This window comes from Lissotriton helveticus, chromosome 6 (assembly GCF_964261635.1).
Source record: "Lissotriton helveticus chromosome 6, aLisHel1.1, whole genome shotgun sequence".
NCBI lineage: Eukaryota > Metazoa > Chordata > Amphibia > Caudata > Salamandridae > Lissotriton > Lissotriton helveticus.
The window spans coordinates 281,959,476-282,031,564 of NC_136067.1; the positions used below are offsets into that span (position 1 = coordinate 281,959,476).

General features: G+C 43.9%; 1 long non-coding RNA gene across 1 annotated transcript; it reads right to left on the reverse strand.

The window, feature by feature from the left end:
* Positions 1-18,599: 18,599 nt before the first annotated feature.
* Positions 18,600-35,604, reverse strand: LOC144761335 (uncharacterized). Its single transcript, XR_013595675.1, has 3 exons — positions 35,521-35,604; positions 18,747-18,822; positions 18,600-18,651 (listed from the first exon to the last, which is right to left on the reverse strand). It is a non-coding gene; the product is annotated as an uncharacterized LOC144761335 (long non-coding RNA).
* Positions 35,605-72,089: the final 36,485 nt, after the last annotated feature.

The window sequence follows — 72,089 nt, forward strand, 5'->3', positions numbered from 1 at the left end:
CAGCATGGGTAGTTCTCACATTATATTTTAAGAATGTAGGTTTCAGATAAAATCGTCTTAAAAAAGAATAGAACTTACAAAATAGCAAATAATTGCTGGTGCTTTGTTTGGATATCCCATCACTGGGGCATAAGGTCGACGGACACATTTTCATAGTGGGAAAGGCAACTAGGTGGTGTACTATGCCTAATCTCAAATGAGCAAACAAAGTGATGTGATGGCCTGGTCACTATAGTCAAGTAATCTTGAAAAAGTCTTCTGATCTCCTGCTTAGATAATTGTCACACCACCTTGGTTGCCCGGGATTAAAAGATTGAATTAATTGCTAAACCAGTCCCAAATATATTTAATAGCCATTGGATACTGTAACTTTTATCCAAGAGTAGACAGTCTTTAATGATGGCATGTGTAAATTTGGGCTCCTCTTTAGCCCAAATGGATCTCCATAGTAGTAGCGGTCGCAAGGCAATGAGATCCGATAGGTAATTGATGCCTACTTCACAGTGTGTAATTTCGATGGACGCTGATGAGGATAAACACAATAAGCATTTTAGGAAGGAGTTTTCTTCGAGCTGGAGTGTCTGTATATGATTATGGCCCTAAACCCCTGTGCCATAAAGGGCTTCGGCACACATATGGCCTTGTATATGTCAACCATATCCTTGATGCAGTGGTTGCCTAGTTTGGCTGCAAATCTAAAGATTCCATGGGTACTCTTGGCCATCTTGGAGCATACATTAGCGAATTCATTGAGCCATTTCCCATTTCCTGAGTAAGTTTCACCCAGATAACAGAAGGTATTGACCAATTCCACAGGGGAATTCTCAATGTAAAAAGTTTTACATTTCTTTGGTTTCTGACCACAGACCATTACAAAAGTTTTGGTCTTATTAATTAACAGTTTCCTTTTCTTACTAAAAAGGCTGAAATTATCCATTAATTGATGTAGGCCAACAGGGGTTCTGGAGAGGGATACCACATCGTCTGCATAAAGTATGACGGGTACGGGGTTGCCATTTATTTGTGGTGCATCTGCCTGTACTGACCTGAGGTAACCAACAGAGGTGCAGAAAGAGGCAAGAGGGGTGCAGAAAGAGGCAAGAGGGGTGCAGAAAGAGGCAAAAGACGTGCAGAGGGAAGCAACAGAGGTGAAGAAAAAGGCAAGAAAAGTGGAGAAAGAGGCAAGAGAATTGCTGAAAGAAACAAAAGAGGTGTAGAAAGAAACATGAGAAGTGCAGAAAGAGGCAACGGAGGTACAGAAAGAGGCAAAATAGGTACAGAAACAGGCAGGAAAGGTGAATAAAGAGGGAAAAGGGATGCAGAAAGAGGCAAGATAGCTACAGATAGAGAAAAGAGGGGTACAGAAAGAGGCAAGAGATCTGCAGAAAAAAGCAAGAGAGGTGCTGAAAGGCAAGTGAGGTGCAGAAAGAAGCAAGAGATATGCAGGAAAAAGCAACAGAGGAACAGAAAGAGGCAAAAGAGGTCCAGAAACAGGCAGGAAAGGTGAAGAAAGAGGGAACAGGGATGTAGAAAGAGGCGAGTGAGGTGCAGAAAGGGGCAGGAGATCTACAGAAAAAAGCAACAGAGGTGCTAAAAGAGGCAGGTGAGGTACATAAAGAAATAAAAGAGGTGCAAAAAGAGGCAAGAGAGGTACAGAACGAGAAGAGAAGGGTGCAGAAAGAGGCAAGAGATATACAGGAAAAAGCAAGAGAGATGCAGAAATAGAAAAGAGGGGTGCAAAAAAGGCAAAGATCTGCAGAAAAAAGAAACAGAAGTGCTGAATGAGGCAGGTGAGGAGCAGAAGGAGGCAAGAGATCTGCAGAAAAAAGCAACAGAGATGCTAAAAGAGGCAAGTGAGATACACAAAGAAGCAAGAGAGGTACAGAAAGAGAAAATAGGGTTGCAGAAAGAGACAACAGAGATGCAGGAAACAACAGAGGTGCTGATAGTGGCAAGTATAGTGCAGAAAGAGGCAAGAGATCTGCAGAAAAAGCAACATAAGTGCTGAAAGTGGCAAGTGAGGTGTAGAAAGAAGCAAGAGAGGTGCAGAAAAAGGAAGAAAAGTGCAGAAAGAAGTTACAGGCACTGACCTAGGCAAGAGGGGTGCAGAAACAGGCAGGAAAGGTACAGAAAGAGGGATCAGGGGTGCAGGAAGAAGCAAGAGAGATGCAGAAAGAAAAAAGAGGGGTAGGATCAACATAAAAAAGCAACAGTGGTGCTAAAAAAGGCAAGCAAGGGGCAGAAAGTGGCAAGAGATCTGCAGAAAAAGGCAAGAGAGGTGCTAAAAGAGGCAAGTGAGGTACAGAAAGAAGCAAGAGAGGTGCAGAAAGAGGCAATAGAAGTGCAGAAAGAAGCAACAGAGGTGCGTACAGAGGCTAGAGGGATGCAGAAAGAGGAATGAGAAGTGCAGAAAGAAGCAAAACAGGTGCTCAAAGAAAGAGGGAAGAAAGGCGTAGAAAGAGTCAAGAGAGTTGCAGAAAGAGGCAAGTGGGATTCAGAAAGAAGAAAGAGAGGTACAGAAAGAAGCAAGAGAAGTACAGAAGAAAGCAACAGAGGTGCAGAAAATGGCAAGAAAAGTTTAGAAACAGGCAATAGAGTTACAGAAACACGCAAAAGAGGTACAGACAAAAGGAGCAGAAGTGCAGAAAGATGTAAGAGGGGTGCTGAAAGAGGCAAGGGGTTGCAGAAAGAGGGAAGAGGGGTTCAGAAGTAGGCAAGAGGTTGCAGAAAGAAGCAAGAGTGGTGCAGAAAAAAACAAATGCAGAAAGAAGGAACAGAGGCAGAGAAAGAGGCAAGAGGGGTGTAGAAATTTGCAAGTGGTGCAGAGGGAAGTAAGAAACAACAGAGGTACAGAAGGAGGGAGGAGGGGTACAGAAAGAGGCAAAAGAAGTGCATAAACAAGCAAAATAGATGGGGAAAGTGGCACGAAGGGTGCAGAAAGAAGCAAGAGAGGTATAGAAAGAAGCAAGAGAAGTGCAGAAAGAAGCAACAGAGGTGCAGAAAGAGGCAAGAGGGGTGCAGAAAGAGACAAGAGAAGTGCAGAAGGAAGCAACAGAGGTGCAGGAAATGGCAAGAAAAGTGCAGAAACAGGCAATATAGTTACAGAAACAGGCAAAAGAGGTACAGAAAGAAGGAACAGAAGTGCAGAAAGAGGTAAGAGGGGTGCAGAAAGAGGCAAGGGGTTGCAGAAAGAGGGAAGAGGCAAGGGGTTGCAGAACGAGGGAAGAGGGGTTCAGAAGTAGGCAAGAGGTTGCAGAAAGAAGCAAGAGAGGTACAGAAAAAAACAAGTGCAGAAAGAAGGAACTGAGGTAGAGAAAGAAGCAAGAGCAGCACAGTAAGAAACAACAGAGGTACAGAAGGAGGCAAAAGGAGTACAGAAAGAGGCAAAAGAAGTGCATAAACAAGCAAATAGATGGGGGACAAGGCACGAGGGGTGCAGAAAGAGGCAAGGGGTGCAGAGAGAGGCAATAGAGGTACACAAAGAGGGACAAAGGGGCAGAAAGAGGCAAGCGGGTGCAGAAAGAAGCAAGAGCTGCAGAAAAAAACAAAAGAAGTACAGAAAGAAGGAACAGAGGTGCAGAAAGTGGCAAGAGGGGTGCAGAAAGAGGGAAGAGGGGTTCCTTCAGAAGCATGCAAAAGGGTGCAGAAAGAAACAAAAGAAGTGCAAAATGAAGGAACGGGTGGAGAAAGAGGGAAGAGGGGTAAGGAAAGAGGGAAGAGGGGTGCAGAAAGATGGAAGAGGGGTGCAGAAGGAAGGAACAGAGGTGCAGAAAGAGGCAAGAGGGGTACAGAAAGAAGGAAGAGGGGTGTGAAAGGTCACTAGGGGTGCATACATTTGCAACAGAGGTGCAGAAAGAAGCAAGAGCACTGCAAAAAAACCAACAGAGGTGCAGAAAGAGGCAAGATGGGCACAGAAAGAGGCAAGAGAAGTACAGAAAGAAGGAACAGAAGTGCACAAAGAGGCAAGAAGGGTTCAGAAAGATGGAAAATGGGTGAGAAAGAGGCACAAGGGGTGCAGAAAGAAGAAAGAGAAGTACAGAAAGAACAACAGAGGTGCATAAAGAGGAAAGAGGGGTGCAGAAAGAGGCAAGAGGAGTGCAGAAAGAAGCAACAGAGATGCAGAAAGGGGGAAGAGGGTGGAGAAAGAGGCAAGAGAGGAGCAGAAAGAAGCAAGAGAGGAGCAGAAGGAAACAAAAGAAGTGCAGAACGAAGGAACAGAGTGCAGAAAGAGGCGAAAGAAGTGCAGAGAGAATAGGGTGCATGTGGGGGCACAAGGGGTGCAGAAAGAGGCACAAGGGGTACAGAAAGAAGCAAGACAAGTGCAGAAAGAAGCAACAGAGGTACATAAAGAGGGAAGAGGGGTGCAGAAAGAGGCAAGAGAAGTACAAAAATAAGCAATAGAGATGCAGAAGGGGGAAGAAGGGTGGAGAAAGAGGCAGGAGGAAAGCAGAAAGAAGCAAGTGAGGTGCATAAAGAAAAGATGCAAAAAGAGAGAAGAGGGGAGCAGAAAAAGGTACATGGGATGCAGAAAGAAGCAAGAGAGGTGCAGTAAGAAGCAAGATAAGTGCAGAAATAAGCATCAGAAGTGCATCAGAAGTGCAGAAAGAGGGAAGAGGGGTAGCGAAAGAGGCAGGAAAAGTACAGAAAGAAGCAACAGACATGCAGAAAGGGGAAGACAGGTGGAGAAAGAGGCAAGAGGGGTGCTGAAAGAAGCAAGAGAGGTGCAGAAAGAAATAAAAGAAGTGCAGAAAGAAGGAACAGAGGTGCAGAAAGAGGCAAAATGGGTGCAGAAAGAGAGAAGAGGGGTGCAGAAAGAGGCAAGAGAGGTGCAGGAAGAGAGAAGAAGGGTGCAGAAAAAGGCAAGAGGGGTGCAGAAGGAAGCACGTGAGGTGCAGAAAGAAGCAAAAGAGGTGCAGAAAGAGGCAAGAGAGGCGAAGAACGAAGCAAGAATGGCTTGCACACCATTAGTGTAGACTTAACACCCACACTTAACAATAAGTAACAGGTGACCATTCGAGGTTTGCAAAGGGCCTTCCACCACGCTTAAGACTTGTTGCTGCATTTTTGGTAACATTTGAGCTGTTTGATCTAGAAACAAGGCTTTTTTTGTTCAAATCTGCAGATTAGGGAGCACAGATGGATTATGTGACTAATGCGGAAAATGTATAATTGTGCGAAAGTCAGTTTAGTCAAACAGTTGCATAATTCCAGTGGCCCTGCTCTTACCTCTGACTAGGTCAACAAGTGCTCCTCAGTGATTCCTTCTTTTTTGTCTCACTGAGTTCATAGTTGAGCTTCCATGGAAACTAGGAAGACTAAACCTGAAGTTATCACTCCACAACATAGACTACCACACCACATAATTACCCTCCATAATGGATAATCACACTCTATATACTTTCTATACACTAAATACCACATACTTTCTATCCACATAACTTCACTGCACAACATACCACATAGTTCCACTACACACAATGTACATCCACTCCACTCCAAAAAACAATAGTATAAAACTTGTACATTTACAAAGCCAATAGCTCTAACTCTCGCAAATGCGAAACCTATGACATTGCAAATGCTTCTTTAACTAGTAGTTGCGTTTGCAGAGTGGTGGAGAAAGGGGACTGGGCCTCCGACCAGTGCTCAGGAATTCCACTGCGTAGGACTTACAGGAGAAACCAGGAGGGCTTATTGGCCCCCAAAGTACCTCAGGAGTAAACTGGACTTCATCTCCCTTCCCGTAGTCTGCCAGGAGGCGCATTTGCAGAGTTGTGGAAAAAGGGGGCGTAGCCTTCAACGACGTCCTAGCAATCCCACTGTGTGGGACTTACTTGAGATAACAAGAGGGGTAGTTGGCCCCCAAAGACATCCTTGGGGGCGAACTACCCCTCCTTATACCTCCAATAAGTCCCACACCGCAGGATTGCTAAGATCTCATAACAGGCCATGCCCCTTTTACCCACCACTCTGCAAATGTGCTCCCTGGCACATTCCTGAATGGGGATTGAAGTTCCCTTTGCTGCTGGGGGTCCTTAGGGGCCAACTAGCCCACCTCTTACCTCCAGTAAGCCCCACACAGTGGGATTGCTGAGAGGTGGACACAGGCCATGTCCCCTTTCTCCACCACTCTGCAAATGCGGCTCCTGGCATGTTCTGGTTTGGGGGATGAAATGAAATTAAAATAGGTACTTATAAAGCGCACGGCTACTCCACAGAGTGTCCGGGTGCTAAAGGACCACCAAATAACAGGCAACCCAAGCCCAAAGGTCAACCCGCCCAAGGAGGAATTATTACTGGAACAACCAGGTTTTTAGCTGTCTCTAAAAGAGAGCAGGTCCTGGACCTGCCTAAGATGAAGAGCCAGACAGTGCCATGCGTGGGCAGCCAGTACTTGAAAGGAGCGACCGCCAGCCCGGGAGTGGACACATTTGGGAATAAGCATCAGAGACTGCCCGAGGACCTCAAGGCATGTTTTGGCTCATACTGCTGGACCCTTCTCCTGAGATATACGGCACCAGTGCCGTGGAAGGCTCAAAAGGCTAGAACCAAAGCCTTAAACTGGATCCTCTTCCATACCGGTAGCCAGTGCAAGGCATTTAGGTGGATCATCATGCATTCTCTATGTCCCACCATAAGAATGGCTCTGACTGCTGCATTGCCTTCCACAGTGGAATTCCTGGTGCCTTTTCATTGTGGATACCCTGCCTTATTCCTTGTATTCATGTAGCATTAATTGTTTGGGTACCTCGTACTGTGTAAAGACTTTTAAAGTACACTTACCGTTTGTTTTGCGCCCGCCACAATCACTGTATATACCCACTCACATGTCACTTGCGTCGTCACCAAAATTTCACGAGCATTTGCACACTGTATATTGTTGGTTACATGTCATTTAATTTAACACAGTGCTTCCTTTTCATGTGATTGTACATATGAATTACAACATGTCTAACATGATTAACATTTGTTATACACTGAATTTCTGATGAAATCTGTCTCCTTGGCTTCCTTCCCTTTTGATCTATTTCAATGTAAATTAAATGTACCCAGTATACTTGTTCGCTAACTTACACCCTTGCTTGAGACATGGTTCGCATTCTGAACCACCTGCAGACGGTTCAGTAAATACTCAGGTAGGCCCAGATACAAAACATTGACGTAATCCAGCCTAGAGGAAGTTAAGGCTTGTACTACGGATTTACAGTACTCAACGGGTAGCAGGGGAAGGAAGTTCTTTTGCATTTTTAACATGCCAAAACAGATGCCAGCAAGAGTTTGAATTTGAGCCTTCATTGTTAGTGGCGTCCAACTTGACCCCCAGGTTCCTCATTGTACTGACTTCACCAGGGGAAGGCGACATGTCGCAAGGCCACCATTGGTGCCAAGCTTCACACGGAGGGCAGTCAAAGAAGATAATCTCTGACTTTTCAGAGTTACACTTTAATTGGTTATGCCGTAACCAAGAGAAAACCTCCGTCAGACAGATGTTAGTGTTGTTGCTTCTAAAGTCAGTGCCTTTGTCACAAGTAAACAACAGTTGAGTATCATCGGCGTAAGATACTATCCTAGCGCCATATGACTCAGCTAATTGTGCGAGAGGGCCCATATAAATATTGAAAAGCAAGGGGCTCAAAATAGATCCCTGTGGAACCCCCACCTTCATAGGCGGAATGGGAGCTGAGTAGGGGGGGACCAGATTTCCTGCTGCTGATCACTCAAAAAAGAAGCAAACCCTTGCGTACCGTGCCTCCGATGGAACAAACCAATAGGCTCTGTAAGAGCCTGTCATGGGGCATGGTATCAAAGGCCGCAAACAGGTCCTGTAGTATCAGTACTGCACTTCCCCCTTTATCAAGCTGTGTTTTGATGGTTTCCGAAACTACCAATGAAGCTGTTTGGGTACTGAGATGGGTTCTAAAACTAGACTGACTCTCATGGAGTATGTGGTTGGGTTCTACGTACTCAGTCAGTACTAGATTGATGCACTTTTCGAGGGCTTTGGAGAAGAAAGGCAGCAGAGATATAGGCCTGTAGTTGGAGGCTACTGCTGGGTCAGCAGAAGATTTCTTCAATAGGGGAATAATTTTGGCCTTTCTCCAGCAGCTCGATACCTTCCCCTTTCGAAAGTGAGGTATTCAGGACCAGGTTGATCGCTGGGTTTATGGTCTCAGCAATGACTGACAGTGTTTGTGCTGGGCAGGAGTCTAAAGGAGAGCCTGACTTCAAGGTGTTCAATATCTCCAGGGATGTCTCTAAGGAGATACGTGGAAACTGAGTAAGAGAGGGTCCAGCCACAGAGCTGGTTGGGCATAAAATCCTTGCCTCGTCTTCCTTAGCTATCAATAAAGTAGCAAAAGACTTTTGGATCATACAGTTTGTATTGTGGAAGTAGCTGGCAACATGACGAACACAGGCAGTCGTAGCGGTTAACGGAGTTCCCACCGCACTAGGAGAAGAGAAATCCTTAAATATTTTAAAGATCTCTTTACTCTTATGTGCTGCTACCTCAATTTTAGAGCAAAAAATGCTTTCTTTTCTTTCTGGACTTTATTATAGTGGACTTTCAGAGCTTGTTTATATATGGCTTTGTCCTCTGGATTAAACTTATTCCGCCACACTCTCTCCAACCTTTTGCAATCACTTCTGTTTTTCCTAAGGGATTCAGTGAACCACGGAGCCGAAGTGCGATTTGATATAGCCACTCGAGTGATAAGGGGAGCCAGCTTTGAATTGCGACCCTTGAGCCAACTCTCGAGGCTGAGTGCATCTATCTCAGGATCGCCGCTAAAACGAATCGGGTGCTGACTCATAGCTGCCTTCATGGCATCAGGTGTAATCCGACTAAAAGGTCTGAAGCTACAAGGACAGGGTTTCCCCGGGCTAGCAAGTGAAATCGATCCTTAGGGATTTTAAAACCTAATAGAAAATGATCATACCACACCAGCTGAAGCGGTGTGTCTGTTTCTATTATAACATTAGAAGATATATCTGGTCTAAGATATGTCCCTTTTCATGGGTGGAAAGGTGAACATAGAGGGCCAAATTAAAAATCTCCAAGGATTCCCGCAACCTCATTGACTCAGACTCGGCTGGGTTATCCATATGCCTCCTGTCCCCTTGCCTCCTGAGAGGGTCCCTGGGGGCCAACTAGCCCATCAGGTACCTCCAGTAAGGCCCCCACAGCTGGATTGCTGAGAGTTGCCCAAAAACAATACTGCTTAGCTTCTTGGAACCCTGGGACATTGCAGTAGCCGGCCCTGGGGGGTGGCAGTCCCCAGGGCCATCGAGGGCTCCAGGAGCGGGGCGGCATGGCCCCCCTCCCTTTGAGTGCAAAGCCCCAGGGAGATGGTGGTCCCCAGGGCTTGGGGGGCCTGGGAGGCCCCTCCCTCATTAATGAAAGAAGCCCCGGGGAGGTGGTAGTCCCTGGGTCTTGGGGGACCCATGAACACCCCGCCTCAATTATAATAAAGCCCTGGGAAGGTGGCGGTCCCTGGGGCAGCGTGGGGGAGTTTGGGACCCCCCACCCATTTATTGTTAACCCCAGGGAGGTGGCGGTTCCCTTGGGCTGTGGGGGGCCCTAATTAGTTAGGCATTTACCCCAGGACCTGGCCAGGGGCTTATAGAAAACGAAGCGCGGGAGCCCGTGCTTCAATTATAAATTTTCAGCCAGATTGACACACTCAGCTCAAATGCGGCCGTTTAAAACAAAAATGCTTTTTTTTAGGCCTGGTCGGTGAAGTTCGCTCCGTTTACGGAGTTTGAAGAGTTTTCTGCAGTTCATGTAGTGCAGAAAACGCTGCCTCGCGATGGGCAACAGAGTTTTGGTAAGTTTGCGAGCACGATCTGTCGCTCGGGTAGAATTTCTACCTGAGTGGCAGGAATACCAGCACAAACTGCAGTTCGCACTGCACTCCGCCACTTGTGGAACTTCACAAAGTTTTTTTGTAACTTTGCGGAGTTCTGCGTAGCAAAACTCTGTGAACTACGCCCAGGCTTACTTTTTTGGGGCCTGGGGGTCCTTGAGGAACCCCCTGAGCAGGCCTAGGGGGTCAGTGTGTTTCAACTCTGCCCCCTTTTCCTGTTTTTTATCTTTGATTTACCTTTTTCTTGTGAGTCACAAGATAGCTGCCAACACATTCTGATTTAGAGTGTTGGCATCCAATCAGAAACATGGATGTGCTCGGGAAAGTTCACAAATCCTCCTCAGTGCTCAGATATATAATTTTTAATTTTTTTAATTTCTCAGTAACTACTGAATGGATTTACACCATTTAAGAAAAGGGAGCTTTCTGAACCAAGAGCTATCATTTTGCCAAATTTGCTGTAATTCCGTTCAGCAATTCGGGCTGTAGCCTGTTCCAAAATTTCCTATTGGAATTAACATGGGGAAAATGCATTTTGGGACCCCCTTGTTTCTTGGCCCTCACTTGAGGAATCACCACAAAACTTTCAGGACAGGAGCTGACCTGAGTGAACCATTAGTTTTGAAACCTTCGCAAAGATTCATCAAATTTTTGAATAGAAACAAGGTCCTAATTATAACTACCTACTGGTGACCACCAGTAAGTAATATACACATATATATATTTGTGTAAATTTTTATATCATTTTTACATTATAAAATAAATTTCAATCAATACTTTATTCATTGTTTTAAAGTAAATATATATATACATATATATTTATATATCCAAACCAACAAAGAGTTGCCCCTTATGGAAGAGCTACACCAGGTAGGTTTGATTCATTCTTTATTTAATCACGAAGGCTGCACACAGATGTAAGAGACGTCATCAGAATATGACTGCCATTCACTGCCAAACGTGTTTCAAGTCTCTTGACCCTTCTTCAATGGCAATGGCAAATTATGTACCACAGTACCAGTAAAGTGCAGCTGCATTATATTCACTCAAACCGCCTCAGCGGGCGTGGCCACTTTTCAGGCCTTCTGGTCTTCGTGTTTGCACACAATAACCTCAAGTGAGTCCGTCCTGTGGTGCAAATGATAAAAGTCACATTAGAACCACAGTGGGATGATGTTCAATCTTTATAAACAATCATGCTGCAGTTTCACCCCTTCGTGAAGAAGACTACCTTCCTTTACGGTGACGTCAGGTTGGCCTCACCTGGGGAACGCTGCGCTCGCATCGGGGCTTCTTCCTTGACTGGAGCTGGCCACTTTAATCCAAACCAACAAGAGTTGCCCCTTATGGAAGAGACAAAAAGGTATGTTTGATTCCATCATTATTTAATCACAAAGACTGCACACAGATGTAAAGACGTCATCAGAATATTACTGCCATTCACTGCCAGATGCGTTTCAAGTCTCTTGACCCTTCTTCAATGGCCAGGCAAATTATGTACCACAGGACTGGTAAAGTGCAGCTGCATTATATTCACTCAAACCGCCCCAGTGGGCATGGCCACTTCTCATGCCTTCTGGTCTTCGTAGTTGCACACAATAACCTCAAGTGAGTCCGTCATGTGGTACATCTGTGTGCAGCCTTCGTGATTAAATAAAGAAGGAATCAAACCTACCTGGTGTGGCTCTTCCATAAGGGGCAACTCTTGTTGGTTTGGCTATATTTATATTTATGTATATATATATAAATTATTATGCTTGTGTTTTACTTGTTTTAATTTTGTTTATTTGTTATATTTTGTTAAAATATATATTTAATTGAATGTATTTTGTTAAAACTATTTTTATTAATTAATATATTCGATCTTTGTTATTTTACTTTTTATATACATAATAATCGATATTTTGTACAACTATATTTTTTACATTTATATTTTTCCCCGCTATTTTTGTACTTACCTGTTTAAGTATAGAGGGTCGATATTTTTGAAATATATTTTTCCATCAATATTTTTTACATCAATGGTGTGTCAGTGAACCTCATTGCAGATCCAGAATGTGCATGATCGCTCCTCAGTTAGTATTCATGCCCATTGGAAGCGTTCCTTTACCTTTGAAACCTAAGGCATACAGCACAATTAGGGTATTCCCGATCTCCTCCAGTCAAGTGTAACCACCCACCTCGGTGTGCCAGATTTCCTGACATGGGGTGGTCATGCTCTCATTCAACCCTCCCCCATTCAACTCATCCCCCTCTCTGTTCTTGAGCTGGACAGCCCTACACAGGAACTCCATGTCAGGGGTCCACCTGTTATTAAAGAGTATCGCCAGAGATACGCACAGGGCCACCCTCAGTCCACAGATGTATGCAGGAGCTTTGTCTCAGGAATGTTGCTACCTCCAAGAATCACTTCTTTGGGAAGTCTTGGGGCCAAACAGTATCCTCCCCTATGGTGCCCTTTCTACACATCATGTCCAGCTCAGTTTGGATATCATTGGGATCAGTGAAGAGTTATAACACTGCTGATTGGGTGTCATAGCGAATCAAATTCACTATTACCCTGTGTGGTTCTACCTTGTTGGGTTGGGTCTTGGCCCTTATTCTGTATAGATATAGGTGAATAAGGCATTTTGCTTTTTCGGGGGCTACCTCTTGGGATAAGTAAAGCCTGTCTGTGCTTGTTGCATGTGGAATCAATGAACAGATGGTTGTTGTTTTGGGACCAACTGTGGTCATGTGATGGTATCATGGGTTGAATTGAATTGAATTGAATGTGAGTTTGTAGAGCGCATAGTAACCCGGAAGCATCCCAGCGCTAAGAACCCAAAAACAGCAGTACCAGAGGGGGTGGGGGGAGACAAGGAGACTGCGGAGGGGTCAAGGAAAGAGGTGGGTTTTCAGGAGTTTCCGAAATCGGAGGTGACAAGGTTCGCTCCTGAGTTTAAAAGGAAGGGAGTTCCACAGTTTTGCTGTGGAGACCGAGAATCGCCGTCCTCCTGTGCGTGCTTTTTTTACTCTGGGCACAGTGACTAGGCGTTCGTGATCTGAGCGCAGAGATCTGTTGGCTTTATAGGGCACGACTAGGTTTTTTAGGATGGGGGGCCCTTGTCATGAAGTAGTTTGTGTGCCAGACAGAGGGATTTAAATTGTATCCTTTCTCGTATTGGGAATCAGTGCAGCAGTTTAAGTGCTGGTTTGGCTGACATTCGGGCTGGGGTGTCCGTGAGAAGCCTTGCTGCAGCGTTCTGGATCCGTTGGAGCTTGTTGAGGGTGGATTTCGGTGCTCCAAGGTAGATGGCGTTGCTCTGATCCAGTCTGAACAGTATAAGTCCTTGGATGAGCAGCTTGCGGGAGGTCTGCGGGAGTAGGGGAAGGACTTTCCGAGCCGATCGGAGAAGGCCGAAGCAGGCTCCTGCTATTTTTTTGGCTTGGGTCTTAAAGGATAAGTCCTCTTCCATCCAGACCCCCAGGCTTTTAATCTCCTTTTTGGGGGATGGGGGTTCCCCCAGACAGGTAGGCCAGATGTTCGGAGGGAGGGAGGGTCCTTTGTGCCCTAGCAGCATGATCTCGGTCTTAGACCCATTTAATTTTAGGGAGGATTCGCCCATCCAAGTGGATACCCTCGATAGGCAGGTGTGGAGGGAGCCCGGCTCGTGGACGGATTGAGAAAGGGACACGACCAGTTGGATGTCGTCGGCGTAGTTAACGATTTTGACTCCGAAAGGGGCGACCTCCTCCTCCAGTGGGGACATGTACATATTGAATAGTGTGGGGCTAAGGGAGGAGCCCTGTGGCACCCCGCACTGGAGGGGAATTGCTGTTGAACTGGTGTTATTCTCCCAGACCTGGAAGGTGCGGTTGCTCAAGAATGACGTAAGCCAGGAAAGGGCCGTTCCTACTACCCCTATGTCGGTCAGTCGCTGAATGAGGATCTGGTGGTTAACAGTGTCGAAGGCCGCACTGAGGTCCAGGAGGATCACTGCCACTGATCCTTCTGAATCCAGAATGCATCTGGCCTCCTTCACTACTGCTAAGAGGGCGGTGTCCGTACCCTGTCCAGGGCGAAAGCCAGTCTGCGAGTTCCGGAGCAGGCCGTTGCTTTCCAGGAAGTGTGAGAGTTTTTTATTAACTAGCCTTTCCGTGACCTTGCTGAGACCGGGGAGCAGGGATATTGGTCTGTAGTTGACCAAGTCTGCTGGGTCTAGGACTGGCTTTTTAAGAAGGGCTTTGACAATGGCTCTCTTCCATCCAGGAGGAACCACTCCCTGAAGCAGCGAGGAGTTAATGAGGTCGGTGACAGGTGCGGCGATGGTGGGTGCGATCGTTTTTAGGATACGCATGGGTACCGGGTCGCTAGGGGAGCCACTTTTAATGATGGCCAAGGTTTTGAGGACTTTGTCCACTGACACCGGACCGAAAGTATCCAGGTGGGAGGCTTGCTTGGCTGGTTGACAGATGAGGTCTGTTCTGTGGTTGGTTTGGGGCAGGGTGGTTAAAATGTTTTGAATTTTTTCATCAAAATAATTAGCCAGTTTGTTACATTTATCCTGAGAGGTGTCTTGAGCTGCAGGAGGGTCCGGTACTTTTAGCAGTTCCTTCATTATAAGGAAGGTTTCTCTGGCCGAGTTGAAGGATTTTTTGATTCTTTCGTCATAGAACTGCTTCTTAGTATTACGCAGGGCCAATTTGTAAGTTCTCATGGCGGTGCGATATTCATCTTTTCTAGAATTTGTCCTGTCTTTCCTCCAGGACCGTTCCAGCTTTTTGCATTCTTTCCATAATATTTTTATTCTGGTGTGTACCATGGGGCGGGGTTAGCTCTCTTCTCCTTTTTCTGGGAGCTTTTTTTAGGAAGAATAGAGTTCAGTGACTGGGTAAGCCATTTTTCAAATTTCGTGTCTGCAGTCACTGGGTCGAGCGCCGGGGGGGTAGGATTGTTCTAGTAAGGAGGTCCAATCTTCAAAAGATAGTTTGGACCAGATTCTAGCCATGACGCGTGTTTTGAGGGGTAGCAGTGGCGATATGCTAATTTGCCAGGATAGGGGGACCAAAAGATGGTCCGTCCACGGGAGAGGGTGGGGAGGGGTTGTTTTCAGCGCGTGGATGTTGGAGAAGATAGGGTCCAACATATGACCTTTGTTGTGCGTCGCCTCCGAGTTGACTAGTTTCAATTCATAGGATGTAAGGTCGAGGAGGAGATCAGACGCCACCGAGTCAAGGGGGTCATTAAATGGGAGATTGAGGTCTCCCAGTATCGTGAAGTTGGTGGTGGAGGCTGCAAGTGTGGTAGCGGCTTCTATTAGGGCGCTGGAGAACCGATTCGAGTATCCCGGTGGACGGTATATGAGTATGCCGGAGAGGGAGGCTGTGGGGGAAATTTGTATAGCGAAATGGCAGCTCTCACAGTCACTGCCACTGTCTTTTGCTCTACATACAAACTTTTCTCAGTATATTATGGCAAGGCCACCTCCTCTACCGAGGGGTCTGCTTAGTTTAATTGTAAGTGACATGGGAGAGGTCCCTATGAAAGGGATGTGGTAACTTTTGAATAGACTCCTTTTCACTTGACAGTTCCTCATCAGTGAATAAGTGTGGTACCACCCATAGTAGGCAGGGGGGACATAATGATACAGTTATATATAACTTTTCATTTGACATTGCAGATCTTGATATGGGTCCCCTGGGAGGTGTCTGTAGTCCTCTGGTGGCTGTAATTTCCCTCACCAGTTCAAACAAAAAGTTTGTGGTGTTAGTTCAACATTTTCAAATGAAAACTTCTTGTCCTGGCTGGGGTGTTTGATATGGCAGCTGGGTGTTGGTGCACTTGAAGGTTTAGTGGTTGACCTGTTTGGATAAGAACTTGGTTCATTGTTAACTCAGAAACATTACATGTGCACCGTAATTGATGGTTTCCGGAGTTCCTATATTTTTCCCCTAGGGGTGTGTCTTCCACACTCCACTAGTCACTATTTGAGTGAGGCACCAGACGGTAGCCCAAGTGGGGAATAAGGGAGATTATTGGTTATACAGGCAGAGTAATCTCTTTATGAGCAACTGAGTACCCCCTTTTCCTCCCTCAATGGATGCTTTGATTAGTACAAGATATTGTTGGAGTGGTCTCTGGATCACAGGGATGAATAGCATCATATTAGCCAGGTGTTCTGTGGGTGAGACTAGTTTTCCAGAAATTTGTCTCGTCTGGTGTGTGCATGGAAGTGCGTCTCTTTTGTCTACATATATGTGGGAATATGTGATATGGGGCATGTCACTATTTAGTGCCACTGGTGGTTGCAACGTGCCCCGAGATCGCATTTGTATGTATCTCTCAGTTGGCCTGCTTGTATATCAGCAACTTCGAAGAGAAACATATTTTCAACGAGGCTGCTCCGTTTTTTGAGAATATCTCCTGCTGGCACCGCTACATAGATGATATTATCTTCATCTGGAGCAGTGCCAGCGAGGAATTAGAGATCTTTCTAGAGTGGCTCAATCTTGGTGATCCTAATTTAAAATTTACAGGACACCATAGTAATCAAAAAGTGGAATTTCTCGACATTATAGTGAAGGATGACGAGGGCACCCTTAAAGTAGAATTATTTACATAACCAACAGATAAGAATTCCTTACTTCTCTATTCTAGTAACCACCCTAAAGCTCAAAAAGATAATGTGCCATTCGGTGAATTTCTCAGATTGAGAAGGAACTGCACTAATCTGGATGACTTTTATAGACATGCAGAGAATACAAAAATCAAATTGAAAAATAGGGGTTGTCCAAGCAAACTGATCAAACATGCACTGAAGCGTGCACGTTTCTACGATAAAGAAAGTCTTCTTGACCAAAATAGGAGTACCAATCAAAAGAACACGCCCCTTGATAGAATCGTGTTTGTTACATAGCACTCACATTTGAGTAACTTTATTAAAAACATCGTTAATAGACACTGGAAAATCCTGAATTACAACAGCGAAACACAATTGAATAGACCATTGTTCTCCTTCCGTAGGAACGAAACAATTAGAAATAGTTGGTCCATACCTACAAGCCCTCGACTGAGAGTCAACGAACTTTGACGGGAAGTCTGGCTTTGGGAAATTACAAGTGTGGAACATGCTCAGTATGTCCCCACTGTATAGTGAGCAAAAGTATTGAATATAATGGTAAAAAACTCACATCCTCAACCCTTAATAATTGCCGTAGCCAAAATGCAGTTTACCTACTCTTGTGCCCCTGCAACTTGGGCTACGTGGGAGAAACCAGTAGAGAGTTAAGAATTTGAGTACTGGAACATAAATCGGCCATCCGCACCAATAAGTGCAAGCGCCGTTGACAGAACATTTTAATACTTTGAACCATTCCTGTGAAGATATCAGATGGTTTATATTAGAAAAAGTTAGGACAAACAGGAGAGGTGGTGATACAGACAAAATGAGAAAAGTGAGGGAACAATGGTATTTTTGTCACCTTGATACTATATTGAAAGGCCTAAACACTAGGGAACTAGGAAAGATTGGGCCAAATGTCTGTAAATTATAATAGTTGCCTCTTTCTTGATACATCACGTTCTGTGAACCAGCAAGAGAAATCCAGCTGAAATATCGGGTAGTGTAGACGTTTAGATCAGGTTTAGGAAAGTTACAGTGTCCCTGAAGTCAAAAGATCAAAAAAATCCCGTGGAGATGGTCACTCAGGATTTAGTACCCACTGTGTTTAGTTTGAATATTAGGCACAACCACCCAGTGTAAGGAAAATAATTATGTAAATCACAATAATTCAGGAATATATAAATCCAAGACTGAAAACCAGCATGCAGATATGTCAATTTCTCAAATACAATTTTTGTGACAAGTTAAAACAATACAACAAAATAAACTTAAAAATTTGAGCATGAATTTATTACACTTTACAAGATTAAAAGTTTTTCGTTTTTATGCAATTGTTGAATACATCATATTTACCAAAATATTCCACAATACATTAAAAATGTTCATGAGAACACAAGTCGACGCGGCGTTTCGGTTAAAAACCTTCTTCAGGACAGTTTCTATAAAGAAACACACAATTACTAGATTGTAGTTAAACTTGCACACAATGTCTTTAAGCAAATTTCAATGTATCTAACTGTCACAAAAAGCTATAAAAGTACTTATTAATCACCTAGCATATACCATCTGCATACTACTACATTTTATTTTGCACATAGCTACTATTCACCTTTGATTAAATATGACAGTTCAACAGGTGTAGACATCCTATACATAACATTGCTAGTGCATGCCAGTATTTCAAATTACAATGAAATTACTATCGACATTGAAATCTCTATACAAAGTGTCCTATAGTGGTGGTTGTGCTAATAGTCTTGTGGGGCTTGAAATAATATTAAAATTCATTAAAATAGCGTACCACAAAGTATTGGTACTAATTACGGTTGGCATTAGATGTAGCCCAAACGTTTGAAGGTTTCTTACCTCATACAGTATATATAAAAGTTTCTCACTCAGATATTCATTCTGAGGTACGAATCGTGCAAGCAATAGAGGGAAGTGTCCTGTTTTTGGTCCACACTCTAGACAGCAAATATCCCAATTGATCAATAAGGGTATATTTGTAAATGATATTGTCTGGAAAATCAAAGGAGTGAGGTATTATGGGTAAGAGTATAAAAAATACCCATTCGTTCTCCTACATTTATACTAAAGCATGTTCGGTTCTTAAAATACCTTTATATGCGATCTGTTGATTCCACACTGTGACGGAGGGGCCACCGATTCGTTCACGTAAACTAAAGAAATATAAAATATAAAAGAGGCTATAGTCTCTCTATTCATGGATGTTGGTTATCCACTTACTATCATCCTACGTAACCAAAGAACTCACCTAGAAATTGGCTTGATATATCGCCGTAGCCGCATGCTGGATATGCTTCGTCAGCTAGTTCTAGTCCTTACCATCTCTGAAGGAAAAAATGATAGTTCCATGTTTTATTTTATTTTATTTAGTGGTGTTTGTGCTAATCTATATATATAGATGAACTCTTTTATTAACTACCTATCTCTCTTCTCTCATTCTTGTGGTATAATCTAACTACTGATCGATATATTATATACCCTAAAGTTGTTGTGCGTCTTTGATATTAAAGTTGTTGTGCATCTTTATTTGTTCAAACAACTACATTAATTGCGAAAAAAGAATTCCTGGCCATAATCTGGCCATATTGCTACATTCTTTGCGTTCTGTGCCTTCTAAATAAGATGGTTCAGGACGCTCTATTGTGCCATTTAAAAGATGGACTGTCAAGATCTCACTCGTATTTAGTGATCCAACTGATACTACGCACTGTGGTTTAATTAAACAAACTATGCCAAAAATAAGGCTGTGTTTTAGACTTGTTTGACTATGTTTTAAGTGATTTAGTATTGACCTAGGTCCCATTGTCACAAAATCGGCTATAAAAATATCACTCGCACATCAACACAATACTGAATGCCTTGTTTAATTAAAAAGGACTCTGCCAAGTATTCAGCTGTGTTTTAGACTTGTTTAAACGTATTTTACACGTTTTAGTATCTACATAAATCCTATTATTTAAAGTACTACAACTCCACTTTCAACTGTGTCTAGTTTACTTTCAGGTTATTCATTGGATAGCTCTATACTCAAACTGGTTATAAATCACTGCTCTCTCTTATTAGACTATATTAAATTAAATAAGGTTCGACAGCATGCTGCAACTTGTGTGCTTACCTAGATTCGAAAAAACGTCCTCCCTGCTCCTCCGTTCACAGCGTCTGGAGGTTCTGTTTTGCTCAGTGAAAGACACTGTAGACTACTAAGTTAGTCCTTAAATACAAGCAGTCGTGCCGTTGGTCGCTGTATGCGGCCGTGTTATTGGCTGATGCGCGGTCACGTGGTCGCGGTTTAGATTTCTAAGTAAAAAATGCCGATAAAACCCAGCTAGCCTACCAGGATATTATCGCAATTGTCAAATTACCATATATAGAGTTAACAGTTTGGCAGTTAGGGTAGGTCAATCAGTTTTCTATTTAATCATATTTGTTGTTGACATTTTTTTTCTTTCGTTCACAGTGAGGAAAACTTTATTAGGCGTTCGTCAAAGTCACACATTTAGTGAAGCTTGTACATCAGAATTCTTACAACAAGACAGAATTATTGTCTGAGTAACAAAAGCATCGTTTTGGCATTAATAAGGTTTATGTCCAATATTTTATAAGAAAATTTATGTTCTGTACTCTTCATATTCAATGAACACAACTGCTATGAGCATAAAGCCCACCACGGTTTATCAATTTATTGATTTATGAGGGCACATTTTTATTCAGCTCATGGTCCATCTTCATATTGGATTAACACAACTGCTATAAACATAAAGCCAACGATAATTTATCAATACATCAGTGCACTATTTTGTTCAACTAATAATGCGTTCCCAATCTTCACGGCTATTCAATCCTGATCTAACACTGTTGAGCCTTGACATAAAATACTGTTCTCGTTTTTTACGTTTTTGATTTATGTCTCCGCCTTTGGCGTTTATAGTGACTGCTTCTAAACAACACCATTGGAACTCATTGGTACTATGGCCCAATGTTCGCCAATGATCAGTCAATGGAGCACCTTAGATCAGGGCCTAGTATTAATAGTAATCATAATAGTAATAAGCCAATTCGACCTTACTCTTAATCACAGGAAAAACCCACGTCAGTATCTGAAGGATCAGAAATTTTTATGAATATGTCTGTTAACATGTATTTAGTTAGACAGGGCAAAAGTAAGATTATCGCTTACTGCGATTTATCCAACCGGTAGATTACATATCGGCAGCACGTCTCTTTTAAACATGTAATTCACGCATACATATAAATCAACAAATAGATAGGCTGTAATCTCCGGACCCGCGGTTGGCTTTTCATAAAGTCCTTCTGGTCACAAACCCATTATCCAATGAGCAGTCCCCACGTAGCTGCAGCATCATAGAGAACCGATATAACTAAGGAATTGAGTAGCGGACTAGAGAGGGAACCTCGTTATGTAGGAGGAGTGTAGCGCTAGTTCCTATAGACCAATAGCGTGCACTCTTTATCAAGAATATTATGCTAATCGTCTAGCATTGTTCTCCCACCACGCGATTGGCTGGTTGTGCTCCTTCCTCTATCCAATCACGAGTGGAAGACAGATACATATAACACGGGTTAAACAGGAAAGCCTCACACTCGTAACAGAACTTCAGCAGAGGCGGGACAGATCTTAACCTTGAGGTAAGAAATAGAAGGGACTAGAGTTATTAGAAATACCTGACCTCTCCCTATATTACATCAATAACGCGCAATGTTATTTTATATCTTTGATCCCTCAGGTCCTTGGACCTGGAAGAGAAACGGCACCTTAGCTGCATTTAAACAGCTCAAATTTGGGAGAATACATTTAAACCTCCCGCACCTAAGGTAGGCATGCTGCAAGCCACTTAGTGACTCCAATTCCACACAATATGCAAAGTCTTTTAGAGCCCAAATAAGACCAACACCACATGTACTTATTGTTTACCTTTAGGCAACAAGTCCCCAAATAGGACCGCTACGACTTCGGCCTATGAACAAGGCAGTTTGGATAAATTCTTCAAACCTCTGTTATTGCAGGTTTGCTAGTTAGACAGACATTCAGAGAATCTAAAGTGTTTACAACAATTACCCAACTACAACGTATGTAAAAAAATTTTTTAATTAGGGTAGAAAATTCCTTCATGCCATAACCTGTGGAAGTTGTATAAACCAAGATTGGACGTGTATCATAGCATTGCATCCTCTGTTGCCTTATCAAGCTTCAACAGGTAAATACACATCTTTCCTTTTTTAAGAAATTAGAAACGCAGACTTTTGTGATGGTACAGCAAAAAACTGATTCCACACATATATATCCTCTCTCTCAGCATTAGGATCACTTAACAAATGTACACATCAGGCGGTTGGGACATATACAGAACAGAATCAAGGAACTCAGAGATTCCCCACCCTTCATAACAAACCCAGGGTAAGATCCTTAGCATAGGCTGCATTAGTACTGTAGAATACAGATAAACCTATTACAACATGCCCGTAGACCATATCACACCTATTCAATCGATTGTACGAACAATTGAATGTCTCATATACAGGATAGTGAAGGCTATTTTAGCACTCCTCTAGCTGAGATGTTGTGTTAAAAGGATTAATACATGTACATTGGATATCTCAATACGTAGATTTGAGCTTTGAAATCTTGTACTCAGTTCGTTCACTATGCTGAGACAGGAGATAGGCTTAGGGACGTATATGTAAGAGAAACATGCCGTGTTGAATTGTAACTCTTATATATGTTTATTGTAGGGTAATCTATCAGACCCCTGTTACGACAGACGAAAAAGAAAAGTCTTGAAAAAGGTGGAATTAATCTGTGCTAACCACCGAAACGCGTCGACGCCCGTTCTTCAGTACAATTTATGTCTCCACCACCAATGATTATATACAAAAATGTGTAAAGATAAAACATAGGTGGTAATATTTGTGAGCTATTAATGTACAAAGTGTATTTTACAAATTTGTATGCTTTACATTTGATGTCTGTCTTCTCAATTGTGCAGGTCATAATTGTGAATTTGTTTTGCTTCTTTTTAATCATTCTCTCAGGAATATATACATGTTTAGTCTAGTAACCAATTGTTTTTAACCTTTGTTGCATAATAAATGATTTGTACTTTATATTTGTGGTTGTAATATAATTGATTTTATTGTGATAACTTAGGCTATGCTTTAGTTACACTTTATTATTTGTTCAAGGGAATCTCTTCTGTTTGACTGTATCTCTCAGTTTCCAGCAGGCAGTGTGCCATGGGACCCACCTTTGCGGTGCCAGGTATCTGGATCCCGCCTTTTATCTGGAACTCTCTTTTTGGGCTAACGTTGGGCTGTTTGTTCTTTAGTTTTGGAAGTTTCCCTAATCTCTGGCCTCATTTGTCATGTATAGGAAGGGGTCAGAGGCTTCTCCGTGGCCCCTTTTCCTATCTACGCTGCTTTGTGGTGTCTGAGATGGGGGCCCACTGCTTTCCCTGGATGGTGCTTGCAAGTTTTGAAGCATTTGTTAATCGCTAAGCTTGATCTGGGTGTGGATCATTCGGTGCCCTACCTTCATCTAGAGCTTCAGTGCACATGTGGGATCACTCTTCCCAGGCACCCCCCTCTCACTTGGACCACACCCTGCATCCTTTCAGTGCACTTGGGCTTGCAGTCCGTAGCTGGTGGCTAAGATCACTATGGTCATGTGTTGTAAAGGCACGGCGACTGAAGTTTGGAGAAGCAGGATAGTTCATAAAGCATAGGAGAAGGCTAGCTATGTCAGTATTTGCCTTGTAACCTCAAAAATGTGGAACTCGTGGCTTTTGATCAAAACATTTCAAGAGTCTGGTCACCCTGTTGGACCCACCCCCAACTGGAGGCTTGGACTCAACATTATACAGATGCTTTCCAGCTTATTGGTGCATGGGCTGTAGAGATAGAATTCTACCATACTAGGCCCATGGAAATCCTGGTTACACTTACAGCTTTGTTTTAAAACTGAAAGGGGCCACCATTGGGCGGAGGCTTCTAGCTCATTGGAGGCCCTGTTGAGACTACATACCATACAGGAAACATTGGTCCAAAAGCTGGACAACTAAAAACGGGGACCTTTCGACTTGAAGATTGGAACCGGTTCCTATTGACTTTGAATGTAGGGACCTGGGTGTCTGCTTTTTTGAAAACCTTCTCTGAATGCCACCCTGTACCCTCATCAGACTGCCCTCGCCCTGGCGTGTAGTCAGCCAATCGCATCCTGGGTAATAAGCAGCAGAGTTGGACCTTAGCTCCCTGAGGCACCTTTGCTGTCAAACTTTGGTGAGGGTTCCCTGTTGACAGAACACATCAAGCAGCCCAAATCTCCTGGAATCCAATAAAATATATAGATCCCCATTGCTTGCAGGTTTGTCTATTTTTTCGTAAGGTATGGTTGGATTGGTTGCATCTGCTAGAGTTTTTGTCAGCGATATGGTTATCACTTGTCTAGTCTATTGTGAGTTTTGATTCTGAGGTTTTCTTGAGGGCACTGCCTCCCCATACTGTTACCCCTCCCTGCCTGGGCTGTAGCCCCTCTGTCTGATGTGCTGAGTTTCATGTCTGTGGTTCTTGCTGCTACCCTGCTGCAGCGGATGGCTGACCTCCCTGAGGGTGAGTGTAGGGTGCATTCTTATTTATCTGGGCTTGGTCTTGTGAAAGGACATTCATGGGGTTTTGTGGTAGTTGGCCCTGGCTCATCAATCTACGCTACTTGGGTGCCTTTAACCAGCATCTGTCAGGGAAGTGGTCCAGCCAGTGGTGATAGAAACACTCCCTAGGGTCTGGTTTCTACCAACCTCCCTGGCCTCTACTGCCATAGCTGGGATGGAACCCTCTGGAGTTCCTCTTGAGACTGCTGCCATTTGCACAGTTGCTACCACTGCGGTCCTCTCGAGGGCGGTCTTTTTCAATTTGTGTTGGACCAAAATAGCAATGTTTGTCTAGGCTTGCGCCAGTTTTTCTCTATTCTTTTCTTGCTTCTTTTTGTGGTAATGTAATTCATGAGCTTGTATCTCCTGCCAGACCAACCCAACCACACTGTCCAGCATGCTATGTATCTCTGTGGGTAGCCCTTCTTTGAGAATACTGTAGAAGAATGAGACTTGTGGGCCTGTATCGATCCATGGTTGTCCTGTATTTGGTCCACATTGTTCCCTCATTCGATTCAAGAAATAAGTTAAGCTCTCCCGGATTCAGAGTCTCTGCCATATACCCACATACATCAGGAACATATCTCTAAGGGCTGTCCATATCTGGTGCCCGTATGAATTTAATGTGGCCCTATCATGCTCGGTATCCGTTAGGGTAATTGCTGGAATGTGGGTTCAGGCAAACGCTGCATTGATCTGTTACCCAATAAGGCTCCTTAACAGGCTCTTAATGTCACCTATCGCTAGGGTGATTCCTGCAGTGTTCTTCTAGTAGCATAAAATAGATTTCCTTGCTCTATCCAGCAATGATGGTAACTTTGTCCTTAACCCCTCTGTAAAAAAAGGTCATTCGGACAACCAATATTTGCCCGGCGGTATCGCCTCTTTAACCCACAAAATATTAATCAATGAAGAGGCAGGCGCTGGAGACTGGAAGGCAGGAAACAAGGTTTATTCTCTCCGGAGGAGAACACATCAGTTCGGACAGCCAGTATCGTCACGAGGTGCTCTACCCGCATCTCTGAGGCCTGGCCTCTTATACATAGGATTATTATTGCAGGTAACACATTCTTGCAATGCTATGAAGTATGAAAGGACATCCTCGGAATCTCCCCTTCAGGCCCGTTCCCACACACATTTACAGTTGAAGTCCCCACCCCGGTCACAACAGGTGATGATTATCGCGCAGCTGGACATTCCGCCGATTCACGGAATGTGTGGGGTTGATCGGATCTCATAGGGTGGGGGCTTTGATCAACTCGAGGGTCCTTTTAATGGGGGAAGCTTCCTACTGTACGGGGGAGGGGCAATAAACAGTATCCGCAGAGCCAGGTGGCGGCCTGGGAACGAGGAAGACAAACGGGCACACAGGAAAAAAGGGGGTTGGTATCAAAGGGAATGAAGGGAGGTGTCGCGCTGGGAACAGGATGGGATTCCGGGGCAGAGCTGCGCTGAAGAGGGGTTTACGACCCAAGGCATGTGAGAGCGGGGGTTGTCAGCGTGCGGGGGGGGGTGAGGGCGAAGGGCTGTGCTGGGGGCCAGTGGCGTGCAGAGGGTGGTTCTGATCGAGGCACCTAAAATGGCGGGTGCGTATGACAAAAAGTGTGGCATCAGGGGAAAAGGCAAGATGGCGCAGATAATGTTTACCAAACCGTACTAATTTTCCACATTCCTCCCTTTAACATTCCCAAGACATCTTGCTGGCCTATTTCCTATCCATGTCTACTGTGGCGGTCATAAGTAAAGAAGTAGGAACCCAGGTGAAGGAGCTATAAACATTACATTTAAAATCTTTCATCTCAGGAGGCGGGCCTATCGATAAGCTCGTTTGCAGGAAAGTCATAGTAATGCAATATCGGACAAAAATGATTCTGTAGTGAGAGCGTTGGGTACATTTCATAGATGCTTATAGTCATTCGGAATATGAACTGATAGGTTATTACATATGTAAGTTCTTTTCGTATTCGGTTGGAGCATAATCAATACAATGGTGGCTGGGAGAGAAATGAGACGTAGTAAAAACGATAATCAGGGGTGTCATTGTTCGAAGGGGAAGTCTTATTGTCATGGACCATTATTAGTGAGTTCTCAGCATTCTTTGTCGTCTTCTGTTGGCACTGTGGAGCACCGGCGGTGGAGCTATGTGTCCAGCTCTATTCTAGGTCCCGCGTTGCAGGGCATGGCCTTTTCCTCGCTTTCCTGGTCAAAAAGGTCCTTTTCGCCCTGTGTCCTTTCGAGTCGATTGTCAAAGAGTTCAGGTGGAAGAAGGGGGTGTGTGAGTAGTCCTTAGGGTAGGTCGGAGGAAAAGGGGATGGAGCAGGGCCAGATTGGGAACGGACCAGGGGGACGGAAAACTTTAGGTAGGCGGGCCCATGACCGAGTTCAGAGAGCGGGGACCTTTCGGCACATGTTGATCATCGAGCAGGGGCATCAGGTCGGCCCTTTCGGAAACAGTGCCTCGTCCTGCGACTCCTTACTGTTGCGGTCTCGCCTTGGCCAATGTCGCAGATGTTCCACGATCTGTAGTCAGGCCGCGTGCTCCCACATCCGGTCTCTCTCTCCTCCGACAGTGGTACCCTTAAATGAGTTTGAAAAGACAGTCTTTAGAGAATTGGCAGAGGAAGGTAATCACATAAGTCTATTTCTCTCCCAGCTCCAAGCAACTGAGAAACATCCGTTACATTGGGGTTTACAACCAACATATAAATAATTGATGATGGGCTTGCTGGATTTCCTATAACTTTCCTTCGTAACTATTTCTTTGGTGTTTGTTGGTATTACATTCATTGTCGTGGTACGAGATCTGGTACCTATTCATTGCATTTTGTTTATTACAGTCACGTCAGTCTTCTGGCAGAGACCCACTTTCCTAGTACGAGCCTTACGAAGCTATACCTTTCTCCAGGGCTTTGTATTTTACGAAAAAGTGCAACGTGCTATCACCATGGTCTGATAGGTATCTTTCTGAGGAACGAACATAGGCTAAACAATTTTCCATTCTATCAATGCATCCTACCTTTCAGTCAAACATTTTACCTTTAACAGGGTTTATTGCAACAATTTCTTCATTTCGGTCTAATCTTAACTTTGCAAACATCATTCTAATTTCTACATAGTCTCTTACAACCTGACTACTTCATTAAAAACCGGGGGGCTTGCGATAACTATCCGACTCATTCCTTGGGGTGACCGGGGTCTTATGGAAAACAACTAGGAACATAGCAAACTGGGGTGAGGGACTATCGTCTTGCTTTGTGTCATGAGGGCGTTATCTAGCAGAAGGCCACAGTTCAGTTGGTAAGCGTTCAGTGACACTTCTCGAATTCTAAACTCTGTAGCTTGCTCATCAACAAATCATTTCTAGGAACAACGGCTGGCCTGTGTTAGTTGTAAGTCGACCCATCTCTTACAACCGGGGGTGAGGGACATTTTTTAAACTCTCGTCCGGGGCAGCTGATACAAAACTGGGGGCGTTCTGGGAAGATGGGGATGTTTCGATCACTTTTACTGTTTGGGTATTGAGACAATTCGGGACGGGGAAGGTCGCGTTATCTGAGGCATTTTTTTATCATAGAAGCCACTGACATGTAGTTCCCTTATTACGGGTCAGATTATGGAACCTCAGTCGTCTTACCTGTCCTTTCCTTTTTGGCCAATTCTAGGTTTCATCAATATTTAGCAGAAAGGAGAGGTAGTGACGCGGCATCAAGGTGATTTTATTTTAAGACAAATTTGTGCAAATACTTGCGGTATTTGGAGCCAATTGGGTGGTGCACCAGGGGTGGCGGTTTGCCAATTAGGTGCTAGTCGTTCAGAAGAGTGAGAGTGTGGAGGAGAGAGAGAGAGAGAGAGAGAGAGAGAGAGAGAGAGCGAGAGAGAGAGAGAGAGAGATGTGCAACAATAGGCTAAATAGTACACGTGCGACATGGGGAATGGCCGTGTATTAAGATAGGCTATTCAGCGCATTACACAACATGAGACATTACGGGTCTGTGTTAGAATTTCGAAAGCATGCAGTTTGGGACGGACGAGCATTAGGCCGGGTACAAGGGACATGCATTGAGTAAAAGGCACCATTGTGTCGCACTTCCCGCACTCTCGGTCCTTTGACTAGTTAAGTCAACGCTTCAGTCGCATAAAAACATTTTCTCATAGTTTCAGACATACGTGACATGTGCCCATTCACGCAACACGGATATGGGGTGATCGTGTTTCATCATATCATACAACTTATTGGCTCTTTCGTTACAAGAGTAGTTTGTGGGTGTCCTTAGGTGCCACCTTGCAGCGTTAGTCCGCTTCATGTATCAGACATGGCGAGGCTTCAGATCTTCACCATACCTCAGTCGTGATTCCAATGTAACCTGTAGAGGGAGGTAAAGAGGGGAAGGGAGGGGGACAACATTCGAGTATATCAAATGCATGGGCACGAAAGTCCTTTACTTACCACATACTCGTCTTATCTCCTCGGGATAGAATCCCGGGGGGGGGGGTGTCCTTATAGGCCGCGTGTAGGGAAACGTTAAAATCAGAGGCGCTTAGTGCGAAGTATCTAGTTTGTAGATGTATCTAGCTATCGGGGTCCTTAAATCTTTTCCAATGCTGTGATGTTCTAAGGCATATCAGCTCTTCAGCCAACTCTGTTCCCTAGTACCTTTGAGTGCCGTACCTTTATAACATTCTATCATTTACACCGCTTCACTTTACCCGTCCTCAGAAGTCGAGGTCCTTCTCCATGCGTTAGTTCCTGAGCCAGTCGCATATTTGGAGGCAGAGTATCGTGCCTTAGATTCGATCCTCCATCCGGGGCAGAGCAACCATCTTCTAATAACCTTAAAAAGAGAACAAAGCAGGGTGCACAGAAAAACTCTCCCGCTGATCCCACATTTTACAAAAGCATGCAATACCTGTTCATAGTTTGGAAAACCTTTATTTGCACAATCGTTCAGCATGCAGATATGAGAGTGCAATCGTATTTGGCCGGACACGGCGATGGCTGAAGCACGTACAGTAAGGAGGGGCTATTTTGCAGCATTAAAAACATTTAAAAGGGTTTATTTAGTCATTTGCAGGAAACTAAAAAGGTCTATTAATAGGTGAGGGATCAAGGGCATTCATTTCATAATTGGAAGCACAGTCAGACAAGTTGCAATCAAATTTCCTAAATGCATACCGTGGGCGTGTGTCACAAGCGAGGTTATGTATCAGTCACAATAATGTCATAATAAATCGTACATTGAAACCAACATTTTTCACGGGATCCTTTTACATGTTCGTCGAGTGAACCCTCCCTCTTTTTCGTCAAGCGTACAAAGGATCATATACATATCTCAGAACATCAAGTCTTATTAGCAAAGAAAAACACCACGAGGTGTTCGTAAGTTCTTATTGACACCGGCGCCATTTTGGGCGGGGCCGGGTTAGTCCGGAAGTAGCATCAGGGACAAAATGTTTCCCACAACCGGCGGTTGGACCAGAGTCCCTTTCGGCAGTTCAAAAAAACTCGTGCTAACAGAAGGGGTGGCTATGTCGTGGTTATTTCGTTAGCGACCAAGGCAGTTGTTCCTCACCGGAAGGCTGCAGGGGCCGAGGGCTCCGGGGATTTTTGTAGAATCTTCAAGGCTGTGGGGATGCTGTCGGAGGTGGGGGCTCGTGCCCCGGTGGGCAAGCGTCCGAGTTACATTGCTGGTCAAAGTTATTCTAGCGGCCTAGACCCGCCTTCCAGGGGGCCCAGACGCCATTTTGAGACCCCGCAGCAGCCGCCCTTCGTCGGGTCTGCAAGAGTGGAAGAGACTTTTTGGGGTGAAAAAAAATGGAACACCGTGCCGTAGGAGCAGGACATTCGGCTAGGGTGCAGCTGTGGGGCCACCACCTGGGGGGGCGAGGGAGACTCGTTCGCGCCACCTCCCTCTCCCAGTGCACCCCACGCCGCCCCTTTTCACGGGCATAATTGATGGCCACCCCACATCCCGTGCTCCACAAGTACACTTGAGGGCCATCGTATGTCTTGTGCTGCGCAAGTATGGTCGCCGCCATCCTATGTCCTGTGCTGCGGAAGTATGGCCGGCGGCCGTTGCATGTCCTGTGCTGCGGAAGTATGGCCGGCGGCCGTTGCATGTCCTGTGCTGCGGAAGTATGGCAGCCGCGGTTGGAGGATTTCGGCGCCGGGCCGGGGCTGGGAAACCTCCTATCCGGGGAGGTGGGAGAGGCTCGTTCGCGTCGCCTCTCCCTCCCAGCCCACCCTGTACCAATTCTTCAGCGGGGGTATTTGTGATGGCCGGACCAGGAGATACGAGGGAGGGGGTCATCTGCATCCGCCCCCTCCCTACTCGTGGCCCGGGGGACGCCACCCCAGGAAGAAGAGGATGGGAAGGCCATTTCATGCCGGGTCCGTGGTGCCTCCTGGACATCCCACTGGCGATCTTTTTGATCGATGGCTGTCAGCAGGCCCCGCCCCACACGTGCTGTGTGTTTCACCTTTCGGATGGGCGTGACCGGTGACCTGCGGCATTTCGGGAACTTCCGGAGTGGGGGTAGGTATTTTGTTTGGACAGGCATGTCTGGGTAATGGGGGGTTGTCTATGCAGGCCTGTAATTGCTCCTTTTTCACAGAGTGGGGGGGGCAACAGAGAGTAATCAGTCCCATTGCACTCGGAGTTTGAGTTCATTAATGGAATGTATACTAATCTGTCCGAGACTACTCTGTGTATTGTTTCTGTAGGTTATCCGAAAAGGGTGGTTTTTGTGTTCGGGAACAGTAGCGGTAGTACGGGGTTCATCACCGGGTAACTTAGAGCTAGACTGGGTTTCCCGTCTTAGCGTTGTTCGATCTATGAGGACTCAAACATGTCGCTGAAATCGGTCTGGCGAAATCTGTGCCATCGGGCATAATCAAACGTGGTGGTTCTATCTGGCCTGTCCGTGTCAGTCTGATTCATCTTTGTCTCACGCCTTTTCCCTTTCTGCCGGCCTGTTATCTTTGTCGGCCCTCTGCTCTTACCCTTGTTCAGTAGAGTCGGGCATTGGGCTTTCCAGTGCCCGGAATATTTACAAAAAGCACATTGGTTTTGCCCTAAGTCTGGTCGTCCTGCGCGTAGTGTCGGGGGATTACTTTCGGGTCGTTGTGTCTTGGGGTTGTCCTGTCGATATATTCCCTTACACCGTTCCCTTCCTGCGTTTACTCCTTGCAACCGTGTTGCCGCTATCCCTTCCTTTTGCCTACCAGATGCTTGGAAGGTTGTCTGTCGCGTTTCTTTATCTACTCTGACTTCGTCTCTTTTCTTTTGCTGCATTGCTTCTTTGCGCCACACACCGAGACTGTCGAGCATAATAGGCGTTGTCTTACTACTACAAAGGGCTATTTCTAACGTTTCTATTTTATCAAGATCGAAGGATCCTATCAGTGGCCACTGTTTCTCTTGATTTTCTTTGGTATACTTGTGCCACAGCTTACTATAGGATATGGTAACTAATCCATACTTTGTGAACATGTCTTTATTAGGGGTGCCTTCCAGCGGAGCTAGATGGTCCACCTCTAATAAACGGTCCGGGCTGAACCAACTACCAATCAGTGGGGAGAAGACAGACATGACGGCTCACAACGAGGACAAAAGTCAGCACTGCCTATCTTATCACTGCGTGCAAAGACTAGACAGAATATTTCTATTCTACGTTGTTTGCAGGCAGTGAATACCTCATGAACCAATATCAAACAGTCAATATTCGGTCAATCAAACAATCAGTGGGGAGAATAAGTAGGCCCGCAAAAGGTCTGCGTCCTCTACCCTTTCACTATCTGCAAAGAGAAACCTGTTCTTTCCTGTTTGCAGACAGAGAATCTCCAGAAAACAATCCGCGAACGGTAGTTCGGGGTCAAAAACAATTAATCAGTGTGGGAGAGGGAAATCTCCCGAGAGTTCAAACAATCAATCAGTGGGGGAGAAAGATAGGCACGATGACTGCGTTACCTATCCTTCACTGTTTGCAAAGAGAGAGAGCCTGTTGTTTCTCCGTTTGCAGACAGTGAATCTCCGAACAAGTCAACAAAGAGTAATACTAGTATTTTCCGAACAATCAAACAATCATTTCGCAATTCGTCGTGTCTACACGACCTTACCCGGACCGTATGGACAGTTTCTTGTCTTCCGAATCCAGCGCCCGATCGTCCTCTTTTCCTCGTATTCCTCGCGGCACTCCTGATGGTTCCCAGTCAGGACCGTAGATCACTCGAGAGAGGTCTGTTCGGAACCAGTGAAGTTCGGATGATCGGCTGCCAGACGAGGGTCTATTGGGCAGGAGCTCTCCCGATCGTTGCAGTCGTTCACTCTGTCGTCAGGACCTCTCCCACTGGATCCACGTGTCGCTGATGGGCCCCACGTTTGGGACGCCAATTGTAAAAAAAGGTCATTCGGACAACCAATATTTGCCCGGCGGTATCGCCTCTTTAACCCACAAAATATTAATCAATGAAGAGGCAGGCGCTGGAGACTGGAAGTCAGGAAACAAGGTTTATTCTCTCCGGAGGAGAACACATCAGTTCGACAGCCAGTATTGTCACGAGGTGCTCTACCCGCATCTCTGAGGCCTGGCCTCTTATACATAGGATTATGATCTTTATTGCAGGTAACACATTCTTGCAATGCTATGAAGTATGAAAGGACATCCTCGGAATCTCCCCTTCAGGCCCGTTCCCACACACATTTACAGTTGAAGTCCCCACCCCGGTCACAACAGTTCTGCTTGGGGTCTCCTTCTCCATGTCAGATGCACTCCTCCGCTACAGCCATTTCCTCCGGCTCAAATGATCCTTCCTTTCAACCAGGGTATATCATTGTGGTCCCTTTCCTCAGTCCAGTAGGCTAATAGGTGGCAGAACAGGCACACAAATATCTCACCTTCCTTTCTTGTAACTATTTCCCTCGGGGTTAACTTTTCTTTGTTGCATGCTCCTGTGAAGCAGCGCCCATCCTCATCAGTGCTTAACTTGTGTGCAAGCAAAGGCGCCATCTTATTTTTCCTGTATCTTGGTTGAGTTAGTACCAAGCTGCATTGGTCTTTTATTTCCTGGGCAGCCCCTCTCCTTTATCAACTGATTGGTGAGGCTGTGATCCCTGCTAAAAGCCTCTCATTTAATTCTGCCTCCCATTCTTCCCCGATCAATACCCTATACTTACTTTCTCTCATATTAAGTGTGCACTGCTATGTGTTCTTACTGTGCTTCCTGGGTGCGTGCTCTTCTTCTCGCTAGCTTCAGCTCATGCCATTGTTCCCTCTAGTTTGCCTCCTTTGCTCTGAGCTAAGCGCTGTTCTTTTTGGCTGGGCTCTACTTTTATACTCGCTCTCTGTTGCCTCCTTGGCTACCGGGCAAATCCTGTAGCCTCACCCCTCACCCTTGTGGGTTAGGGAACTTGGGCTTCCTTCCTCTCCCCCACATGCTGTATCACTATCTAGAACCACCACAAACTTCCCTGTCAGTCATGTATGTTCGCTTGAACCAGTAGGAGTGCCTGTTCTCCTTCCTTCTGAGGTTCTATGTGATGGACGTGGTAGATGGGGCATCAAGCTTTTGGGGACTTTTTCAAGGGACTTGAGTAGTGCTGGAAGCGTGTGGGCCTGCTGCACTTTTGGTTTTTCGTGCTTGGGCCTAACTGTCTGTCTTTCGGTGAGGGCCCATTGGCTTCTACTATTGGTGGAATGGAATATCCTAATGCAGGGGGAGCTGCTGCGAGCATTTCCATTCCTACATATGTTGGGGGAGGCACTGACACCTTGCTTGCTATCGTTAGTGTAAGGCTATTGCTCTGGGCCTCTTCAAAGATGTCCCAGAACTCTAGTAATGTCTCTTTCCTGCCTCTCGTTTGACCTGTATATTTATATGTTATATGTGTTTTAGTATGCTCAATTACATTAGTGTCAAATGTTCCCTTCTTGGTCGGGGGAAATGTGTGTGCCTCCGTGTGTGTGTGTGCCATCCATGGTAGAACTTATTACGTTTCTTTGTCTGTGTGGGGAACCTAGTTTCCATGTGTTTTATTGAGGAAGCCATGACAATTTTAGTAGTTTTGTGAACAAAATATGACTTAAACATTTTTCGGAGTCTTTGTTTGTTATAATCATGGGGATGAACGTATGTGGTGCACTCTTACAATTTTACATACTACCACCTCAGCGCTATTTATTGATGAATCAAACAATTCAATTTGAACATTTCATAATATCAACTTTTGCGCAGAATACAGTTTGCAATGAATAACAGCACTCTCATATGAAGTATTAAATATAGGCGGAAAAAAAACATGCAACATTAGGACATCATCTGCATAATATAAATTTTTGCAAAATATACAGTTTACAAAAAATAATCGCACCATAACATCATATGTACATTACCAACTCAACAAAGGATGACAGAAAATATGATTGCTTTGTCAAACATGTTTAGCCAGCTCCTAGCACATGCTATCCTGTAACAGGGGAGACTCTGTGCTGTACACAGTACTAAATGAGCCTGATAGTCTGCCAATATCGGCTCTAGGACAAAGGCAATAGTAACAGATACGGAAAAAGGAATAACTTGGGAACTACTGGCCCCTCTTGGCCAAATGCAAGTTACAGCTAGTTTCCCAGGTTCAAATCTGTTTCCCTAATGTCCGAATCACACCCTGTATCATGCCCTGGGGCCAAGCGTACCATCTGTGTTATGCCCAGTGGTCCAAGCGATCAACCCTTCTCACTCTCTTTCAGATACCAGTGGTGTTAAGAAACCAGTAGCACTCAGAGAACCTTTTAGAGTAAAAAACATGTGATTGAGGTGCCAACTCAGCCTACCCAGGATAGCTTTATCATAAAAATGAGTTCCTGGGGGGCATAAATATTCACCTTTCCTAGCATGCTGACTAGCAAAAATTGGTGACTTCAGCAGGATCGCCTTTAAGGCTGCCTTGTGAATACTCAGCTAGGAAGGGAAACAGCCATTACAGGGAGGTTTTTACCTTGTTGTCCTTTACCACACATTTATATTTTTACCATGAATATGCATTTGCAACGCATGCCAATACCACGCACATATGGTAAGTTGGGATGGTGGGAGGTCTCCCCCCACAAATAGATTGCTTTTCAATTTAAAAACAATGCGTGGTATTGGCATGCATTGTAAAGGAATATTCAAGGTAAAAACATGCGTGCAACAAAATGCGTGGCAAAGGCACACAATGTTTTTACATGCGTTGTACAACCAGCTAGGATATATAAAATAGGTAATATGCCAGATTTCATCAGTGGCAGGGTTCTAATTTTTTTTTGCTTCTCCCTAGTTTACCATATGCCAAAAGCTTTAAGTTTGGTTCTGCTGTTGTCTCTTACCCTCTGTGAAGGCTGCTTTAGGACAGACCTCCGCCACGCGGCGTCAGCAGAACTTCTAATCAATTGCATTGTCTTCTCACTTTCCTTGATGCGCTCTCATAGTGGATCGCCCAAAATGTTACTTAAACATGAAATACCCTGAAAAACGAAGGGACAAGTGGCGTTTGGCAAAACAGGAACAGGTCGTTTAATTAAACATAGTAGCCGGGAGAACAGTTACAGGCACAGGGTCTGAGGACTGTCTCAATTTACAATCAGTCTGCAGCCCTTCAAACCTCACCTGTTCCCAATCAAAAGTTAGCATTTATTACATGAAATAAAGCAACCCAATGTTATCCTATGGGAGAGGTTGGCCTTGCAGTAGTTAAAAACAAATGTAGTTGTTTTTCACGAACAGGACACGTAAAACTTAATGTATATGTCCTGCTTTTTAAATACACTATACCCTCCCCAGTGGACTGTTTAGAGCCTACCCTAGCGGTGACCGATATGTATTGAAAAGGGGGGTTTGAGCCTGGAAAAAGATATATTTTGCAAGGCTGGAAATGGCATTTTAAACTACACAAATAGGCTGCATTGGCAATCCTGAGATATGTTTGAAGGCTTCTTAAGTGGGTGGCACAACCAGTGCTGCAGGTGCACTAGTAGAATTTAATTTACAGTCCCCGGCCAAATGTAGTAGCAAATTACGAGGGACTTATAAGCACATTAATTGTGCCAATTGGTTCTAAGCCAATTTTATCATGTTTAAAGGCGAGAGCACAAACACTTAAGCACTGGTTATCAATGGTAACATGCATAGAGTCCTACGGCCAACAAAAATGAGATGAGCAGAAATGCAAGAGTAAAGTCTAAAGGGTTCTGGGAAGACCACATTAAAGCTGACAGGTCTAACAGTCACTATCCTCAGAGCCTGTAGAAAATGTTATATTGCCCCTATGCTGTTCCTTTGAATGTCTCTACCTCTCATGGACAGTTCCATGCATACCATACCGCAGATACCATTATGTGAGAGGCTTTGCATTCACATCCAGGACCACAGCCACAATACCACTTCCCAATATACCTGATAGCTTCTCTCCAATATGTTGAAGCAATCTCTTTCACTTGAAACCACTCGTCTCATTTGCCTATGGAAAGGTGGTTCATAGCAGTTGCCACACTTGGGTGAGTCCAGGGCAATCTTTTGTCTGTGGGCCAGCGGGAGACTGGGTTTTCAGGCACTCAGAATAAACTTTCAGAGTCCAGAGTACAGGAGAGAGCAGGCACTGTCTACATTCTCACATGTGCAGACAGCTATTATCTCCCAATAACAGTATACTTTTTCTATTCTTCTTGTCTTCTTGGTTACAAGCACCACTTTGCTTTTAAGGTGACTGAATCCTTAGCTTGATTGTTACACCTACATTTATCTTTGTAAAATTCCCATACACACTATATTTTGTAGTATGGACTGGGTTTTCTAGCAAACGATACCCCAGAAAGTGTAGTTCCTGGCTTTCCAACATGCCAGAAGGGAGGTATAAGTATGGAAAAGTGTTCCATACTTTGGTAAACGTGTTAGCATGGCACCACAGAATTAAACTACTTACAAGATGTTCAGGTCAGCTCACTAGCTTTGAATCCCTTAGCCTGCCTTTTAGTTCACTTGTGCCAATCATATGCAGACTTCCACTTTTCAAAGATGAATCCTTGAATATGATTAGTGATCTATGTATTGCACTACTCCCCCCTTGGAGTGAGGTGATGTTATGCCTCTCAAAAGACTGTCTTTAAAGGCTCTTTTTTCTTGGTCCACTGCTTGACTTGTAAGTGGAAATCGCAAATGGCCACACACCCTTTTTATGGTACAACTGTGTAAAGATCCCCTCTCCCTGTCACAATGTATTGCTGGGAATATGCTGGGCGGTTTCTTACAGTTCATATGTGCATAGTAGGGTCCAGAGAGCCATCAATTGTCAACATGTAGAGTACTAAATATGGAACGATTTTACACCTAATAAAAGTGGTCCAGACTAGAAAGAAATCAAAGTACAAGTTACTGTAGGAGGAGGAACCTATTTAAATGTAACATATTTACAATATACACACAAGGACCATCGTGGTTCTGGGGCAAACCTTGAACAGGAACTAGGTGATATGCGGGGAGGTGTTAGGGTGTGCAAGTGGAATTTCTGACAAAATATCTACGTTCAAAATATCAACATCAAAAGTATCAAAGACGGAATATCGACGTCAAGAATATTGAAGTCCTAGCTACATTAAGGTAAGTACAAAAATAGTAAGAAAAAAATATCGTAAAAAATATTGTTGGAAAAAAGATCGTATTATTTTAATGTTTAGAAATAATATAAAATAAAATAAATAATACATATAATTAAAATAAACATAGTTAAAATATTTTTACAATTATAAGTAATACATATAATGTAAAACAAATTAAACATATACATATAGAATATTAACTCACTTAATATTATTTACAATTAATTACTTATAAATTGCTAAAAAACATTTTATGAATTATAAATACATACATACTCAAAAAACAATATTATAAATGAAAATATCAAAACTATATATAACAAATTATTTTTAAAAAAGTAAATAAATTATACTCTACATTAACTAAAACAGTAAATATTGGATAGCGTTGGGGTACAAATTATTGTTCCAACTCCAGAGAGTGCAACAGCAGGGAAAGTGTTGGATAGCGTAGGGATTAAAATTGCTATTCCAACTGCAGAGGGTGCAACAGTAGGGAAGGTATTGGGTAGCGTCGGGGTTAAAATTACTATTCCAAGTTCATAGGGTGCAACAGTAGGGAAAGTGTTGGATAGCGTAGGGGTTAGAATTACTATTCCAACTCCAGAGGGTGCAACAGTAGGGAAAGTGTTTAATAGCGTAGGGGTTAAAATTACTATTCCAACTCCAGAGGGTGCAACAGTAGGGAAAGTGTTGGAGAGCGTAGTGGTTAAAATTACTATTCCAACTCCAGAGGGTGCAACAGTAGGAAAGGTGTTGGATAGCGTAGGGGTTACAATTACTATTCCAACTCCAGAGGGTGCAACAGTAGGAAAGGTGTTGGATAGCGTAGGGGTTTCAATTACTATTCCAACTCCAGAGGGTGCAACAGTAGCGTAGGGGTCAAAATAACTTACTAATAATCAAAATATTTTTTTGTAAAAAATAATCATTTAATTATTAAATTACAACAAATTAATTAACAATACAGATACTAACTATTTAAAAAATACCAATTAATTATTAATTAACAATTAAAATAAATACAATTAAATAATCATTATTAAAAATGTATTACCAAATAATTGTAAAATAAAACAAAATTAATTTTCAATACCAAAAAACAATAACTATTAAAAAACATTTAGCAATTAATAATTCATTAACAATAAAGTATTGATGAATACCAATACATTTTAAATAATCAAATGTAATTACCAAGTAATAATTAATGAACACTAAATTATTTAAAAAGAAAATAATAATTATTACGAATGTGTTACCAATTAATAATTGATTACCAATAATTTAATTATCAATACTCAGCACTAAAATAAAAAATTACTTAACTACAATTAAATTACTTCCCACCCTATTACCCTATTATCAATACCAATAAATAAAAATTAAATAATTACTTAATTACCATTAAATTACTTCCCACCCTATTCCCCTATAAACCCACAACCCGCTACAGAACTTAAAACGCAAACTTTATTTAAAGATATTCAATAATTCCTAAAAATATTTAATTAATTTACTATAATTAAATTACTTCCCACCCTAGTCCCCTATAAACCCACAACCCGCTACGGTACTAAAACGCATAATTAACGTACAAAAATTATTACTAACTTCTAAAAATGTAATACATATATTTTAAAACTAGTACAATAATTAACAAAAATGATAAAAACAAACATATAAAATACATAACACTAATATTAATATCGATATTAGTAACATCAATATTTTTGCTATCGATATTACTAACTTCGATATTAACAAAACAATGTTTCTTGCCTTCAGTTCGATATTCTGGTCGACGATATTCTTGATTTCGATATTCTGTCCCTCCAATATTTTAAACTCGATATTCCTGTAGGTCGAAAAAAAAGTCGATATTTAGATTGTTTACCATGCAAATGAATGCTGGAGAATAAAGTAATGCTTATCACAGCTCCTGTGTCGCTAATCTCTTTGCATGCTTTATGGCTGGGGAAGACGCTACAACTGTTGATGAGGATGGGATAATCATCTGAGAAAAACAAGACTGCTCTCCCTGAAAGTTTACAATATTACAGCAGACTGCTTGTCTGCTGTAATATGCCCAGAATCGACGCAGCTAAGTCTGTGACCTGCAAAGGTGTAGTCAAAGACCATCTCCAGCCCACGCACAGTCGCACAAGAAATTTTAGGCCCTGAAGAAGAGCATTTTCATCAATGCCTGCCAAACTGCCGATGAGGTGGTTGACAGAGACCCTGCGCCTCAAATACAGAGCGATTGGTCAGACGATGCAAGAAAGAACGATAACGTCAACAAGGTACCATCAGAGGCAATTGAAGCATAATGCGTCGCATTCTCAGACAAGGCTGGTGTTTGCAGAGGTTTTTTGGGCCACACCTCACCACACCACAAAGCCTGCACCTTGATCACCTGAATGGCACACTCCAACACAATGGCAGCAGAAGGAAGCATGAAAAAAATACAGCTGTGTTCCTGAAGGCACCACCGCCTTTCAACAATTCTATGAAGCAGAGCATTGGTGCCATGTGGGATGGATGGATCGCGACATTCAATGACTTCATACATGTACTAGAGGAAGAAGATGACAAGAAGATAATTAAATATTTGAAAAAGCTTGCAGGTGATAGAGTGAAAGAAGTGCTAAAGTAAGTTTAACAGACTGATGCAACATTGTACTGAAAAGTAAAAGATGCGCTCAAAGCCAAGTTCAATCCAATGCAGAATGTTAATTATAAAATGCTACATCTTCAAACAAGCATGACAACAGGTTGGTGATACAGTGGATGAGTTTTTTGAAAGACTTGATGCACACAGTGAACATTACAGGTTCTGTGACTTCACTGACGAAGAAGCCTTGCGCCTCAGAGTCTTCGATGACTGCCTTTCTCATTCTTTTAGAAGGCGCATGTTGACAGAAATACAAAATCTGGAAAAAATGCTGATGGCTGAAAGGGCAGAAGAACGAGCTGACCGACAAGCTTCTGATATGGAAGCAGGAACAGCAAACAATGAATTAGCATTGACCATGAAAAGCAAGCAGAAGCATAAACAAGATGCACATAAGTAAGTCGACCTCTTCGAAGAAATCAAAGCTATACTTCTAATGTGGATTTTAATTTCCCCAGGTCGGTAAATGTCAAGCCCTAGAACAAGTCTGCAAAGGTTGCAGGAAAGAGAACCATTTCATAACTGTGTGCCGAGCTAAGGAAAAATCAAGTGCATCATGGTAGAAAGAATAGATGAACACGAGAACAAACCAGAAGTACTCTCACCACACCCACACCCACAAAACCAAAACACATCAGCTACAACCAGCAGACACCAAACAAAATCAATCAATGTCAAGTTTGTCATGTAAAAGTTCTTCAACATCACCATCGAGCTCCAGCTAAGAAGTTGGGTGTGCGCTGATGATATCGACCAAAGAACAGCATGCACGTTTAGGGTTGTCTGCCTGTAAAGAAGATCACAGTTCAAAGCAGAGTGCAAGTGAATGCTGGAGAATAAAGTAATGCCTAACCACAGCTCCCGTGTGGCTTATTCTCTTTGCATGCTCCAGGACTGGGGAAGAAGCTACCCCGGGCAAATTAGTTTTAACTCCAATATGTAATAGGCAAACATTGACATATATTCTAAAAATCTTTTTGTGACACTTGTACTGAGATCTAAGATCATTGCTGAATTACATTTACATTCATCAGTAAAATATTACAAAAATTAAACTTCTATGTAGTCTCCACCCAAGCTAAAAGAATGGCCTTTGTAACACAAAGAGGCTCTATAAACTACCTATCTATTAACTACTTTTGTTACCTTATTACTACTGCCCATGGAGCAACTGGACCTTGTGGGCTTCAATGAGCATTTTACAGTTGACATATTTATTGTCATTTATATAGCAAAGCGTGTTGAGCTGGCTTGACATACTACCAATGTAAATTTGCCTGCAGTGACAATGGCTGCTTGTCAGCCCCTTGTCTATGTTTGTGTTCCCACATGTAGGTGGTGTGTGCCCACACTACATCACAGATTGTGTTATTGAACATTTATGCAACTTGCAGAGTTTTTTCCCAGTTTTGCAATAGACAGACCTAAAAGCTCAACATGAGAATTGGAGTTTGGAAAGCTGTCACCATGTTTTAATGATAAAGCGGATGGACCATGGAGCAACAATTAAATCAATAAGTACTTGGTTGCTGCTCCAAACTGTTGAACAGAAGTGACATCTGTAAGTGCTGCCGTCCAATTAGGAGGCAGCAAAAGGGAATAACAATGAAGCCAACAAATGGTAAGTAATGGTTAGGATAAGAAGTAGGTACAAGCAGATCCAATAATTCACACTTCACCCGCTAACTGCTCAGAGCCGTCAGCTCACATACAAAATGAGAACTAATTTACATTTTACATCTTGCTGAAAACAGAGCGGTTTTAAGTCTTCATGAACAGCTCTGAGCAGCAATTTCAGATGTGCCCACGCTCACGGGCACAGCTCTAACCCTCTCAGTCACTACAATTCCATTTGGCCAAATAATCCAATTTGCAGGAGCAACTCGATGTATGTTACAACTACCCCGCTCTACCTAGCTTGGCAAGTAGTTAGGTCAGTGCCTGGGCAGCACACTTATGCAATATATCAAAATGAAACCTGTGGTCTGGACGGAATGATGTGGGAAGAGCGCCAGGGTGAAGAGAAGACAGCCTACGCATGCACTCACATTAAGTGCTCAATAGTAAAAAATTCAAACAAGCGTCCAAGATGACAATAATCTGTGGGAGGAGCAGCACAGGATGTCAAGCTTCTGCACCTGGGTAAGAGATCCGGGGGAGGAGGAGACAAGCACGCTTGCTCACAACTAACAAAGAAGTTCTGCAAAAGCGGATGACAAGGAGTTCTTGGGCCAAAATCCACTAATAAGAAAAACACACAAAGAACAACAGGAAATCGCATGCTACAATGAATAGAAACGGAGGAAAAGTACATTTCAGGCACATTAATAAATGAAAAGTAAGGGCGGCATGCAAGCCCCTTTTAAGATTTATATTGATTACACTAGATTTCACTAGCACAGAGCAAGTGCTGTGCAGGTGAAACGTAACAAGCACAGCACAAGTACTGTGCAGGCAAGCCCTAAAAGGTAAATGATGCCAAATGTATTCATGAAAGCAGCCAGAAGAACAAAGAACTAATAAACCGCCTGAGGATGCTGAGAAAATGACGATGTTAAGGAAAGAAGTTTAAGACATAGGGGTCCATTAGGATGACGGGCGGACTTTGTCCACCCGTCATCCTACCGGTGTATGGGACCAACCGCCATAAGGGCGGGGGTCCCGTTCTACATATTATGAGGCGCCCGCCACAGTGGCGGGCACTTCCCGCATTTGTAGCATTGCGGCGGGCGGTGCTGAAAGCACCGCCCGCCGAAATGCTAAAAATGCACGCTGTGCATTTCAATGCACAACATGACAGGCACCGCGAGGTGCCCCCTGCATTGAAATGCAGGGGGGTATCATAGGTACCCCCCATGTGTACCCCCCACCCCCACGGAGTCCCAGGGGGCCCGCAACGGGCCCCCGCAGGGGGACTCCGCATGCCTTTCCGTAGGTACCCCCCATGTGCACCTCCCACCCCCACGGAGTCCCTTGGGGCCCGCAACAGGCCCCCGCATGCCTTTCCGTGGCGGCATTGCCGCCACGGAAAGGCATTCACAAATGCCTATCCTAATATGGCTGGCGGTGTCTAATAGACACCGCCACCATATAAACCCTTTTCCGCCCCGGCCGCAAGGTGACCGGGGCGGAAAAGCGTCAGACGGTCTTTCCGTCCGCCGCGGCCAACCATGCCATCATAATATGGCGGGGGGTGTTTTGAGTCAGGATGGCGGGCGGATTGCCCCCGCCAGGCCGGCGGTGGCTACCGCCTGCCTGGCGGGGGCAATCCGCCCGCCATCCTTATGGACCCCTTAGACAGAAGAACAAAGAGGGGCATGGCTTCTGCACCGACCGAGATGATGGTGGACTCTTGAGCTCTGGCAAGACGGGGAGCTCTTTATTCAAAATACAGTCGATATCAGTCAGCTCATACCAAGTTTGGATATATCCAAGGAATTGTGATGCTCTCTGCAGTATAATTGTGCTTGCAGGTGCCCTTTATACAGCCTCTTTAGTCTCCGGTGCCATGGCGGTGAGTTCTCAATATTAATAAGCAGCCATTTTTTCAGTGTGACGCCTAACATGCTTCTGCCTCACTTGTCAGTATGCAGTGGTAGTTTCATTCTACTTTTCTAATGATGTTCTCCATGAATAATGCACTGAATGACTTGTAACATATTTACAGTTTACTACACTTTGTGTTGCCTTCATTTACCCAGTGCGTTGGTGGTGAATTTATTTTCTATTAGGGAAGCAACCTCCATTTTGGGGTTTTTCGCGCAGCTCCATCTTCAGTTCCTGGCGCATTTGAGTCCAACTGTCATTGAAATCACCTGCCGGATGTAGAAATAATGCTTAAATGACTGCCTTATTATGATGTGGGTCTTTTTATAAGCTGATTTTACATACTGATGCAAATCACTGTGAATCCTCTGTCTTATATGACCCAGTGGCTGTATGAAATAACATCACATTTGTGTCCTGCTATTTTTCGCATTTTTCTCCAACATGGATATGAACCCTATTTAATGTTTCACTCCTATGTCTATACTTCCTGTTTTACTTATTAAGCTTAGAGGTTACTAGGCTACTATTCAAATTTAATATATTGCTCAATTAGATGCTAATCTGACCACTGTTGTCTCACACTCAGTTCAAGTTTTGCCTTCTTCATATGGGAAGGACGGATAAAACAAGGACCAAAGCATTTTACCAATCTCGTCATTGAGTTATTCATTCCATTAAAATGACAAGTGATCCTCCTTCACCTATATTGTCCTCTCATAGGAGCTGATTACGATGAAACCATCACCAGCAGCCTGCCGGTGGCGGTCTCACTACCATCGTAAAGCACTTCTCCGCCTGCCAAATTACAATGGCGGGTGATGTGCTGGAGGACGCAAAGTCCATCCGCCATGGGTCCATCACAGGCAATCATCACGGTTTCCTGGCAGACCCGCCCTGCAACAACAATATGGTGGCGGTGCCTAGAAGGCACAATCCGCCACATTACTATGCTGCCTCCCCACCAGCCGGTGTATGAAACCTCCATTCACTGGCTGGCAGAGATTGCATTTAGGGGCCATAGCAGGCCCCCCTTGTGTTGGGGGAGGTAGATATGCCCTGAGGGTACCAAAAGTACCCCCCTACACTTACCTGCACCAGGTGGTAGGCACTGCGTGGTACCTGCCATGTAGTGCAGGGAAATGCAAACACAGTATTTCTGACATTGCTGCGGGTGCTGCAGCCAGCGACACCCACCGTAATGTGAGAGATACACGATGCAACCTCCACGGTGGCGGTCGCATCCTAATCTTGTGACCACTGCAATCCAGGTGACGGTCCCAAGCACCGGCACGATGGCGGACGGATGGAAGTCCGTCCGGCATCGCAATGACCCCATGGTTCTGTTTAGATACCATTTTGGGTGAGGTGATAGGGCAATTGCCCTTTATGTGTGTCACTAATGAAAAGCTTTAACAAATGGAGGACTGCTTGATTATTATTGAGTGGAAGATGGAAAAGCTTTAACAAATGGAGGACTGCTTGATTGTTATTGAGTGGAAGATGGTCCAAATGGAACAGCGTGTTAGTAATTTGCAGGATGTGCCTACAAAGGTTCCTATGCTTGAACAGGACATTTTAAGCTTAAACTACATACAGAGGACCTTGAATATAGATTTAGATGGAACAACCTCTGTATATACATACTGCCAGAAGCAATTGAGGGACCTGACCTTCTTGGATTTTTAAAGAACTTTCTCCCATACTCTTCCTCTTAACATTCAATGTGTGCATCACCTTGGCTGGATTGAACTGCATTCTTTTAAATCCAGAGGAATCATTCTGCTATTCCTGGAATTCATTGACCTCTTGTGTTTTGAAAGTTGCTAAGGAGAGCCATCGCCTCATCTGGTCTGGACATAGCATCTTTATCTCCCATGATCTAGCCAATGCAACTAATGCCAGAAGAAAGGGGGTTCTGGCCCTTCCACCTCACATACGACAATTATATATCTGCTATGGTATTCTTCATCCTTGCTTCTGCAGAATTACTTATGAGGGCACCACAAGATCTTTTGTTGATTCGGCACAGCTGAAAATGTTTCTTTAAACTTTTTCTCCTCATAATATGGACATTACTGTTCAACAATTCTATGAATTTTGTTCTTGCGCTTGTTCTCTCTTTGCTGTTTTTGTTTCTTGATTATATAGCTTCTGTTTCTTATTTTATGTCTCATATCTCTGCCGTAATTCTTGTTATGGTGTTGACTCATCCCACAATGCGTCTTTGTGTCTTTTTTCTCAGATCTGAAATTCTATCCTTGATCTTCTTCTTTTTCTATATTCTTCTACTTCCCTTTTTCATTTTTCTATTGTTTTCATCTCATCTTCCAATATGTGAGTGCTTACATGTTCTCCCAAATCATTATATTTTTGTATGCACTATGTGATTGTTAATCAATGGTGTCATTTTGTCTCCCTTTTTGTTTTTGCAGCTTGTCATCCATGGTCCTGTCCCCTATCTTAGTTCCCCGATTTGTTTAACTTTATCTTGTGGAATGTTCGTGGTCTGCGAAATCCAGTTAAAAGACAAAAGGTACTCTCTCATTTGTCAAAACGTAACACAAATATTGCCTTTTTACAGGAAACCTATTGTAACGATGCTGAATCACTTAAGTTGAAATGTCCATGGGTTGGTCAGGTATTTGTTCCCCCAGCTGTTAATCGCAAGGGTGGCGTTGCCTTTATAAGTCATAAATCATTAAAAATACAGATTTCATCTACTAAGGGCCCGATTCCAATCTCGCTCAGAAGGGCACTGAACGTGATACAGCCGGAAGAAGTATGAACCGTACGCGTGTTTTCCGCCCGACTCGTACAGCTGTACGAGCGAACAAGCTGTACCTGCAGCCCTACGACTTGGACACACGGGGAGACACAAGGGTCTCCTAAACACAGGCATGTATGGTGCCGATGGCACAGATGCGTACCCACTGTAGGGGGCCCCTTTGTGCGAGACATGCCCATTCAGTCTATGGGAGCCAATGTACGCGTCGTACGACTGGCTCCCATTGACTTCTATAGGAGTCCGACTGAACCGAGTCCGGCAGCATACAGCCGCGTCATACTCGCTCAGTCGGACTCCAGGAGTCCGGCTCGATCGGAAAACACTTCGGTTCCGGCTCGATTGGAGAGCTTTCCGACCAAGATGAGAATCAGGCCCTTAGTGTAATATTAATGGATGTGGGGTATTGGTCAATGCTAACGTTCATAAAAAACAGTTCTTGATTCAATATTTATGGCTCAATTAAATCTGATCCTAATTTTTGACATAGTATCAAAATAAATCTTACCTCTATTGATAATCTCAATATTATTGTAGTAGCTGATTTCAATCAAAGGTTGGATCTGTTTATGGACAGGAAATCTAAATGAAAATGTATTTCTGATAAATCCCATAAGGTTTTCCAATCAGCCATTACCACTCGTCCTTTATTCAATTAATAGAAGACTTTTAATCCTGATTTATGAGAATTTACATTTTTTTCTGATGTTCGCCATACTCTGGTCAGAATTGATTATATTTTACTTATGTGTCTTTGTTACCAGCTAAACAATTGGCAGAAATTGGTTCTATTTCTGTTTGCGATCATGCCCAGGTTTATCTTCCTTTGATTTTTACCTTGGTTATTCTAAAACTGGCCATTGGAGCTTTAATAACAATTTGTTGTCAGATCATAATTATATAACATGAGCTACTGCACAGAATGTTTTCAAAAACAAATCTATTAATACATCTATTCCTAATAATTCGGATACTTTTAAAGCCTCTTTTCGGGCCTTCACTATTGCTTTTTCTGCCACAAAAAAGAGGTCACACTTCAAATACCTTGCTTTGCTTCAGCAAATTAAAACATTGGAACATGCTTATTTTACCTCAAAATCTTCATTTGTTTTACTTAAGTTAATTACAGAAAAATCTAATACTATTAAATTTGCTACCACTGATGCGTGTAACATTCTATTCAAAATTAAATCTAATTACCACAGGGTCAAAGTAATGTTGGTAAGATGCTTGCAAACTACTTAAAAATTAAACCAGAACGTAAATCTATTAGTCCCATTCGTGATGAAGTCACTAACACCAGTATGACTTCCGATTCTCAAATTTCTGCTACTTTTCAATCCTTTTTTCAATCATTATATACAGATGATACTATTCCATTAGATCCAAACATACGAACAATGTTCAAGGGTTTTCCTAAATCACCTTCCCTCTCTAATGTTCTAGAAAGATTAGAAGCTGATCTCACCCTTCAAGAAATTATTGATGCCGTTAAATCTGTAAAATGAGCGAAGGCACCTGGCCCAGGTGTTTTCTCAATTGAATTAATTTTCTCCTATTCATCTATTTGTGCCCCCAAATTATTAGAACTTGTTATTTCTTTTTTTACGTCCTCCATGGATAGTGATTTCTTCCTAGAAGCCCTAATTAATCTTATACCCAAGCCTGATAAAGATCACATCCTCTGTAAGAATGAACAACCCATATCCTTAGTCAATTATGATGCAAAATATGTTATAAGATCTTTGCATCTCGCCTAGAAACTGGTATACCTCTCCTAGTCAAACCTGATCAATCGGGTTTCATTAAGGGCTGACTTGCTACTGATAATTCTAGAATGCTCTCTAACATTCTCACATTAGCTAAATAGCATAAGGACCCACTTACAGCCCTGCCCATTGATGCAGAGAAAGCATTTGACAACATCAATTGGCACTTCATGCTTACCACTCTCCAATGGCTTGGTTTTGGTCCTAAATCTTTTTCTTCTATAAAACTATTACATTAGAACTCCCATGCTGCTGTCTTTGTTTATAGTCATTTCGCCCCTTATTTTAAATTATACAGAGGTACTAGAGAAGGTTGTCCCCTCTTACCTTTACATTTTATCCCTTGCCTAGAGCCCTTCCTTGAGCGTATTCGCTATAATAAACGTATTTCTGGATTTAAACAAAATTCCCTTGAGATCAAACTTTCAGTGTATGCTGATGATGTTCTTATTTACATGTCCAATCCCCTTTCCTCTTTGCAAGAAATAGATTTACATTCCAATATTTCACGATATAAATTTAGTTTTTCCAAAACTGCAATTTTACCTTTGAACTCTTACTACTAAGAGTATATGCTTGCAAGCACAAATTTCAATTGGTGCCCATCCAGAATTAGGTATCTTGGTGTCTTGTTTTCGTCCCATATTTCTAATATTTTAGAGTTTAAAAATAAAATTGCAAACGTCGCTTTTATCCTGGTCTCCTCTCAACTTATCAGATAGATTGGATACTCTTAAAATGATGATTGTACCACAAAACCTATGTACACTCCCTGCCTTACCTTTTGAGGTCCCTAATTAATATTTCTCATAAGTTAATTTAATGTTTCTACATATATCTCTGGAACAACATACACCCACACATTGCCTTATCTATATTAAAATGCCCAAAGAATGACAGTGGTATCGGATTTCTGGACTGTAAGCTGTATCATTCTGCTTTTTTGATTAGACATTTGTATGCCTTAATCAATGATTTTTATGATCCACCCATATCACAATGGATTGTATTTGAATGCTCCTTTCTGAAAGATTTTTTGTTCAAAGTTGTTATTCATATGTCAAATAGTACCTTTATTTCAAAACTTCCCATTTTAAAATACTCCCAGCTCCTATTACATACAGTGATTACAGCTCATTATGTTACGTTATGTTGAAAAAACGTGATAAAATGCAATTATATGACTTTCAACAATGTTGTCTTTCCTTATCAGTCTGGTATTAAAAATGTAAGTTTCAACATAAATCCTTTTACTTTAAACACTTGGAAAAAAAGGGTATTATATTCATTCACCTACTCATAAAGGGTGATTCTGTTTTACCCTTTCCGTAATTTCAAACACAATACAACTTACCAAGTACTTTTATCAAATAGTATGGGCCCGATTCACAGAACTAACTTAAGACAAAATCCTAAACTTACTACTTTTGGTATTCACAGAATGCACATACTACTTTTGGTATTCACAGAATGGATTTACGACTACTAACTTTACGTCCGCACTCGGGCCGGAAATTCCAGCCCAGAGGCGGAGCTTCTGGCATGGGGGCGGAGCTTGCTGCCCGGAGGCGGAGCTTGCAACCTGGAGGCGGAGCTTCCAGCTTGGGGGCAGAGCTTCCCGCCCGGAGGCAGAACTTCCGGCCCAGAGGTGGAGATTTCAGCCATGGCTAAATCCCCACCTCCAAGCCAGAAGCTCCGCCTCTGGAACACAAGCTCCGCCTCCAGGCCGGAATTTCCAGCCCAAGTGCAGACATAAAGTTAGTAGTCGTAAATCCATTCTGTGAATACCAAAAGTAGTAAGTGCATTCTGTGAATACCAAAAGTAGTTAGTGCATTCTGTGAATACCAAAAGTAGTAAGTTTAGGATTTTGTGTGAATCGGGCCCTATGATTTTATATCCTCCACTATCTGTTCCTTTTTAACAACTCACAAATTCCATCTTCAACCAATCTCCCCCCTAACACCAACACCTATTGATAGAATTCAATCTGATTCTAATTCTAAAGCTGCGTATATATATATATATATACATATATGCATTTATATTAACATAAACCTCTGAACATTCAAACAATCTGATTGAAATATTATGGGAAACTGATCTTTCCTTCTCATTCTCTGCTCAGTAATGGATACATTTTGGCTAAAAAATCTTAATTCCAAAGTTGCGAGTATTACACAATCTCAGTTTTTATTCATAATATGTCTTACCCCTGAATGTATTTCAATATTTGATTCATCTGCTTCCCCATTATGTTGGCTGTGTTCCATTTCCTATGGGACTTTAGTTCATTTACTTTATTATTGTCTTCAAGTACCTAGCTTTTGGAAAGCTATTTGGTCTAAATCCTTAAAGATCGTTCCTTGTACTGTACCATTACCAATTCAAAATGTTTTCCTAGGGTCTATGCCACCTGACTTGGAACACCTTTCCCCCCAACCGTTGATATTGGACCTTTTTATTACACATGCTTTGAAAGTTATTTATCCTGCTGAAAAGATGCCTCTAAGTTAGTTATCTGAGGTAACGTGGTGAAATTGTATTTGTAATGAGCATAGAGTATCTACTGTCTCTTCGTTGTCATTATCTTGAGAATCAAATTGGATTTATATTGGTTTCCTTTCATTATATATCTATCTTTGCACTCACTGATACTTTCATTAGTTTTCTTTTCTTATCTCTATTCTTTCCCCTATTCTCTGTCCTGTCTTTTTCTACTCCACCCCTTCTTTTTCCTTTTTTTCTATCTTTCTTTCCTCTATTTTTATATAAAAGAATAATCTTTATCATGTCATGATTCTTATCATGTTTTTCTTCTTTGCATATTTTGTAATTATAATTCCGCTAATGAGTAACTGTATTATTGCAATGTTACACCAAATATTATGATTGCTATCGTTCCCTATTTCCTCAATAAAAATTATTTAACATAAAAAACACAGAAGAACAAAAGCTAAAAAACATTAGGTAACTGGAGATTAAAAATCAATTTAAGAGATCTCAGTATAACAATTAGGTGCTGAATAAGAGAGCCAATCAGCCTCCTTAGTGATCTACAAGATGTAACACAAACAATATTGAAACTAAATAGACAAGTACCTGCACACTACTTCATATAACACAAAAATATTGTTCTTAAAAATCATCCATATCATGAGTTGGTGCTTCAAATAATGTCTTTAAGGGTCTTCCTCAGATAAACTTACAGTCATGCCAACCCGTGCTTCCTCATGAGGGCAAAAAGACCCCACAACTTCATCAGGGCTAAATCTTATAAGATAGTACGAGATTAAGTAGCAAGTGTAGGGAAAATTAGTTAATTAAAAGCACATGAAGAATAGAAGTGGCTCAAAGTGAACCTGATGTGGAGAGGTATCCTACATTGTTCTCAGAGTGTAGTAAGACACTCAGCCACCGTTACCAGAGGTACAACGAGTTGTGTGGGGAACCAAGCAACAATTGCAGACCAGTATACTTCTAACTCCTAAGGATGCACAAGATAGTCCATTGCACCGCATACCCAGGTCAGCCAATAAAACACATTTTGAAGAAGAACTTAGAATAGGAGTCAAACTTGCCCCAGCCCTGCCTATGAGATGTTAGTGTGCTTTAACAAGAGCAAATATGATAGCAACACCTCCAAGCAAATTGAAATGGGAAAGCTCTGCACGGACAGATGCCTATGTCAAGGGTAAAATGTTAAACACTTGCACCACATCTTTCATTACTGCTAAGGGTTTAAGAAGGAAACTGCTCAAAGGTATAATGAAATAATCTCAAATTAGAAATGGTATGGAATTACATGATTCTGATTATGTGGCTTATTCCTTAGCATCACCTTGAAAGTGCCCCCATTCTTAGTAAACATAATGTCATTTAGGAAACAGAATATTTACCTATCCTAGTCTAGGTCAAATAGGTGGCAGCGAGATTATGTGAAATGAGGACAAAACCTAAAAAAGGATGAGGCAGAACAAAGAACCACCTAAATGGCACAGACTGCAGATGTCGGTGTAAAAGGTCATATCACCCAGAAATAAAGCAAGAGAATTTAGCAAATAGTCAGCTTCTACACAACAAATGTAGAATAGAGCTAGCCTAATGCGAAAGAATGAGACATAAGAAAGAAACAACAAGTGGCCTCTCAAGACTTCTGGTTAAGTCACTGAACTGGACATTAGGGGCTCCTCACAATGTTTTTTGGCTCTGGTAAACGCATTATTCTTGTGCATGAAATATCATTGACCCTTATAGACTATACAAGAAAAATATTGATCATTGGATTGTTTTTATATCCTATATATTTACCAATTATATATAGGTTTGTTCAAGCAAACGCTGAAGCCCTGGTATTGGGTGCCCAACACAGGCCCAGGAGACCCCGACCCTCGCAAGTATTTGAGATAAACCAGTGAGAAATTTGCATTCAGTGGTGATCTGCAAAAGAAGCTTAGAGTTTACCATGGGTATGGTTCCTGGGTAGTTTGAGTGCCTGTTGCAGAGACAGGTACACCCTTGTCTAGTCGCAGCATCCTCTTTTACTTCGGGGTAATGACATAAGTGCCGTTTACCTTCTAATTAAATCACCACTATACAAGCCCACTTCACCTTGTGTGCAGTGCAAATTTTAAATGTAACTATACCATTGGCTTTACTTTTGTGCTAGCCATCCTTTCATATGGTGCTGTAGGATCATGCACGCTAATGAATGCTAGCCCACTGGTTGTTGCACAGCTTGGGAAGGATGCCCCCGTAACAATCCGAGCAGAGATGTTTATCTGTGAGACCGAAAACTGAGCTGGTCCTTGAGGTGGAGGTAGAAAGAGAGTCCTATAAGCCAAGTCTCCCAGGGTCCTGCTGCAGGGCAGATATCGGCGACCCTTCTGGCCCTCTATAGAGACTGTCTCCAAAAATAAGCCGCTTAGTGGTTAATTACCACTTTCTGTTATCCAATGCAAACAAAACGCCTTCTTCTTCTGGGAGAGGCTGCGAGGAGCTATGTGGGAGGGGCTGGATGTTGACTTTGGGAAGCAGAGATGTCCATGTGCATAGAGAACCACATAATTCAAAGTGCACAGACATCAGCAGATTTGCAACTGGAGGTCAGGCCATTACTTTGCACATATTTCAAATAAAAACTCTTAAAACTTATAGCTTTGTTCAAGCCACTGTCCTCTAAAAAGTTTTACATAAAGATTTGTCATCTTTAAAATTGGAGTTGATTTGTAAAAATAAAGAGATTGTGAACATATACTTAACACACAAATATGCAAAAATCGAAAGGGCAAGTGTTACAGACTCTCAGATTCACTAATGCACTCTGTCACTTCCTCTACCTCTCTACACATCTGCATGCCAGATATGTCGACTGCACACAACACATTTTCACATCTCATAATAACATGCCACATAATTCAACTACCCACACTTCAACTCCACATCATTCCACTACATGCCACATAATTTCAAACCAATAAAATAAAATCCACATAATTCAACTCCCCTCCATGCCACAAATTCAACTTCACATAATAACACTCTGCTACGTAATTCCACTCCACTACAAAACACATAATTACACTCCACAAAATAAAATCAACTTCGCAAAGTACCACATCATTACCCACCATATAATAATACTCCACACCATGCCACATACTACCACATCAAACCATGCCACATAACACCACACAATTCAAAATCATTTGATTCTGCACCATACAACATTAATCCACTCCACATAGTACCTCTCAGCCCCTCATAATTACACATCACAAAATTACACTCTACTTCATATAACATAAATGCACCCCACATAAATGGACTATATGCTACAAATCGGCAATCTGCATAAATACACTCCACACCATAACACATAATTCCAATAAGCATAATTTTACACAGTTCCACGCCACTCAATTCAGCTCCACACATTTCCAATACACACCACATAATTTCACACCAAATTACATATATCAACTACACATTATTCCACAACACTAATCTCATCTCCATTTCACAACACAATTTTCCTCATCGTTTCTACAAAATTTAACAGCACACCACATCATTTAACTCCACAACACGCCAATACAGAAAACACAATATCTTTCAACACAATTAACTCCACAACGCACAATATCACTGTAGATAATTTAATTGCACTTAATATTATTTAATTAATATCCGCATAATTCTCACTTAATATTATTTAATAACTATCCACATAATTCTAAAGGAGGACCATGCCACATATTTTTACCTCATAAATGGACACCACACCACGCAATTCCACACCATACAGTTCCACAGCAAATTCCAATACAGCTGCGCTTCCTCGCACTTCCACCAACCCCGCCATCTCTCCACAAGACACCCACTGCCCCTCTCTTCTCTCCCTCTCCCTCACACTACCCCCTCTCATCTCACAATCCCACTGCCCCCTCGTATCCCTCGCTCACAAGCCCTCTCTCCCATCTATAATACCTGCTCACACATGCTAACTTCTGGTATCTCCTCTTGCTGTGCGCTAGTCCACCACTCGCCTCCCCACCCCGTGCCCCCTGCCACTTGTCCCTCTTTCTCTCGTACCATCTCTCACCCTTCTCTCTCGCTCTTTCATGAACTCTTCCCACCACTCTCATATGGTTCATTTCAGGTCTTCAAGCACCATATCTTTACCGTGCCTTTTCAATGATTCCATCTCTCAAACCCACACTCTCCTCCTCTTCTTCTTCGGGTGTCTTCTGCATAGACACGTGCTCCCTCTTCATATCTCTGAGCCCTGCTGTTCACTTCTTTCTCTCTCACACATTCTTTCTGTTTCTCCTTCTGAAGTTCTTTCACAAACTACCTATCCCACTCTATTCAGTGCAGCTCTCACCCCTCTCTATTCACCATGCCACATAATTCAACTACACACATACACTCAAGACCACACAATTCCACCCAACACAATGCCACAACTAGCAATTCCAATACAATCATCATAATTCCTGTTGGACTTGGGCCTTAGGGCAGGTTCACCCCTAATCTTTTCGCTTTTATTTGTGACCCTGTGTTAGTGATTTTTGGGTCTTGGCGCACTTTTTCCCTGTGTCCCAGAGTAAAGTGCGTGCGTGTAGTATGGCTGGCCTGCCCTCCCATAGGAATGCATGGGGAATGTGTGTGTCCATGTTATTTCCTGATGCGTGGGGAGTGCAGGCTCGAGTTTAGTATGTGTGAACTCGTGAGAATGAATGCTGCGCAATGGTATGTGCGGCTTGTATGTGTCTAGAAGGGAAGAGCTACTTCTGGACATTGATGTATGTGTGCAGTGAGGATGCTGGAGGGTGATTGGCTGGAGCTGGCTGGCATGCCAGGCTCTAGGAAGTCTGGATGGGTCTGCCCGGTGGTGAGTGTGAGATCAGCATGAGTGATGTGTGGGAGGAGTGCACCTGGGTCCTGGATGGACTGGGTTTTTCCCCACACAATGCTGGCTCCGCCCCCCTGTGGTTTGTCTAACGACCCAAGCCTCCCCAGTGAATGAAAGGGGTGGTTGGGCCATCAAGGGTACTCCCAAGCCAGCTGCAACTGGTTTCCCCCCACCCTGCACCCTGAAGACAAAGGAATTTACAGTATAAAATGGGGCTGTGTCCCCACAGAAGTTGTTCTACTTTTGGATCCTTGCCAGAGGGGGCTGTTGCTGCTGCTGGGGCCAGGAGGACCGCCACTTGGCTTGTCTCCCTGCCTGGAGACCCAGTGTGCTGGCTCTGGCCCTGCCTTGCCCCCCTGCCTGCCTCCAGACCCTGCTGGAGCCTTTGCTTTTGCCCTTAGCGCTTGGGAGCGCTTTATCTTTACTGCCTAGCGCTTGGGAGCGCTTATTTGCCTGCTAGCGCTTCGAGCGCTCTATTTTGTGCAGCCGGTGCCCACCCGGCGTGTGCCCGCTTTATTGCCGATTTTCGGCATAGCGAGTGCCCACCTCGCTTTATATTTTAATTTGAGGCCGGTGCCCACCCGGCATTGCCCCATTCTCATTGTTAATTGGAAGCCGGTGCCGACCCGTCATTGCCCGTGGAATCACCGCCGCAGCCCGGGCCGAGTGGAAGCAGCCGCTCGCGTCATTGCCAGGCCGCGCTGGGATTGGCCCAGCCGGCCGAGCCTCCCGCCGCGTCACCAGGGGAGGAGAGAGAGAACCAGGAAGCGAGGCTTCCTGAGGAAAGCGGAGCCCGGCGGCGAAAGGTGCAGGCGGGGCTCCATTGTGACCGAGGAGCCCGCGCCGCCCAGGAGGAGAGAAGCCGGCCGTGTTTCCCGCCTCCCGCTGCACCAGTGGAGTTCCGGTGAGTGCGGGGGCGGGTTCTTTGTTGGTCTGCGAGCGGCCCCGTTGGGAGAGGGCCGCTCCGACGTGCACTGCCTTTCTTCGTGGAAGAGCCGAGTGAGGCTCTTCTGGGCATTCTGCTGTTGCCCTTGCTCGGAGTCCCCCGTGAGGAACTCCATCCAAGCCCCCACCAGTGGTGAGGAGCCCCGAGGCTCCTGGGGGCCATTTGTTCTTTGAGCCCCGAGTGGCTCTCCAGTTGTGCCAGGGTCCCCCGTGAGGGACCCCCCTGCCTAGTGAGGCAGAGTTCGTTGTCTGCGAGCCCAGAGAGGCTCGAGTGCCACTTCCTGTGTTCGAGCCCTGAGAGGCTCTGGTGCCCACCCATTGTTCCTTGAGCCCTGAGAGAGGCTTGGGTGCCAGTTATTATTTAGAGCGCTGAGCTCCACGGTGCCACATTTGTTTTGCGAGCCAGAGAGGCTCTAGGGGGACACAGCCAGCTAATTGGTTAGAGCCCCGAGGCTCCCACGCTGTGTCTCCCCACCAGTGTTCTTGAGCCCACGAGGCTCCAACGTTGCCCAGCCATATTTACAACTGTCCAGCACTTAGTGGACAGTTGCTACGTTTAGGCTTTGTGTGCTGTGCTGCCTGCGCAGCCTCCCCTGACATTGAGACTCAGGGCATTTCCGCCCCTTGCGAGGCCAGTTGGCCTGGGGGACAATTCTAGTGTTGTGCTACGTGCACCCTGCGCAATTTATGATTTACTGCTTATGTGATTCCTGCGCAAAAGTTCTACCTGCACCTCTAAATGTGTTTTAATGTTTCATGTGCAATTGTTTGTTTTATCCCCTTTGCTAAAAGTGACCTGCTTAGAGGATTGTTTGATATTACCTTTGCTAAAAGTGACCTGCTTAGGTAATTGTTTATGGTTTATTCCCCTTTGCTAAAAGTGACCTGCTTAGGGGAATGTTGATGTTTTATTGCCTTTGCTAAATGTGACTTGCTTAGGTGATTATTTTAGGTTTCCTTCCCTTTGCTAAATGTGACTTGCTTAGGTGATAGGTTTTCCTTCCATAGGTCCTGATAAGGTCCTAGTTCCCTGCGTGATTTCCCTACAGTGTTTAGGGTGGCGTAGGAGGTATTTTCCCTTTACCAGTAGTTACTGGTTGTATGCTACATTAACTAATTTCTGTGTTACAGTCATTATATGTTTATGTACTAAGTGTTATACCTACAAGTATTATTTCTAAAAAGTGCATACCCCTGACAGTGGTCCAGGTGGCCCTGTCCTGTACATAATCCCTTGTAAATCTCGCCCGTGCCTGTTGGCACATTGTAAAGTGTGTGTGTTATCTAATGTGTTTTTATTATTATAATACAAAGGCTATTTTTGATATAACCTTGTGTGGAATTTCCTTTGTGGTGGGCCTAGGGTGTTGTCGCTGGGGTGCGCGCGCAAACGCTTTACACATCGCCTCCGAGATTGGCCTTGCTGCTCGCGTCACGTTACCTAGAGGGTGAGCAGGGGTTATCTTGGTGTGTGACTCCCTTGCCCTGACTTAGAAATGGTGATCCCTGACTGACTTTGGCGTGAGCGTTGGCCGGCTGGGGGTCCCGTTTCTAACATTGGTGGCTAGCGGTGCGGATTGGACTTGCGTTTGCGCTGTACCACAGTGGCGACAGACCACACTACAAAACTCTGCAATTTTAGATAACCACATTTTTGGGGATTATTGTTTTTTAGGGAAGATAAGTATTGCTTCTCCTGAAAGGTGTCATTTTGTAATTTCTGTCCAGTACATTTTTTCCCCGCCCTGCTTCCAGAGTTTCGTACCTGTGTCTTTATGGTTAGGTTGAGAAGTCAGGGGTGGTAGAAACTGCCTTACCAGTCCGAGGGGAGGGTGTGTGTGAATGAGGGTGTGTTACACTGGACAGAGGAGTGCAAGTTCTCTGAGATAGGAATCTTGCTGAATTTTGTAATTGTGTACTCCTGTGTAAGCTCAGACCCCCAGGTTCCCTGTGTCAAACTCTTCTTGAGAACGTCCACCAAAATGGAGCTTGTTTTTGATCTCTGTTGTCTTTTTAGGTACAGTAGGTCAGAGCTGGTCAGATTATGTGAAGAGGGAGGCATGGAGGTGAGTGAGTTGGATACTCAGTCCCAGCTTAGGGACAGCCTGATCCTATGGCAAAAGGGTCAGTGGGATCTTGAGCACAGTGAGAGAGATAGGGCCCGGGCCGCACGCCATGAGGGTGGTGAGTCTGTGGAGAGCCCTGAAGAATGTGAGTTGTATGATGATGACAGTGGATGGATATCAGCAGATAGTGAGGACCCCATAGATAGGGAGTCCCTTGCTGGGTCCAGTGTCAGTACCAGCGCCCCATCCCTTTCCCTGTCCCCAGAGGAGTGGTTGGATAGGAGGGAAGAGCGGGAGCATCAGCTAGCGATGGAACAGCTCAGGTTGGAGCACGCCAAGCTAGAGGCTGAGAGGGCCTTGTTCAAGGAGAAGGTAACCCTAGAGAGTAGGTTATCCCCTGAGTGCAATTTTGATTTTCTGGATTCCCCAGGGAGGGTTGAGTCCAGTGGTGGCAGCTATTTAAATATTTGTGTAGACAGTCCCACTCCCAGTTTCCCGAGTCTGGTACCTGTTCCCCCAGAGGAGGAGTGTCGGTTGAAGTTCAGGAACCTTATGAAACTGCCTCACCAGGATTGGGAGGATTATGCCGATGATTGTCATGATGCAGTGATTGATTGGTTAAAGGTTCACGGGGAATCTGAGTTAGATGGACTGCTCAACGTAGTTATCAGGGAGCAACTGCTCAGTGTTGTGTGTCCAGAGTTGCGCCAGCACCTGCTGGAGTTGAAATGTTTTTGACCTTGCAGAGGAAGCAGATCGCTGGGACAGTGCGAGAGGTTCGTTAGAGTCACTAGTGAGTGATTCCAACAATAGTGGGTCAGGTGTCCTCCAGCCCAGCGTGGTGGAGGAGGGTGAGAGTAGCCCAGCTAGGTCCCAGGTTAGTGAGGAGGGTGTAGGGGCTGACTGCCTGTCTCAGTGGAGCGGGAGTGAGTGTGTGACCGAGAGTCCCCAGACGCCCGAAGCCCTGTCACAGAGCCTGGATGGTTTCTTTAGGGAACACCAGGATGGGAACCTAGGCTTGCCTGTTAGTTCACTTGAGGGAGATCTCCTAGTGTGTAGAGGACCTGGAGCATCTGTAAGTGGAGCTTCTATGGTTCTAGAGTCTGGCAGTACCGCTCCAGTAGGGAGGGTACAGGAGTCCAGCAAAAGGAGTGATTGGGGGATAGTATGTGAGTCCCCAGAAGTCCTGGAGTGCCAGGCATTGGTTCCACCAACGGTTCTAGACCAGAGGTTGGAAGGCCAGGTTCAGGACCCGCCTGACCTGAAGGGTGGGACTACTGTAATCAGTGTCCTGACCAGTTCTCTTTCCAGAGGTACCGCCCCGGTTGGGAGGGAGCAGGACTCTGGAAGGGGGTGCAGAGGGTGGGAGAGCCCACCTCTGACCCCGGTGCAACCTGAGGGGTTAAACCCTAGGTTGGGAGGATGGTGTTTAGAGGGTACCCCTCGCAGGAGGAGGAGGAGCCCGAGAAGAAGAGGTAGGGGGAGGAGAGCCTTCCCTGAGACTCCTGGTCCGCCTGAGGTTGTAGACCCTAGGCTGGAGAACCAGTGGCAGTCTAGCCCTGTCTTGCAGACAGGAAGGGTGGAAAATGGCTATTATGTGCCAGGGGTTACTACCCCCCACTTTGTGAGTAGGCAGGATCCAATGGTACCTGGATGGCCTAGGGCCTGGTCCTGGCCGAGGGCAGCTGTGGGGTACCCCAGTTAGTCCCTACAGTAGTTTTAGAAAGAACCCTAGGGGTTCACCGTGGCGTAAAACAGGAGGGTGTCCCTGCAGTTGTGGGCCCGCGTCCGTGTTTTATCGCCCCAAGCAGGGAAGCCCATCACGGTGGTGATTGGTCTGCCCTGCGTTTTGGCTGGAAGGGGGTTGTGTTGGACTTGGGCCTTAGGGCAGGTTCACCCCTAATCTTTTTGCTTTTATTTGTGACCCTGTGTTAGTGATTTTTGGGTCTTGGCGCACTTTTTCCCTGTGTCCCAGAGTAAAGTGCGTGCGTGTAGTATGGCTGGCCTGCCCTCCCATAGGAATGCATGGGGAATGTGTGTGTCCATGTTAGTTCCTGATGCGTGGGGAGTGCAGGCTCGAGTTTAGTATGTGTGAACTCGTGAGAATGAATGCTGCGCAATGGTATGTGTGGCTTGTATGTGTCTAGAAGGGAAGAGCTACTTCTGGACATTGATGTATGTGTGCAGTGAGGATGCTGGAGGGTGATTGGCTGGAGCTGGCTGGCATGCCAGGCTCCAGGAAGTCTGGATGGGTCTGCCCGGTGGTGAGTGTGAGATCAGCATGAGTGATGTGTGGGAGGAGTGCACCTGGGTCCTGGATGGGCTGGGTTTTTCCCCACACAATGCTGGCTCCGCCCCCCTGTGGTTTGTCTAACGACCCAAGCCTCCCCAGTGAATGAAAGGGGTGGTTGGGCCATCAAGGGTACTCCCAAGCCAGCTGCAACTGGTTTCCCCCCACCCTGCACCCTGAAGACAAAGGAATTTACAGTATAAAATGGGGCTGTGTCCCCACAGAAGTTGTTCTACTTTTGGATCCTTGCCAGAGGGGGCTGTTGCTGCTGCTGGGGCCAGGAGGACCGCCACTTGGCTTGTCTCCCTGCCTGGAGACCCAGTGTGCTGGCTCTGGCCCTGCCTTGCCCCCCTGCCTGCCTCCAGACCCTGCTGGAGCCTTTGCTTTTGCCCTTAGCGCTTGGGAGCGCTTTATCTTTACTGCCTAGCGCTTGGGAGCGCTTATTTGCCTGCCAGCGCTTCGAGCGCTCTATTTTGTGCAGCCGGTGCCCACCTGGCGTTTGCCCGCTTTATTGCCGATTTTCGGCATAGCGAGTGCCCACCTCGCTTTATATTTTAATTTGAGGCCGGTGCCCACCCGGCATTGCCCCATTCTCATTGTTAATTGGAAGCCGGTGCCCACCCGGCATTGCTCGTGGAATCACCGCCGCAGCCCGGGCCGAGTGGAAGCAGCCGCTCGCGTCATTGCCAGGCCGCGCTGGGATTGGCCCAGCCGGCCGAGCCTCCCGCCGCGTCACCGGGGGAGGAGAGAGAGAACCAGGAAGCGAGGCTTCCCGAGGAAAGCGGAGCCCGGCGGCGAAAGGTGCAGGCGGGGCTCCATTGTGACCGAGGAGCCCGCGCCGCCCAGGAGGAGAGAAGCCGGCCGTGTTTCCCGCCTCCCGCTGCACCAGTGGAGTTCCGGTGAGTGCGGGGGCGGGTTCTTTGTTGGTCTGCGAGCGGCCCCGTTGGGAGAGGGCCGCTCCGACGTGCACTGCCTTTCTTCGTGGAAGAGCCGAGTGAGGCTCTTCTGGGCATTCTGCTGTTGCCCTTGCTCGGAGTCCCCCGTGAGGAACTCCATCCAAGCCCCCACCAGTGGTGAGGAGCCCCGAGGCTCCTGGGGGCCATTTGTTCTTTGAGCCCCGAGTGGCTCTCCAGTTGTGCCAGGGTCCCCCGTGAGGGACCCCCCCTGCCTAGTGAGGCAGAGTTCGTTGTCTGCGAGCCCAGAGAGGCTCGAGTGCCCATTCCTGTGTTCGAGCCCTGAGAGGCTTTGGTGCCCACCCATTGTTCCTTGAGCCCTGAGAGAGGCTTGGGTGCCAGTTATTATTTAGAGCACTGAGCTCCACGGTGCCACATTTGTTTTGCGAGCCAGAGAGGCTCTAGGGGTACACAGCCAGCTAATTGGTTAGAGCCCCGAGGCTCCCACGCTATGTCTCCCCACCAGTGTTCTTGAGCCCACGAGGCTCCAACGTTGCCCAGCCCTATTTACAACTGTCCAGCACTTAGTGGACAGTTGCTACGTTTAGGCTTTGTGTGCTGTGCTGCCTGCGCAGCCTCCCCTGACATTGAGACTCAGGGCATTTCCGCCCCTTGCGAGGCCAGTTGGCCTGGGGGACAATTCTAGTGTTGTGCTACGTGTACCCTGCGCAATTTATGATTTACTGCTTATGTGATTCCTGCGCAAAAGTTCTACCTGCACCTCTAAATGTGTTTTAATGTTTCATGTGCAATTGTTTGTTTTATCCCCTTTGCTAAAAGTGACCTGCTTAGAGGATTGTTTGATATTACCTTTGCTAAAAGTGACCTGCTTAGGTAATTGTTTATGGTTTATTCCCCTTTGCTAAAAGTGACCTGCTTAGGGGAATGTTGATGTTTTATTGCCTTTGCTAAATGTGACTTGCTTAGGTGATTATTTTAGGTTTCCTTCCCTTTGCTAAATGTGACTTGCTTAGGTGATAGGTTTTCCTTCCATAGGTCCTGATGATAAGGTCCTAGTTCCCTGCGTGATTTCCCTACAGTGTTTAGGGTGGCGTAGGAGGTATTTTCCCTTTACCAGTAGTTACTGGCTGTATGCTACATTAACTAATTTCTGTGTTACAGTCATTATATGTTTATGTACTAAGTGTTATACCTACAAGTATTATTTCTAAAAAGTGCATACCCCTGACAGTGGTCCAGGTGGCCCTGTCCTGTACATAATCCCTTGTAAATCTCGCCCGTGCCTGTTGGCACATTGTAAAGTGTGTGTGTTATCTAATGTGTTTTTATTATTATAATACAAAGGCTATTTTTGATATAACCTTGTGTGGAGTTTCCTTTGTGGTGGGCCTAGGGTGTTGTCGCTGGGGTGCGCGCGCAAACGCTTTACACATCGCCTCCGAGATTGGCCTTGCTGCTCGCGTCACGTTACCTAGAGGGTGAGCAGGGGTTATCTTGGTGTGTGACTCCCTTGCCCTGACTTAGAAATGGTGATCCCTGACTGACTTTGGCGTGAGCGTTGGCCGGTTGGGGGTCCCGTTTCTAACAATTCCACTCCAAACCACATACATCCACTACACTCCAAACCAAAACACAGAGGTAAAAGACATTGTCATTTACAACTTCAATAGCTCTAACTCTAGCAAATGCGAGTCCTATTGCAATGCAAATTCTTTTTTAAAATGGGTTACTGAAGGCCATCCATCTTTTTTCCGTATTTCCCATACTTCTTTTGATTTGCTACTCTCTGTTATTGGTATTTTGTCGTCTAGATATTTGGGCCCAGTTAAAATGCTTGTAACTTCATGTGTCCCTTTCTTGGGCTAAAACATGGTTTTTCATTAAATTGTCATATTTGACCTTTTGGTAAGGAAACTGCAACATGTGCACTGATGGTGCAAGCTCCAAAAATTCAAATTCCAGGAATAAGATGCCTGGGAAAGTTTTCTCCAGTGTCGTCTGCAGCAAAAGCTCCTTTAGACACTGCTGTGAACCAGCTTTGCTTGTAGCTTGGTAAAAGATTATACACATTTTTGCATCAGAAATGCCAGATTTACCACTAGTCTAGTCAAATTAGTTTAAAAAAATGGGCTAACCTAGAACTAATTGCAATACAATTTCTGTGAGTGGATTCTTATTGGCATTTTTTCCCTAGAAAACGATGGTGAAAAGTCTACCACTCTATCATGACGCGTTAATCCAATATGGCGGATTTTTCAAAATGGCTTCCCATTATTTGAGATATAGGGTATAACTGGTTATATGCCCATGTGTGGTATAATTTTATATGTTTTTAGGGACGGGAAAGTCAAAAATAACATCAAAAATTGTTTCTGATGACCATAATATCAAATAATCATGGAATATGTCAGATAGACAAAGTTTGTATAATGTTTTCGTTGACTCATATGACAAAGTGTGAAGGAACGTAAATATTACAATTAACTTTTGAAATAAAAAGTTTGCTATTGTTTGTGTTTTGTTTTGTAACTTTGTTGTTATTGTTTGTTTTTTTGTTAATCAAAAATGTTTCATTTATGTGTTACAGGTACTTGCGAGTTGCTGTGAGATACAGTGAAAATGGATGTAGAAAAGTGTTTCATTTGCGATGTGGTGTTTCAAAAAGATGACGATGTACCTGTACTCACTGAAAGAGGAGTGACTGGAATTCAAAAAACATGCCATGAGAGAAAAATATCTAAGTTTCACGTTTGTGTTGGGCAGAAAGTTCACAAGAAATGTAGAGCGTGTTTTGTTAACTTGAAAACTCTATTCCAGGAGAAAGAATCAGATCCCACAACTTCTAATTTAGGTACCTGGCACAAATGACAAATACGGCTCCATTCTTAGTGTAGTTATTAATAATTGGTGTTGACTAACGCTAGGCCTTAGAAGTTCTCCTGACAATCTAACAGTTTCCAACAATCATAAACCCTCCTTTTTAAGAACTTTTCTAGGGATTGCCTGCAGGGTCGAGGGATCAGTAAAGTATTCTGGGTGACCTAAATCAATCATAAAGTCACACACAAACCTGACCCAGGGAATCTTCAAGGCCCTGTCTAGTTTAAGACAGTCCTGCACAATATCCCTATTTAGCTGTGTTTGTTCCTTTAACCAGATACTGTGCCACAACAGTATTGGTTCTATTTAATGATTTTATAGATAAAAGGGAAACCCAGGTCCTTGTGGCAAAAATTAGAGGAGGTACTTGGCGGAGCTGATAGAATAAATCTTAAAAATGAGTTTTCATCTTGTTTCAACTACATGGTGTTAGCTAGGCCCCACATCCCTGCTCCATACATAACAGATGTAATACATTTTGCTTTGTATATTTGTAGGAGCTCACTCGGGGGTTTCCTTCCTAATTTCTTTGCGAAAGTTTTGAGGGCGGTTGATGACCGGACGAGCAACAATTTTTTCATAGCTATGGTTTGAGCCCATGAGTCATTGTGATTAAATTGTACTCCGAGGAATGAGAAATTCTTAGTTGGGGCTAGCTTCTGACCATCCACAAATATATCTTTTGGTCTCATGCTCCCTTGACCGCATCTCATTACAAACGTCTTAGATATATTGGTACTAAGACCAAGATCCTTCATAAAAACTGAGAAACAGTCAAGGACCCGTTGGAGACCAATTTTAGTCCTTGCCATGAAAACTGCACCATCCCCATAAAGAAGAACCTGAATGGGTGGACCAGCAACTTGAGGGAAATCTTGTGCACTTCTGACGAATGCATCGCCCAGTCCGTTGATATACAAGTTAAAAAGGAATAGGGCCAGCACGCAGCCCTGACTGACCCCCTCCTAATGGCAAAGGCAGCCGTGCGTTCACCCCCTACGCCAAAACACACACTGGCTGATGCACCAAAATAAAGATTTCTTAAAAAAACAATAATATGTGGTTCAACCCTCAAGGCCTCGAGAACCTCCCATAGTCTATTGTGCCTAACTGAATCAAAAGCCACGGTTAGGTCCACGAAGACCAGGTACAATCTACCCTATTTTTGCCCTTGTGTATTTCCCAATTTGCATGGCCAAATTTAGACACTGCTCCATTGTTCCCAGCCCCTCACGGAAACCATATTGTAAATCTATTAAAGCCTGAGTTTCATCTGCTCATGCTTGCAGAATCTCCAGAATCACACGCCCCTCCACTTTAACCATAGAGTCAAGCAAGGAGATTGGTCTGTAACAGCCCGGGTTATGGCGATCCCCTTTTTTTAAAAAGGGGGACAATTATTGACTCCCTCCAGGTCTTAGGAAGTCGAGTTTGGTAGCTTGCATAAATGACCTCTGTTATAATGGCCCCCCATAGAGTGGTATTAGATTTAAACAGGTCCATAGGAACCCCATCTGAACGAGGGGCTTTGCCGACCTGGCTTAGTGCTAATGCTCTATTTAATTCATGTAAGATGAATTTCAGATCGACATTATCATGATTACTCACTGTGCAGGCACTGGTTATAGGAGAGGAATTATCTAGGCCATTGTCTACCTGTGAAAAGTGCCTGATCCAGTCCTCTTCCGAGATAGCAATTTCTATCAATGGGCCATCTCTAGAAGTTAAAAACGGTGCCCTCACGGCCCTCTAGAATGCTGCACTGTCTTTCAACATTGCTGCTGAGTGAAGGGATTCCCATGCTTCATCGCTCATGACACTCTTTCCTCCATTGATAGCCTGCCTGTATTCCAATCTTGACATCTTAACGTTATTCACAATTCTGGGCTACCTGTGTAATTCAAGCTTCAAGTTGGAGTACGCTCATGTGCACCTTGTATTGAACCAGCCCATATCTTTAGCTTTGTTACGGTGTTGGGCTGACAAAGGTTTCCTGAGCTCATTGGATATTTCAATATAAGATACTACAATCCTGTCATGAGAAGCCAGTTCACTTAGGCAAGTATCAATGATAGATTTACAATTAGTCACTAAACATTTTGTCATTGCTAAAGGGTCCACCATCTGCCTGTAAATAGATTCCATAAAAAGTATTTTCTTGCCGGAAAGGGGCCCTCAAGGGTTAGGGCCTGATTATGAGTTTGGCTGTGCGGAACTAGGTACACCACGGCGCACCTCCAAAGCCTTGGTTGGGCCGCCCGCTAGAGTAGGAGTTTCCTCCTATCTGTCTGGCTTTTTTTTTGGGTGCCTCTAAAAATAGGCACCGCAATGGGAACTCCCAAAACATTTCATGCATGGCATGGACTATAGCGGTGCAGAAACTGGTGTGCATAAATACAGGGGGGCACATGATGTACCCCCTTGTGTGCATCCACATGGTGTGAGGCATCAGGTTTCCTCTCTGCTGTGATTTTTATGGAAGAGGAACTGCCATAAAAACCGTGGCGGAGAGGAAACTTATAATATGCTTGGTGTGACCACGGCAGTCCTGACAAGCATATTACTGCCTCTACACTGCCACACAACAGCCATGGAACTGTGGTGCGACAATAGTGGTCCGACCACCTTAATTATAATAGGTTGGTTAGGAGACCAGCATGGCCGTGCTCTTGCCAGTCTCGTAATTGAACTCTTAGTGGTACACTTACGGGATTAACCTGCAGGATGGATACAAATGTGCTCAAAAGTGGTGTACATTTTCTTCCATCCTGTTGTTGTCAGATGTGGCTTGTTAGGGCAGAGTTGTGACAGAGAGACATCAAGGAAGCACTACGAGCTGCCATTTTGCTAACCTTCCGCACAAGATCCAGAGGAACATTTTTTTTTAAAGACACCTTTCCGATGCAGCAACTGGACAACCTTGTGATAAAATTTAGACAGAGATAGTGTCAGACCTTTAAGTTAATTCTCTTAAGGGTCGTCACCAGTCAGACAATTAGATTGTTGCAACCCCATTTGGAAGTAAAAACTGTTCAGATCATATTAGAAGGGAATATTACATGTGTACTAGAAGAATTCCCATCTGCTTGGTGAATGGGCTGTGGAGTTTTGATTCATCCTGCATTTATCCTGCATTCTTGGGCTGCTTGCAGCCCTATGGAGGCTGGGGACATGCTACAAGAAAATGCTGGAGCTTGGTATTATGCTAAATTTGCAAATTCTACACGCTGACATTTTCAAAATGCAGGAATGTGCCATATTTACAAAAAAACGGTGCACCCCTGTGTTTCCCCTAGCGATGGCACTAACAAAGCTGTCTAGCTCCAGTGCGGGCACCCTCCAACCATATTACAAGGGTATCTGAACTGCAGGGGTGTTTGCTTACCTCGTTGACACTTTCCTGTCCATAAAAAATCAATAATGGCTATTTGCTCTTTCTATGTTTGCTACTGAATGCAGGACATATAGAAGGAGCAAAAAACAAGAAGCAATTAATACTTTTGCCTTGTATCGCCATTCTAAGACCAGGTATTTCCCGGCCTTAATTGCTGATGCTGCCACAGCCATGTAAATCTGGGTCAGGTTCAAAAAGCAATGGGTGTTGCGGTGTAACGCCTACGGCAAAACCCATTGCACGCCCTTTTGCCGCAGAGGACTGCGGCGGAAATGGGACTATTTACAAGATGACGTTAAGCAACATTGAGTGGCTTTGCACCACCTTGTAAATTTGAGGCATGACACTGGAGCATTAGAAAACGCGATGCTCCGGTGGCGATAGAGGCTGGTAAATTTGCCCATTGGTCTTTCCCTGCCTCAAAAATACAATAGAGTCCAGGTCCTAAGTAAGGGTGTATGCCTGGTTGTGTGACTTCTTTTCTGAGGCTGGCCGAGTGTGGAAGGTCCTGAAGACAGAGACAGCTGTAGACACCCAGATGAAATAAGCAATCAAGTTGCAAGAGGACAGTATGCTGTAGAACTGACTGCAGGAAGTGAAAGGCCTCTTCATAACTTGACTTTGTGCCGTGAAGTACAAGAAGAATTCAGCTAAAAATGTTGGAACTTTTGGACTACTAGGGAAAAAGTTACAAAATCTTTCCAATGGTTTTTGGGGAGCTTTTTCAACTAGAATTGGACTGGTGTCTGACGGCCAGTACTGAAGAGCTACACATTTTTTCATTGTGCTAATTTTTTAAACAAGAAAGACGAATCTTTTTTCAACAAATTCCTGGCCCTAATAGAAACGTTGATTTATTTTAGAGCCAAAAACGAGAGCACTCAAAGCCACTAGTAACCAATTTTGAAATTCACAGATGCACAATATGTGTTTAATTCGGTGTAGCACGGTTACAACGAATTTTTTACAACGCACTACCATTACATCGCAACTTTTACCACGCAAACCATTACAACGCAATGCGCTGGGGGGCGCTCTAGGATAGGGAATGTATTTAATATACTATCCAACACCTTCCCTGCTATCCACGGGGACTGGAGTTGGAATAGTAAATTAAATAATTCACTATCCAGCGCCTAAAAGCATTATGCGTTGTAATGGACTGCGTGGTAAAAACCGCGTTGTAAAGGCATGCGTGGTAAAAGCATGCGTTGTAGTGACACCAATCCGTTTAATTCAACTTTTCCTTTTTTTATTTTACCGCATTTTGGTAACAAAGAGAATCCGAAATAATTTTTAGCAAACCCTTCTCTCTACATCAAATTTCCTTTAATTTGATTATAATATTTTGTTCTTTTTAACGAAATTAATATTAACTTGATTATTGAGTCTCACCTGCAAACAGCTGTAGCTGTCTGTTGTAGACCTCACCTTACTAATACACATACATATAGATGCATACATACATTACAAAAGAGTGGGCTTTAGGTCATCCCTTTTCAGCCATTTGCAATTGACAATTTAAAACTGTCACTGGTTGGATGGGCTATTACCAAAGGAGTAGCATTTCAATGAAGGTTACATGGGATTTTAAGTAGTCCCCTGTGTTAACCTCTCCATTTTGCTGCTGCTTCTGCTATCTCTTTGACACACCCTCGGGGCAAGAAGTAGCACGAACAACACATGTGTACAGTGTTTTCAACAGTGAAGCAGAAAATGTACCTTGTCTTGGTACTCAAATTAGAAATGTAATCTATATATATAAAAACGAATGTCTGTCTGTCTTTCTGTCTGTATGTACTTTATGGATTACTACACCATTCATCCGATCGCTATGAAACTTTGGGAAGTTGTTGAGTAAACTCCCGCGGAGGTTTCTGGCATAATTTGTTTTTTAAATATCGGCCCCCCGGCGCCCTCATAATATTTTGAATACTGATGTACGCACCAGACGGAAAAACAAAACATCGTGTATCCACAAGCACTCGTATAAATAAATAGAAATAAAACAGCATTCATCCGATCACCAGGAAACTTTGGGAAGTTGTTGAGTACACGCCCGCGAAGGTTTCTGCCATAAAATTATTTAAAATATCGGCCCCCCAGGGCCCTCATAATCTTTCGAATACTGATGTACGCACAAGATGGAAAAACAAAGAATTGTGTATTCCCAAGCACTCGAATAAATAAATAGAATTAAAACAGCATTCATCCAATCGCCAGGAAACTTTGGGAAGTAGTTGAGTACACTCCCACTTAACTTTTTTTTTTTTTAAATATCGGCCCCTCAGGGCCCTCATAATCTTTCGAATACTGATGTACGCACCAGACGGAAAAACAAAAAATCGTGTATCCACAAGCACTCGAATAAATAAATAGAATTAAAACAACACTTTGAAATGTTTTCCATATTAAAATGAATAAGTTTCAATAAAAATGACACAATGTAAATTGAATGTTATCATAATGAGTTTCCTTGAATTTCCTGTCTTCGGAGATCGCAGCAACGTGCGACGGGTAAGCTAGTATATTATAAAACAGCATTTCCTAAACTGTGGGTTGGGGTCATGACCTGATTTTGTTGGGTCGAAAAGTCCCAACAATAAAGAAATGCCTTTAAATTCTGTGTTTATCTTGTCACATTTGCAGTGCTTCAAATACAGAGGTCAAACGTCAGGCTATGGCTTTTGAACAAATGCTGCTTGTTCTTTTAACATGGGTATTGCTGTTTACTTTTCTTTCTCTGCAAAGGGAGAGGAGTTTTTAAAGTGAATTATATGAGAATTTTGCTGGAGTACAGGAAGTGTGGAAGGAAAGGTTGTTTTTTTGCAACACACAACAAAATGTAAGCACCTGTAAATGATGTAAATGAAGTATCAATCAATCAATCAATCAATCAATCAATCAATCAGGGGCTTATAAAGCGTGCAACTCACCCATGAGGGTCTGAAGGGGCTAAGGGGTGGGGGGGGGAAGGGGGGGGGGAAGGGGACTGCAGCTCTGGATCAATCGAAGAGCCAGGTCTTGAGGCTCTTCCTGAAAGTATATGTATCCAGCAGTGAGTAAAGCAAAAATAAAGCATATGTGTTTGTACTTGTGAAGTGTAATGGAACAGATATTTTAAAAGGATCAAAACAAATCAAGACAGTTTATTTGGTGATGGACAAAAGATAAATATTTGCATAACCCCGATTTCCACACATCATTATTTCCGTGCTATATAGTTTTATCAGTAGATTTTACGTCTGTGCAAATTTAGTGGCCATTGCAATGCAAAATGTGCTGTTTGAAAAATGCCAATTGGCTAATGCTTTAGTTACATTCGAAAATATCCTCATCTCATGTTCGCTAAAGGTAGGAGTATCATTAAAGCTTGATGCTTTATAAATTCGGTTGTGAATCTAAAACGTTTGTGAGGCATCATAATGTCCCAATCACCCCATTTTAGCATTATAAACATTTGTTTTGCAGCATCTCTTGGTAGTGAGCTTGGTGAATCCAACTTTTCCTGCTCTTGTTAATAACTATACAATTAGATAAAGTAACGTATGGATATAGACACAATGTATGTGCTACCCTTTGAGATTACACAAAGGCAGGAGCCAGCAATAGTTCATCAAGTGGTA